This window comes from Manacus candei, unplaced genomic scaffold (assembly GCF_025592945.1).
Source record: "Manacus candei isolate 608988 ecotype Guabito, Panama unplaced genomic scaffold, ASM2559294v1 h1tg000023l, whole genome shotgun sequence".
In the NCBI taxonomy this organism is placed as follows: Eukaryota; Metazoa; Chordata; class Aves; order Passeriformes; family Pipridae; genus Manacus; species Manacus candei.
Window position 1 is genome coordinate 17,937,721 of NW_026138071.1, and position 58,680 is coordinate 17,996,400.

General features: G+C 39.9%; 1 protein-coding gene across 6 annotated transcripts; it reads right to left on the bottom strand.

Annotated features, from left to right (window-relative positions):
* Positions 1-4,651: 4,651 nt before the first annotated feature.
* On the bottom strand, positions 4,652-50,406 carry INO80D (INO80 complex subunit D). 6 transcript variants are annotated; one of them, XM_051786838.1, is made up of 14 exons: positions 50,129-50,406; positions 48,761-48,830; positions 47,516-47,712; positions 41,082-41,177; positions 40,728-40,974; positions 34,584-35,332; positions 31,357-31,465; positions 25,150-25,374; positions 23,021-23,130; positions 21,001-21,134; positions 19,328-19,545; positions 18,775-18,932; positions 16,607-17,799; positions 4,652-16,173 (listed from the first exon to the last, which is right to left on the bottom strand). In XM_051786838.1, exons 5-13 carry the CDS (start codon positions 40,943-40,945, stop codon positions 16,631-16,633), a joined length of 3,090 nt encoding a protein of 1,029 aa, XP_051642798.1. In that variant the 5' UTR covers positions 40,946-40,974; positions 41,082-41,177; positions 47,516-47,712; positions 48,761-48,830; positions 50,129-50,406; the 3' UTR covers positions 4,652-16,173; positions 16,607-16,630. The 6 variants fall into 6 exon arrangements, with proteins under 6 accessions (XP_051642798.1, XP_051642800.1, XP_051642799.1 ...); XM_051786840.1 differs by lacking the exon at positions 47,516-47,712 and having other exon boundaries at positions 4,652-6,013; XM_051786839.1 differs by lacking the exon at positions 47,516-47,712 and having other exon boundaries at positions 4,652-10,514.
* Positions 50,407-58,680: the final 8,274 nt, after the last annotated feature.

Below are 58,680 nucleotides of genomic sequence, written 5' to 3' on the forward strand. Positions count from 1 at the left end.
GATTTTCATCTCCACCATCTTTGAAAGGGCCGACTGAGACCTCGACTGATTCTAATTTCATAATTAGGGATATTAGGAATAGCTCTGCCAAGCAAGGTCTTGTACCTGGGCAGAGCTGGTAGAGATAAAAGAGCTGAGTGAAGAGGATAAGGTTAACAAGGAACAATTCTGAGTTCTAGAAATCTAATTTTGCTTACCAGATCTCTTCAGCAACAATTTTAGCTGCAGTCTGAGGGGAAAAGAGATGGAGAGGACAAGGCAAAAACATTGTATAAAATAGGCAAAATACTGGGGGGGGGGGGACAAGAGAAGAAAAAAATAAACCAAAAGCTATATTAAACAGTAGGGCCCAAGGGAGAACAGAAAAAAATGAGATCAATAACTGAGGAAACTGTCTGGCTCCACTGAGCAAATGGTGGTTAACAGGAAAATTAAATTCTGCAGGATTAAACAAGGCATTAAACTGGTTGGGGAAAAAAAACCAACCCCAAAAAAAACCCAAAATCATGTGCTCTCAGGTATAAGTCAAGTGGTTTTACTAAGTTGAGCGCTCAGCTGGACTAAAACAGCTCTTTACTAAAGCAACCAGAGCATATGTATGCAACTTGCTGAGAGCACAAATAACAGAAGACTACACATTTAAGGAGGTATTCTCTGCTGATGCTAATACTTGTCTCTTGATTCAGGCAGCAAGTTTAAATGTCTGCACCAACAGGCAACAGGAATGTGCAGAGAAAAAAAACCCTATGTCTTGGATTTCACCCATCCATATCCTTCTAGGCACTTAAAGAATCACTCCTTAAACCTCTCTTTCCATCCCAGTTGGGTTCATCCCATTTTTCACTAGCAAATGGAAAATAATATCCAACAAGGGCATTATTGGGAAGATCTGCCCAAAACTGGTTGAAAGAGCTTTAATGTCCCCAGATTCAGGCAGCTCTCCTAGCACTGGAAGGGATCAGCACCACCATGGAGAGATACAGGGAACTGTAACCAGGTACCACATGTACCATATGGAAATGGCAACAACAGTCACTTTGGGAAATATCTGTGAACAATTTCAGGATCTGGTTCTGCACCAATTCCACTGGCACAAACATGGACCAACTCTGCCAAAGTGGCAGTATTATAACTGAGACTCACAGCTTGAAATCAAACCTTGGCAGAGTACTGGCCCAGATCTGCCATTAATTAGCCTCTCTATTCTTGCTGATGCTTTGGCACAAGCTGGGTGAGGCAGAGTTGTTGCTACCCCTTCGCCTTCAGCTGAAGTTTGGTCCCAATGAATTCCTTCATCAGTGCTACCACTCTAAGCACATGCAAAGCTGTGGTTCAAGAAAGCCACAGTTTGAAGATAAATACTCCAGCACACTTAAAACCCGAGAAAAAACAGGATTTTTTTCCATCTGTGATGTTCTTTTTAGGATGAGCCATATGCTGCTATATTGTAGATGCTCTTAAGGACCAAATAGGTAGGGGAAGGTGCCACATCAAATGCCAGCTGTGCTCCACATAAGCCTTACTGCCCTTCCTGGGGTCACAGCACAGGCTCACAGCACTGCTCTGCACCTGGGAAGACCCTCTCCCTTCCCTGTCACAGCACTACAGCACTTTCTCTTTGGCTGCAGAGCCATCACTGCATCCAACATGGTTGCAATGGAGAAGCTAGAAGTGTTTGAAGTCCATGCCACCCTCCCAGGAAACATGAGATTGCAGAATACAAGAGAGCTGTGAGAAAGTACTGGTCAATGTGGCAGCATTTTCGGCTGTATCAGCAGCCCAATCAGTGTCAGCTGCCTGGCAGGCACCACACTGAGGCCCCACAAATCAGATTTGTAGGAGCACCCTGGGACTGGTTGATTACATGGGTTTTTTTCCACCAACAGTTGCACAGTATGAAAGTAAGCACTTTAAATTTTAAATTTAAACAGGCATGAACCTGGAGCACAAGCTGAGCAGAAACTATCAGAGCCAGATTGAGTTTATGTTGCAAGACTCTCCTCCACACTGGTGGCTATGTCAGCCATCCAAAACAAGATGTGAGGAGTGACCAAGAGATGAGTCTCTTGGTCCTAAGGACACCTATCAAGGGAGGTATTGGATGCAGACATAGAACTGTACTCTGTTCCCCTAAAGAAGCACAAGAATGCACCTGAATATCAACACTACTTTGCTTTCAGGGACATTTTTAGCACACCACTTCAATTTTTTTTCCTAGATTCAGTGGTACTAAGACACTTCACTGGCACCTTCTACAAGTTATAAATTAGCAATGGCAATAAAACAAGGCAGCCATTCCTGGGCTGAACCTCCCACCCGCAAACATGGCAATCACCTCTTAGCCCCTTAAAACAAGCATCTTGTATCTCTAGTTCAGACCTGACAGCTGCAGAGTACCAGCCCTGTGCTTGGGGCATAGGAGCCACGGGGAGTTTGAAAGATGCTCCCTATTATTTCCTGCAGATGGGACAATTGCCTGTGACTATACTAGAAAAGAGAGAGGTTGTCTTCACCTCTGTAGGAAGCCAGCTCCCAAATTTAATAAAGGTTTCTCCTTCCAACCGCTTCACTGAATACAACAGCAACACTTGTAACAAAATGTCACCTGCTTTTCAAGTACAAACTAAATGAGCTTTCCTGAGAAAATAATTGCCAACTATTAAAAGGCTACTGTTAGAGCTCAAGAGGACTGTTAAAATACAAAGAAAAATGTAGCACATTCTTCCTGAATTGATACTTCAAACGAAACCTATTTTTGTTTTGAAATGTGGCACTAGAACAACGACCGGTTGTTTTTGTAAAGTTTCAGAGTGAGAGCCATGCAATCATTTCCCAAGAGCAACGTATCTTTGTTGTTCATGGAAATACTGGGAAAAAAAAAAACAGGTGAACCAGTCGGTCTCTGCCTTAGTCAGCAGAGGAGTCTCAACCCATCTCTTGTCAAGTCCACACTGGGGAATGCCCAGCCTGGGACCAGACCAGACACCTCTGCTTCTGTAAGATAGTCATTCCCAGGGAAGAGCCCCCGTTTACCTAACTTCCACCTTCTTAGTCCTCATTACAACCTCAAATCTTACAGCAAACAGAAACTTACTTTTGCTGTTTTGTTAAAAGCAGATTTTAAACAACTATTTTCTCCATAAGAATCAATTCCTGCTCTTGCCATTTTGAGTGCTTCTTGAGATGGAGCAGTTTGAAGGATCAGCTTTGTAATATCCATATGCACAGCCAGAACTGCATCTCTAACAGCCCAGAACTGCCTCACACTATTACCCCTAGTGTCCAAATGCCTCAGGCCCATAACCTTGAAAATTCCCTAGAAAGGCCTGGAGTAGATTTTCTCTAGCCATATTGCACTGAACTTACACTGCTGTGCTCTCCTTTTGTTTAAGTATCTGATCTTTTCTGTCATCACTCTGTCTTGATAAATGTCTGGATGCAACACTTTCAGTATACTTCCATCTCCCAGGAACACAAGGTATTAAAGCACAAACAGTTTCATCTTTGCATGAAACCTTTGCAGCATGTGTTAACATGGAAGACTACATCATTCACTGACACCATTTACCCCTCGGCCTGAATTACAACCAGGCATGTGCAATGCTGCCCTAATTATGCTGTCTAGAATAGCTGAGCCATGTTCATTAAAAGAGAAGTCAAATTACTGAATCTCTCATCAATCTGGTTATTATTTCAATGACCAGGTCAGCATTGAGACTGTTTATGAAAAACAGAACCTGAAGATGGTCTTACCAAGGACACAACTGCTCCCTTGCAAGTCACAACCTCAAACACGTTGGAGATTGAGACTAGCAAAGCAAACACCATGGAAGCACATCTCCTCATGTCAGAAAGCAAAGACTTCACAAAACAAATGGTGAGAAGGAGATGCATCTACTTACTGCGAAGTGTCCAAGGTGTAGTTCTAAAGAGCAGACATCCTTCAAGCTACTGTGGAAAAGCCACTCTTGGAGACCAATCCTGGCACTGGAAGGTTAGTGCCAGCCAAGGCAGTCTTGTTTGCACCAGTCACAGCAAGGTGGCACAAATGGCAGCCTTTCCCCAGCATGCAGCTGTGTCCGAACACGGCAGTGGTGATTCCCAGTGTCTGACCAATCCAGGTCACATGCATGCCTGGCCTGGCAATCCTGCCCTAGAACTGACCAGAGCCTCACAGCACCTCAGTGACCATCATCCACATGCTAAACCTCAAAATAATGCCAAACTCCAACTTACCAGTTTCATTGATGAAGCAGGTATATATTTTTTAAATCTCAGAAAATGTAACAACATACATGACAAAATTCTATTCTATACCCCTTGAATTAAACTTCCTCAAACCAGAAGACAAAATGAAGAGGATCTGGTCTCCAGACCAGTGATCCAGAGCTAGAAAGCACTATAATTAGAATCAGGACAGAGACTGAAGACCCGGAGTTGATTGCAAAACTAATTAGCTAATGTTATTACAAAGTAACAGAGAATAACCAAGAGCAGAATCAGACTCTACAGCAATCTAAGCAAAGGACAGTTTAATAACTGTACTTAGGATAGGTTTTAAAGGAAAAAAAGAAATCACTTTATGGATTATATTTCATCCTGGGCAATATCCATACATCTTGGACTTAGCAAAATGGCTTGGAGAAGAGGGTTTCATCATAGTAAACACAGCTACTTCACAGCAAGATTTATTAATACATCCAAAAGAAAGAAAGAAAATCATTTTGTCACACTATATACAGATAATACATACAGTGTTTTATACACATATTACATCAGTTTTTACACAAGAAAAATATACATAAAAATGTAAACTTTTGTATACAAAAACCCTTAAACAAATTAAACAAGGACCAGATAACAAAAGGAGACCAATCTATCATCATTTAATTGATTTTTTTTTTTTTAATGGTAATACAGTACATTCATTGAGAAGTATGAGGAACATGTGAGCCAACCTTTCCTATTTAAAGGGAAAGTACAAACACGAGCTTTCCTACCCGCCCCTGGAATGCTGTCCGTGAGCCTCCAGCACTAGAAGCAGTAGTGCGAGTTGCCATTGCTGCCAGGGACCCCGAAGGAAGGGACCCTTCTTCTTGGGCATCTCCATGCACCACACTCTCCAAAAGCGACACATCCGCAGCAGCCACCTGGCCTGGGCTTTTTGTGCGTATTAGCTAGACCTCCAGCTAATACCATGAGACGGGGTGCGGCAATGCAAGTTTGTATGTTCCCTTTAAGCAGTCATTAAGTGGATTAGCTTTGCTGGAGTAAGTTGCTTATTTTTCCCAATGTACGGTATGCTGAACACGTGTCAGGGATGAGAGGGAAAAAGGAAGGGGTGTAAGAGACTGCTAATCCTTGCTACCATGCAGTTACTTCAAAATCAGGTACATTTGCAAGCTACAATTCACTGGTTCAAAATACACTGCCTCACCTTTGCTTTCCCACTGCAACTTGTTTACATTTTAAACTCTAGTGACCGAACAACTGTATGAGGCTCTTTGTTACAAGGCTGTTTCTGATATCAAAGCATGATCAAGCTACCTTTAAAATGACACCAAACACAAACTTCTCGGAGACAGCCTTAAAAAGAGTGAGCGTTCCCTCTAAGCACTTCAGATTGTCCATTTGCCACCTTCTTTTATTAAATCTAGGATAAATATATTTACCCTTAACTGCAAAAAGGATATTGGTTGAGCTTTTGACATCTGTTTTGCTCCACTTGTAGATAAACATTTTTGGGAATTGGAGGGGGGAAAACCCCAAAAAACAAACCCACAACAATAAACCCAAATTCTAAAACCTCAGGCACCAAATAAGAAGGGAATTATTTAACATGTTGGTGAAAAAACAGTTGCAGAAACTTGTTGGAAACCACCAGACGATAGATTCCAATGAAGGCTCCTCACATTAAATAAGTTAGACTGGTTACAGACATCTTCAATAAAAACATCCATCCTCCACAAAGTATGTTAAAATGTAACACAATAGTGATGCACTGGTATTTCTCCTAAAAAGGACAGAAGGACATGAAATCTCCTTAGTGATATCAGTACTACTGAATGTAGGAGGTGAACAATGATTTACAAAAGTAATGACGGAAAAAGTTGTGTAAAAGAAACCATGAATCATTAATTATAATTGGATAAAAGGGGGATGGGGCAGAATGCGACTACAGTATGCCTCAGAAACACCTGAAGAAAATACTTAAAAACTTGTGTTTCCATTTCTTTCTTAGGTCCATCTAAACGACGGTGGGACTAAGGGCTTGTCTGCTTGCTTTTGGTTTTTTGTTTTCTCTTTTTTTTCTTTTTTTAAACTAACAACCCTTCTAGTAAAAATTCAAAAGACAATTACAAATGGCTTTAGATAATTAAAAGTCTCCTTTTTAAAATAAAACTTTGATAACACATTTCTCCATATCTTCTATATAATGCAGCTTCAGTGAAAATAAGTCATAAAGGGACAGCAATTTGCAAAAAAGTGTGGAAAAATTTGCCAACCAAGGTTCATAACATATACATATGTATATGCAGGACATCTACACTCTATATACATATTTAATATATGTATGCATGAGTATATATCAGGAGATAACCAACAGGTACATTCTCCACATACATAAACTGAAATAGCGTAATAGACGTGTGTGTATAAATATACATTATACACACCCAGAACACAGACATACCCATACACACGCCCCAACATATGTATTATAGAAATCACTGTGTATGACTGCATGAAAGCTCAGATGGAACAGTGCACCAGTTACCTTTTACTAACAGAAATTCAAGGAAGACAAAATTCCATGGTTGAATTGTGGCCAAGAAAAATTGTGTCATAGCCATCCTGAAAACATGGAATCCAGTATGGCTCGATGACAGAACTGGAGCAGCATTCTCCATTGAAACTGAAGCCTAAGTTACACAGCACTTAAATGTGACTGAGCAGGTTGCTGAAAGCTGCTTTCTGCTAAAAGGATACAGAAGCTCCATTTAGCCAGAAAACAGAAAATATAACACTTAAAACCACAGTTTACTTGCATAAGCAAGATCACCCAATACACAATTAGATGCAAAGTGCTAGCATGTTAATGGTCAACTCTGCACACTCTTTTAAAACCTGTTTTATGGTAAAGTGTAACAAACTGTGTTTCTCTTGACGTCTGATGACAACCCCACTGCTCAGAGCACAGGGTTGCCTTCTGCTTACTGCCTGTGTTATGGGAAACACAAACCCAACTCCCTTTTTCTTCCTGGGGCTGAAAACTGGAAAAGATAATTTTTGTTGGGTAGGGTTTTCTCATTTAGACCATTTAAATATGATGCTGGGTTAACCTTTTAATATGCTAGGGAGCTTTGCATCAGGTTCTATGAAAAGTTTGTATTCATCTGCAAATCAATCGCAGTTGTACCGAAGCACATCTGAATAGTTGGGAAATTTTGCATAAGTTCAAGCAGGTGCTCAGGGCCCAATTCAGCTGCCACTACAATCACCAAGAAAATTTCCCTAATGCATAAGCAGAGCTGGATTGGGCCATTAAAGCTGATTGCTGCTAGCAAGAGAAACTGTAGAGATGCAGGGACAAGGAGGAGCTGGAATGGAGGCAATGGAGCAGAGAAGCAGAAGAGGTTGGCATTGCAAGAGGCCTCAACAAGTCTTTATATAACACAAAGGCAGAGAGGTACCAAGGAAACTGCACTGTGACACTGTGAAGGCTGAGGTAACACAAACCAACGGTGACCAAGATCAGATCAGTCACTGAGTCATCGAGGTCCCTCAGAAGAATTAACAAAAATTCGTCTGGCACAAGGGCTTACCTGTTACACATGTTACGTGGATAGTCCCTCTCTTTAGCTCACACACTGACTCATGTTACAACTAATGCACATGTGTGTGACACAACGTATAGTCCATCTATACATCTGTATGCACGTATATATAGATTTAGACTGATTGCATTCATATGTATTTATTGTACATCATGAGGGCAAGTCCACATTCAGCCAAGTGCTACCATTGTCTCATATACAGATAATCTCTCTGTACAGGTATACACAAAAATGGGTCTATTCTTCCCCATAAAGGCATAAAGATTTATGCTCCTAATTCGCATTACCACCAAATAAGCAGAAGGAAAGGCCTCTGACAACTTCCACCTCCCTGCCCTTTTGCCTGTATGCATATGTGCCAGAAACAAATCGTGGGGAGAAGGAAAGGGGGAGGGATGTCTGGGGGGTATCAACAAATGATAGGGAGGGGGGATATAAAAAAATTGAAAAAAAATTTCTAATTTCTGTGCAGTATTGGAAGCTCTGTTTTTCTTAACAGGTTTTTAAAGTCACCAGGATCATCATAATTACAAGTGATACTGTATGAATAAATAACAATTAGGTTATTTTCTCCAGCCTAAATAGAACAGTATGAAGAGTAAGCCAATCTGTAGGAATGTTTCTGATTTCTCACAATTTCAAGTGAGAACTCCCATAAAGAAACCTTCCTTCTCCAATTATGAAAAAACAGGTAAGTGGCCACAATCAAATTTAGAATTTCATAGCACAAGTGAAACTCCCTGGACTTCATGTTTTTTTTTGTTCTGCAATCCCACAACAGCAATTTTGGGGCAAAATGGATATACACAAAGATCCTCATGAAAGAAAAATATCTACTTTGAAGACAAAATCCTTTTATGGAATGGAGACCACTCCACAAACGGTGCCCCTTACAACCTCATTGGAAAACACAAGTACACTGATTGACAACATTTTCCAAGTTAGACCACAGGAGATTCGGGTATTAATTTGCAAAGATACAGCAATTCTCATGCCTCCCCATCCCACCAAATGCAAACCTTCCCATTCAGTTTCTCCCAAAAAACTCATTTCTCCCATCATTCCTCATCCCCCCTTTGTTTTATTTAAAGGCTGTCTTTGGGAGCTTGGTATTTTCATGGCATTTTAAACAGGGCTCAATGCAACTCATTTGAAAAACAGTAAAATTGACATGATATCAGAGTTAGCCTTATAACAGAAGATTATATAGTAGAGAGTTTCAGTTATTTATACAACAGTGAGGACATAACAACCCCCTACTAAATAATCACATTTCTACAATACATTCCATCACCTCTCAACTACTTTTCTCTTTACAAAACTATGACCTACATACAATATACACATTCGTATCGCACATACATCCCCCCCAATGCATATTTTTTGTGTGTATATATAATACATACATGCACACAAGCAGTCTAATTCTATTTATAAGTCACAGTGGGAATTCCTTTGTGAGGAAAGGAGGGGGAAAATTCCTGAATAAGACACTGTAGATTCCTAATGTTCCAACTTTTCAAATTCCAACTCACAGAGCTAACTGGAAATAAATACATTAAAAAAAAGAAAAGGTCTTACAAACTTGGTTCACGACTTCCAGCTACAGTAGTTGGATCTTTAAAATTTGATCTATTTACCCTGTAACTAAATTTCTAATCATAGGTACAAACCACGGATAAATTATTGCAGAATGTAACACTCAAATTTTAAAAAGAGTTATAGGAACAGTAATATAAGGGTTAAAAAGAGTTCTATACTTGTTGATACAGGATACCATTTTATTTTATTTATATATATATCTATATATAGATATAGATATCTGCAAGGTAGCAAAGAATAGCTGTACACCTTGACACGGCAAAGATCCAGTGTAAAAAGGTGCTTCACTAGTTTGTTTTTCCAAAAAAGCTTGTATATAATTTTATAGCTATTAAAAACACATATGCAACATAATTCATTACACTCAATACAGCTTTAGTATAAAACTTATAATTTATGAGGTGATGTTAATAGCATAAATTAATATACCATTTCTCTTAAAATCTACAATAAGTATTCTGAAAGCTCATTGGGGAAGGGTATCTTTAAATAAAAAGTTTAAAGCTGAGCGTGATGAAAAAGATTCTGTATGTTGAACTTGAGATGAGAGCCCCGAGAAGAGAAAGAGTCCGTAAGCCAGACATCGTTGACTATAAAACTGAACAAAGATTTCTCCTTCTTGCGCTCTCACTTAGGTGACGCTCTACCTTAAATTATTATTTACTTTTAAAACTATTTACTTTTTTTTTCTTCTTTTCTTTTTTTTTTTTCTTTTTTTTTTTTTTTTGTTAACTGCCCTTATTTCCACAAGGAATCCCTGAGACATACCCAAAACTGTACAGTGAAGGTCATCACTGTTCAGAGAAACTGGTTCAACCCCTTCTGGTAGGATGTAGCTATTTTGCATGAGAATCGAAATGTCCATCACTTCAGAATTAATCTATTTGCACCAGAACCAACTACACTGTTTAAGATGCAGGTTAGAGAGTCATTTCAGGGTAAATCAGTCCACTCCAAGGTAGAAGCCAATGCCATCGCAGTTAGCTACATCAGAGCAATCTGCACCAAAGTTAAAGTTTTCCAGAGGGTATCTGGGAACGTTACCTATCCCGAGTTCATCTCCGTGGGCACCAGCTGACAACGACAGAAAGCAGGTTAAACATTAGCATTACTGGACCAAGTTCAACATGCCTATGTGGTCGACACGCGGGCACTCTGGACATCTTGCTGTGTGTGTGTTTGGGGACTAGCAAGGGGAAGAGTATGAAGAATGCATTTTTCTACAGCGAGTAAATACAGTTTTATGGTCAAAAGCCCAAATTTCATCCTATTCACTTCCAAACCAAATTCTGTGACCTAGAGTAGACTGAAAAGGTGCTAACACTTACTTCAAGGAGACATATAAAGAAAGCCTTCTCCAACTATTGCTCTCAACATAGAGCCACACCCACTTTCTCCTTTCATGCTTCCACTACATTAACTTATTCCATAGTAGCTAGAGAAGGACTACGTGAATGCAGAGTAAAACAGGGGAAAGCAAAGAACTCAACAACAATGAGAAGTACCAGAACAGCAAAGGGAAAAGCTCCCAAAATAGTCACTACTGTGTTGTTGCTTTTTTTAAAAAAGAGGCTGAAGACATGAGAGAGAAAATTGTTTTAAGATGCATCTTTTTAACTCCTTCTCCTCCACCAAACTTTTCTTCCCAACAACAGTGTTTTTGTCTACTTTTAAAGACAAGACCAAAACTTTACCCGACAAGAGTCGGGTCATGAGACAAGGTCTCTCATGACCAGACTTCCCCTAAAGTCCAAGTTTAAGTTTAGTAAATATAGATTTTTTCACCAACCCTCCTTACTTTTATTTGGGCTTGTGCGTATTAAGAAAGAATACTTTAAATTTTTCGTTGTGACTTTCTACTGACACACTTCTCAAAAGAAGAGGAACTTCTGAGAAGGTAAACTCTTGCTAAAAGTACCTGTATATTCACTGCTAGTGTGTGCACTCCCATGATCAATGTTGTATCCTCAGCATCTAGTTCATGACATTAGTGTGCTATGAAACATCGCCTTACTCATTGATCTGAGAAATACTCTGATCTACTGCACTGTCATTCTAGCATCCAAAATGTATGTTATGAATTGCAGTAATCTCTCCTCCCTTTCATTTTACAGTCAGATTCACTTAGAACTATGGAAGACTTACCAGTTGGCACTTACACTGGAGAAGTGTCTGAGAATGGGAAAATAGAAGCAAGAATGATGAAGAATGTTGAGTGAAAGGAAATAAAGGGGGTACAAGAAGTAGCCCACAAATTCCCCTTATTACATGTTACCCAAAAGATCAGAAAGACCTTGTGATCAGAAGATGAGAAAGACCTAAAGATCTGGTCAGCACATTAGCCCAAAACTATTCCTTCAGTTGCTGTTTCTACCACCACTGGACCTTGCACAGGAGACTCCTTCCCATGTAAAAATACAAAAGCAAAAATACACCAATTCCACCAGGGAAGTTGCCCAGACAGCCACACAAATATCTCGCTGCAGAAAATCACTGCAGGTAATTTTTCTATTGTTTGTCTGCTGAAAGCACCTCCTGCCACTGTCTCTGCACCCCACAAGTCTTGAAAGGTCCAACTACAGGTACCTGGATCTTCTAAAAAGGTTTCCCTCTTCTCTGCCCAAAGGCTCATACTGTTGGAGAATTCATGAGTGGATTTAGCTCAATGCAGCACAAAGATAGGGAGAAATACCCTTGGAGGCCTGCCAATACCTACAGGGAAATGCAGCAGCAAAGAGGCTGCAGGAGCTCAGGGAGCTGGTGATCAAAGGCAGTGTAGGTAGCCACTAGGGCCAGCTTCTCAGGGAAGACATCTATCCAGTGTTTATTGTACACTTTTGTAGGACTCTTCTAGCAACCAGATTCAATCCCAGACTATATTTAGATGTGGTTACAGCAAAACAAAGCTTCGAACTGAATTTGGCTACTGGTTTGCAGGTTCAATCCTAGGCTTTTTGTCTTGACACCTAAAGCCAGTGGCATCACACCATGCCTAACAGCTCACAACAGAATGTCCCAGTAGTCATGTTTCTCTTTAAAAAAATAATTAAAAATTAAAAAGCCACTTCCCTTAGCTTCTCTTTGCTACTAGGTACAACTCTCCTTTGAGAGAGAGTTGTTGAGAGATTTTTTCTGATTTTTGACTAGCAGGTGATAAGATTCTCAGGGCTTTCCAATGCTTTCCAAATGAGAACTGCAAATCCCCATTTTCAGTGGGAAACCTAGCTCTTGCCATCTTCTCCACAGTACCTGAGGCAGACCTGCAACTGTGCTACCTCTTAGCATTATCAATGTGCTCAACCATAGGGAGAAGCATGCTACTATAACAAGAATGGATCTAAGCAAGAACCTGGAGGAACTGGAAGGCAGGAGGAAACAAAATTACGCATCTTTTCCATCTTCTTGCATCACACATACATCATCTTGTATCATAATAATTATGAGGGCAAAGAACAAATCAGTTTTGAGCTATCTAAGCACATATGGCTCCCCTCAGAGTTGGTGTAAAGTCTTCCCAGGTGAAAGAAAACGTCAAAGCATATGGTAAAGAATGCCTTAAACAGCAGGCCAGCATGAAGCTGTTCCTGATAAGCCTCCATACACTGCTAAAATTCATCTTGGGTTAAGTACTTCTGTACAAAGACTAATTGAGGTGCTATTATTGCCAAAAGTGATGTTACATATTCTATTCTATGTCTAATTTTTTTTCAGTTCTTTAAAACTCAAATCTTATGTAAAGAAATTAACCTTTAGGTTCAACTAGACTTATTCCATTTGTTAACATGTAAAGGGCACAACAGGTATTAAGCATCTCAAATCAATGAACTGAAATTGCTACACTGGCTCTTTGGTGAAAGTGTGATGAGAGTGCTAATTGCTGTAAGAGCTGATACTCAAAAACCTTTGTGAGGGAGCATAGATTCTACTTGGGAACCACATAAGTAACAGCCTCAAGGACTACCTTAACCAGACGTGCAGTATTTCCCAGAGGAAGAGGTATGAAACATCTCTGACTGCACATACCCCTCAATTGGATCTCTTGCATCCAACAGTAAGACACTGATGCACTGAAGTCAACAGGCTGTGTGGGTATAGAAGCCCACCTGGAATGATCCACCTTGTAAAGCTAAGATCAAGACCCGTAACTGCTTGTTAGGCTGTAAGCATGACATTGGTGGCATTGAAAAAATGAGAGGTGAACCAGAAAAAGGCAAGAGTGGTGGCCCATTTCAGAACACTGCGTCAAACAGGACAGAGGGATTCCTATTTCAAATGTATACAAACTGAAATTTATTTTTAAAAGTGCAGCTTTATTGCAAACTTAGTTTGCTCATTGAAAAATGTTATGCAGTCACTTTTGAAGAGTCATCAAGGGATATACAGAAATGGAAATCTAAGTGGGGGAAGAGAGTTGATATCCTAGGCTACTTTATAGAAATGCAGGTACATAAAGGCCATTGATTTCAAATGGGAACTGTGGACCTGCACACCTCTGACAGCTTTTGAAATTCCCGTCTAGATCAACACATAGATCAGGAGCTGGGTTCTGTTCTGAGTTAGATCAGTACAAACTCAAGGTGACCTTAGACGAAAAAGCTCCTTTGTAATTTATACCAATGAGACCAAGGAGAAGTTTGCACTCGGTTCCTCTCCTCCCTTTCCCCCCAGCATTTTCTAAGAAAGGGAAATGTGATGTGGGGCAAATATACTCTGCACTAGTTTAATGGGCACAAGAACCATTTCAAGACCAAAGTCCTGAAACCAATGTACAGAAATTGACACCCTCTAAAATTATGTGAATGCACAAAAAGATTAAACTATTTGGTATACTAGTTCTCCACTCTTTTTCAGTCATCTGAACAAACTGAAGAAGGTATATGGACACAACAAAAATCATTTGCAAATCAAGCAGTTGTCTCCTCAACAAAGTATGGGTAACATAACACAAAAATAAATAAAAGCCTTATCAGATTTGCCTCATTCACAATTCCTCAATCAGCAGGACAATCACAAGCAGGATTTCATAGGCTTCAATTAAACTTTTTATGTGATTTAAAAACATTTAAAAGTTACAAACATATTTAAATCACCACTTAAAAATATTCAGCTTATATTATTCAGATCTATTTTACCAAGTATGAAATAATGACTTCATAACAACAGAAGCATGAAAATAATTTTTGTTTCCTCCACCCACATACACTTGCAATTTCAGAAAAGGACATATGCATCATCCACGCTCTTTTATATTTAAAGAGGAGAGATCTTTCAAGAAAAGATGGATAGTATGATTGCTACAATAGTAAGACATAAGACCTATCCCATTTAAATTCTGTTCCTTAGGGAGATGGAAGGAGAGGTTTGGGTCAGAGATTTTGGTGTGTGCCTGACTGCTAATAAAATGAATTTCTATAGCAACTAAACTTCGGTCAATGATCCTTTGCTCCAAAAATTTATTAGGCCTCCCTATTACATGTGCTTGGTTATCTCTTAATTTCCTGAAATAGACTACAATACATGTAGGTAGGACTTTTTCCTGTAAGGTAGAATGAAATCCGTCTTCTACAGTAAAAGGCTGAAATGAAGAATATTCTATTTTCTCTCATCTGCATCTCAGAAACAAACCAAGAGTAGAGATTTGTTATATTAAATAAGAGCTACTTTTACAGTCAAAGTCAGAGTACAGTAGCAAATTTGAGTCCTCTAGAGTCACAAGCAAAGTCCTTTGTTTCCTTCTTGATAAGAAGATGCAAGTAAACACCTCAGAATTTCTACTGTTGTTATCTCTTGGTTTAAAAAAGGTAAAATTAAAAAATAAAATTAATTTAAAAAATTCTAAAACCTAGCTGATTCCTTTCTTTAGGAACTGAAATTACTACCAAAGAGTCTGAATACTATCTTTAGCAGGTGATCAGTACAAACAAAACCATCCTGCAGACAGAAGGAATTCTTACCTATTTTGCTTTAGTGATTTCTCTTTTGGTTAGCCATGACTGCTGATAGGTACCTGCTAGTTCCTTACATACATTCAGCTTCCCAAACAGAGGATCAAATCCTACACATGTCAAAAAAACTATATGGCTCTCAGGGGATTAAAAACTATCCAAGGAAGTCTCACTAGCTAGACATATTTTGAGAAATGCATCCATTTGAAACTTGCAAAGGGTCTGACCTAGACTTGTGTGGAGAGGGAGAATACCAACCAAATTCTTCTGGTTTCAGCTAAGCAATACCTGTTAGCCTGTCAGGCAAAGAGTTCTGGACAAAGACACAACTGAAAAGGCAAATCATCAATGCTACAAGGCCACAGTAATTCAGCAAGGAAGGGAACTTCTGCACAGGAATCTTCAGGAATCCATGGTCTATTTCAATCCTGTTTCTTTTTTTTTCCCCTGGGCTAACTTCATATCAGCCTTCAAACTGATGGGCAACCAGTCAACTGATCCCTTTGCTACTCAATTAATTACAAATCATGATAATAAAAAAACCCCAAAATCAGCATGCAGTAAGAACAGTGACCAGTTCTGGAAGGGGACAACTCCCACTTCTTCACCAAAAGAAGAAAAGGAATTCTGCTCCCTGCACCCCAAACATACACACGCACACAGAGAAGGTCAAGAGACTATTTTAAGAAACTGCCAAACTCATCCTTGAACCATGATCTTGATTTAGGACTTCAGCGCACCATTTTCAAATCAATGTGTGCAGCCAAGTTTTCCATGCCAGATGCTACCTTTGGAAAAAAAGTAAATTAAAAATAAAATAAATAAAACAAGAGACTTCTTCCCACTGGAAAACTTTCTACCAGATGCTAATGGGATAGCAAGCACTGATCTGAACCCTAGGGAACAGTAAAATGCATCAATGATCTGAGGTATCTTCCCATTTCTAGGTCTTACTGCTAAGATCAATTACATCCAGTAACTGTGCTGTATCCTTAAGGAATTATTGGGGAACGGTGAACCTGCCTGCAATAAATGAGCACCAGTGCATAACAAGCACATGTGAACGCTACAGCAAGGTTCACAGAGGGCTAACCCTGGTCAGTACTGAAGCAGGGGTTTTCTTCTCAACCCTCTCTTAAAAAACAGGGAAGGAAGAGAGGACAGAAAAAAATAAAGAAAAAGGAAAAAAGAAAAGATAGAAAATACAGGTCCCCCATCTACCTGCATGGAGCCAGGCAGACAAGCTCAGTTGGAGGTGGTGAAGGGCGCGGATGCATTATTGGTACTGGTAGCGGTGGCACCGGTCACTGCGAAGCCCGTGGGAGGAGCTATGGAGCTGTGGCTGGGCTGCAGGTCCTTGGGAATGCCACTGTGGGAGCTCAGCTGGTGCCCAAAGGCTGCGCTGAACTGAGGGAGCTGTTGTTTAGGGGAGGTGGAGCCCATGAGTTCAGCAGAGGCAGGACCCATGCCACTAAAACTGGTCTGCGGTAACCCCGGAAGCACACTGGAGCTGTTGGGGGTCACAGTGGCGAAGGCAGGCTGTGTGGTCTCTGAGTGCGAGGTGGTAGGTGGTGTGGACAGGGAGGTGGACAGGAGGTGTCCATCTGCACCAAGAAGGTTGCTAAACGGAGAGGGGTCCCCAAGATTGACAGGAAGATTTCCCCAGTGAGTTCTGGGGTTGACCACCCCGCTAAGTGGCACATCCAGCTGAGTTGGGAGCAAGTGCTGTGCCATCATGGGCATCTCTGCTGAGAAGGTAGCTGCCAAATTATCACCAGAGAAGGATGTGGTGTGAGGGGATGTGATATGGTCACTGTAGGGAGACGGCACATGCTCACTATCATAATGGCTTCCATGGGGTGAGGAGTGTGAATGGTCACTGCTGTATTGCTGTCGTGAGGTGATCAGGTCATCTGCCTTGCTCAGCAGCTGGGCAGGGTGGGGCCTCTGGGAGGCATGGCTGCCATCATGAAGTCCATGAAACTGTCCCGGGAAGGCTCTCTCCCCAAGGCCACTCTGGCTTATCAGAGTGGCAGAAGTAAGGCCAACGTTGGCTGGGGCTGAGAACTGCCCCTGGATCTGCCCTGCCAGGGGCGTAGGTGGGTTGGACAAGGTAGCAGAACGGAGCAAGTTCTCATCCAGCTCCAGACCGGAGAAATTATCATGTACTATACGCCCATTCAACAGCTCCCCCAGATCCGTGTTAACCTCTCGACTCAAGGACTGCATTCCTGGAGCTCCAGCACCTGTAGAGAACACCCCTATCGCTCTATCTGACAGCTCCTGAACTGGCACACCATCTGTCTGTGTAAGTACTCCAATGGTACTCAGGCACTCAAGAGAAGTTACAGCCTGTAGGGCTCGTTCCAGTTCTTCAGCCTCTTCTGTAGTTGGAAGGAGATCTCCATTTTTACCTGTAGAAACAGGGACACCATGAGTTAGCACCCACCTCTCAGGTGAGCCTGGCACTGGCACTCTAAGGATGCAGATGTACAGACAGTGCAGTACAGAGCTGCAGTGTATGATAACCTTCCAGCATGGCTTGCAGTACACAGAAAATATCATTCATCAGTCTTCACTAGGTAAACAAGGTAAGAAAACCAAGAAATTACACCTTCCTCTTCAATGGAACTCCCCCTCTCCACTGTCCTTTTCCACATACTACAATGGGAGATGCCTCTTAAACTTATTTAAGCATTTTTACTCTAGGTCTAGTAAGATTTTCTTCAATGCTGCAATAACACAAATAGTCCACAAACCCCCTTCTACTTACCAATATTACAGCCTGGACCTAAAATTTACACAGACAGTATAATTTCGGTTAATATCAACTCAAACACAGTCTGATGTCATGTTATATCAGAAAACGACCAAAGAAATCACGTACCCAACTCCAGGCTGTTCTAATTTCTGTGTTATATGTGATAGGTACTGAGCTTTTGAACGCAGAAATTCAGGCACAGTTCTGATCAAGAACTACTTTCAGAAACGTATTTAAAAATTTTATTCTCACTCTCTTCTCTTTTTATCAAAGGCCAATATTGACTGTGATTCCAGCCCCACTCAATGGCAGAAAGATGCCATTACTGTGAATACTGTTGATTAAACTGTAACACTGACAGGCAGTAAAAATGTAAAATGAATTATTAAAATACTAAACTAATTGGGATTTTCAAAGTAGCAATTATATGAGCAAGCAGAGAACTATACACAGCCTTCTTAAAGTCTGCTTTACTTCAGAGCTCACAAACAATAGATCAAATGCACACTTCCTTCTCTAGAATTTATAACTCTGTAAGAAAGCAAGCAACTCCCCAAAATGCAGTTTAGAAACGCTCACTTCTTCAGTTCACTGACTGTGTTCATGCTAGCATAAAATAAAATGGTACCTTCAAAGAAATCAAAATCTTGCAAGTCATCAGGCAGCCGCGGCAGGACATCAGAGAAGTCCTCCTGATTCAATTCCAAGTCATGTGGAATGTCTGTGATTTCGTTGGCGATATCATCAGGCAGCTCATCAGCACTCAGCTCTGGTGTGGAGGGACTCCTGAACAGAAAGTAACATTAGTCCTTGCTGTTCAACTCTGGTTCCTCCAAAAGACAACTATGAATGCATATCCATCTAGATGGGGATGTTTCCCCATATTTTTTTATCCCATCATCTTGGAAAAAATGCATTTAGGAAGTTTCTTTAGGAAGCTTTGCCTACTCACTAAGTACATAAGATGTGACATCAGGGTCAAAATATTTTATCCATCAAACCCAATCATTGCTCAAATCCAAAATGACCCACTCTGAAGGTTTTTTTCAACAGTCAATGGAGATGCAATTTCTAGCCCTGCTCCAGATGCTGATCAGCACAGCAAAATCACACCTTTCTCCAGTGCTCACGGACAACATTCAAGCCCAACAGTGGGAAACTGGGGCAGGCCTACCACTGACCGTATGTGGGGTATCTCTACTGGCAGTGAGACACTGGCAGGCATGGTGAGGTTCCCTTGGGGCACTGCAGGAGGAATGGGTTTCTGGGGCCGGCGTGGGCCTCGCCTTCTCTTCTTCTTGTGTTTTTTGGTAAGTGCAGGTGGCTTCGTTTTTTTCCTGGGTTTCCTCTGCTGCTGGTGCTGAACTTTACGGGAGCTGTCTCCTCTCAAGAAATTATCCTTTGGGAGCAAAACAATAGCAATGAGAGCATATTGAGAACAAGTGTGACTTTCCTTGATTTTTTCACCCTGGCCATTCCACAGACATTCATAAGTAATGTAAGAGAGACTGCTAACTTACACCCAGGCATGGCTACAAAACTTGATCTGCTTCCTTCCCCATTGATCCCAATGGCAAAAATAACATAGACCAAATTATGAGGTAGGCTAAACAGGAGATTTATCACACATGCAGTATCAGTTGAAAAATTGTCATAGCAAAACCTAACTAAACTAGTGTGAAACTGTAACCCTTAGCAGCACTCTTGTAAGTATTAAAGACCAAACACTATTATGAGTTGGTGTTAACACAGATAGTCTGCAGCAGCTGAAGCCAGGATCTTCAAGTGTCCCCTGCCATAACAGAGGGACAGCTTTGAGGAAACAGAATTAATACTGTTGGACTCAGGTAAGGATGTGGTTAAACAACTATGGCCTCATTGCTTCTGAACAGCAATCACTGACCCATTAAAAAATAAATCAAACCATCATCACTCTTTAGTTGCCATCATACTGGGAATGGCAGAGGACTGTATTTGCTATAGAAGTAAACCTTGAGACATGAAAGATTGCCTAGAAGAGGGGGAAAATCCCATACAAATCTGCGTAGCACAAATTCTCACATTTTAATCCAAAAAACTCCGTAACTTACAACTATTGGAGAGCCTGGACAAAAGCAATAACAAAACCCACACAATAACCAAACGACAACAAAAAAACCCAAACAAACAAACAAAGGCAGTTTTACACCTAATTGAAGTGAGACAAGACACCTTGAAGGAGGGACAAGACAGAAGCAGGTTTGTGAATTATCCTTAAGGTTTTTTCTGGAAAATAGAAGGCATAAAAGGAGAGCAGAGGACATCAACTTAATTTCTGCATTCTCTGAACTTGAGGTAGGCCACTGACCCCCAAAGGAGGTTAAAGATAAATTCTAATAGTTACTGGAAGGTAAATAAAGTAGCAAAACCATTATCTGCATGCTTGTAATTGCTATCTACATTTCCTCTAGAAAATATTTTGGGCCCCATGTACTGAGACTGCTTAAGCTGCAGACTTCCTAATACCACACTCACACTCAGATCCAAGGACCAAGACTGAGCCCAAATAAAATGACCACGGGATCTCACAATGATCTTCCATTTCTCAGTTCAAGAGAGGAATTCAATTTTTTTCCAGTGAAGGATTTTCTCATGCACACTTTATTATATCCTTAAAACTATGGAAAAGATTTTCACAATGTACTTTATACTGGGAATGTTTGGCACGTTTTACCCTCTTAAGAAAAATAATAGGATACGAGCTCTTAAGTTCATCAACTTGCTAATTGTCAAGGAAGAGTGCATAGGAAGACTGGGGTTAAAACTCCTGATCATCCCAATACATAAATAAATACAGTTTTGGCTTTGTACTTACCATTTTTTTGGCATGTTCTTCGCACAGAGGTGTCTGATGTGTAATGTCAAAAACTGGCACAGAGCACTGTTGACCATCTGCAAACTTGGCTGTGCAACTTGAGAAGAGCTGCTGAGAACGGTTCAATAAGATATCTGTGCATTTCTGCATCAGGAATAACACGAGACAACGATGGAGGAACGCCCTTTGATTTATCAATCTGATAAAGATCAGAGCCTTCCACTCTATCTGTCCATAGATGTTATTTTTAATGAGTACCTTAACTTTGCAATTCAAGTTCAAAGCTAGGTAAGGTTCAAACCCAACTTTTAAGGTGAAAAAACTGCATTCATGCAGAATCTCTAATGATTTTATTATATGCTGAGATAGTTTTATAAAAGCAGGCATTTCACTAATGAGTTCTTAGCAAAAAGAAGCCTTTTCCTGGAGTCTTAATCAATAGATCAATAGTAGCAGTTGGAACAGTGTAGTCAACAGGACTATTTCCTTACAGACTAATGACAATCCATACTGAAACATTAAAGAAAGAGTATTTCTTAATTCAATCTTTTAAGGTACATTCTTGGCATTTATCTTTAGAGCACAGAAAAAGAAGTTTCAAGATCCTTCCTGCTCCTCTGAAAAAAAGATGTGCAATCAGACGGAAAGGTCAAATAAATCTTAACGTAAGCTTGCTGAGATTTCCTTCAGAAAAAACCCTTGCAGGAGTGAAAATGCTTCTAGACTTACAGCAAATCAAACAGATATCTCGTGGTTTTTTCTAACAACATTAGAAGAACTCCTTCCATCTTGAACAGTTGTCAGACTTCAACATCACTACGTATGTTCATAAAATGTTAAAACACAAACACAAAAAAAAGGACAAAGAAAATGAAAAACCTGCTGAACGGTCCAGATAACAGACTTGGACAGATGGGTCAGAACCAAGAGCCTGTTCATTTTAAAAGAAACTCTTTCCACTGAGAAGAAAATGCAGAGAGAAAAAAATGGGCATAAATGCAAAATCACTACCCTTGACTTCTCTGCTTTACACACACCAACAAGCAAGACCACTTAAACTTAAAAAAAAACCAAAAACAAAAACATTCGAATCATGAGGCAAATCCCAAAGACAACTGCACACCATGGTGCTCTCTCATACAGAGATTTTGAACTGCTCTGCAGACCACTTTTAAGGGGCCTGCAAAAATTCAACCAAGAAAAACAAGGCATCAGCAAAACAAAAAGATTGAAAAGGTGCTGCAGTCTGATAGTAACTAGAACAGATCAGCACTAGTCACTTAAAATACCAAAACCAAAAGCTTCAACAAAAGAAGTCACTTCAAAAAAAGCACCAATAATTCTTCAGCTAAAAACCAAAAAAGATAAAGTATTACACGTCATAAGTCTGTCTGTTTATAGTCTTCAGAACAAAACCTCACTTCTAATGTGCTCTCTTCTTTCTGTGATCTTTATCCATTGACTCTTAACGTGCTTTTCAAGCTTTGCTTGAAATTCCAAGCACTGGGAATCCTTCCTCATCTAGACTATGAGGTTCTGTGACCCCTTTTATTCTGCTGCTTTGAACAATGCAAAGTATGATTTCCATCTTTCTAGTCAGTGTAAGCCATCTTTTTATACTATGTATAAAAATCTGTTCCAATAACACTGTCATAGGAAGATAGTCTATTGGAACCTACCAAGAACTGCATGAAAACCAAGAAGCTGAAAGCCACGTGGTTTGTACCAAGTCATCGTGAAAGATGATCATTTTTGTACAGATTTCTTGCATCTACCAAACACAGATTACAAAGTAAAATGATGTTACTATAATAGATACCAGTGGCAAACTACGTATCTTCACTGTCTATAGACCCAAATCACCCAGAAAAGTTAAAAGCAAAGTAGTTGACACACTAACAAATAGGTATTTCTTTGTGAAAACTTATTTCTCAATGCAAAAAATCTAACAAACAAACAAAAAAACCCTAAAACAGAACTTCCACGCCTGAATGCAACTCCCAAAGAGTTAAGAGGATACGCTGAAAACAGTGCCTGGTGAATGGAAGGGCCTTGTTAGTGCACTGCTCTCCCTTCGAAGTCCCGCTGCAGGTTGTTGGTTCTGCATCTCTCTGCCTCACTTGGCTTGTGCTGAAAAGAAAACATAAAAGAATTTAGAGACAAAGCCCCAGTTTTGGGTGGTTACTTAACACAATTATTGCACTGAATGTGGCATAGTAGGATGGAAAATTATCACACACATGTGTGTGTCATGATCCAGATGGGGTGCAGGCTACTACCAGACTCTACACAGGGACACAGAATAGATGTCAATGACAGGTGAAGGTGTGACTGCAGTAACAGGATTCTCCTTTATTTCACAGGGCCTTGATTGTAATGAGAGGTGCTGTGTGCTGCTACCGTGTAAATATTACAACACCCTGCAACAGAGCCAAGGGCAGCAGTAGTTGAGTGTCAACACAGTGACTCTCAAAAGGAGGTCAATCTTTAGAATACAATGTATTGGGTATGCCTATGTGGGCAGTCAGGTGCACTTCCAAGCCTGTTCATAAATCAAAACATGCCGAGCATCCCCAGAGCTTACATGCAAGCATGTGCTCAGACAAACTTAGACTGAGCTCTGGAGTGGCAGAGCCTGAGCGTGCTCAACATGGATAAAAGCTCTCCTTCATCAACGTGCTACAGCCCAATCCACCAGCAGGTGCCCGGAGCTGGGCACTCCCTCAGCACAGCCTCTATGCTTTGAGCCTGAGCTGCAAGCAGGCGACCAGGCAGCAGTGTGGACGAGCACCGCAAGTGTTACACAGCTCGCTTGGTGTTAGCCTGCACTCGAGGCATGTGTCACCTTCAGTGGAAAGCTGGCGATTCCAGGGCTGGCTTTCACCTCTGTACACGTTGTTTTCTAGGTTGACAAAAAGCTGTCTGTAGCCTGACTGTTTTTCTTCGGCCAGTTCTGTCATCAATTGCACTTTGACTGAGCAAAGTTTTAGTTAGCAGTATTACTCCTGAGAAAAATGTCATAACTGAAAAGACTCTTTGGTTATTTAAATTAACCAGAGCAATGATGACAGGCACACCTGGCTTTGCTGGTCTACCCAAAACAACATAATCTTTTTTTTGCGTAATAAAAGGCAAAAATAATGGGGGAAAAACCAGCAAGAGCTTGTCAGTTCTGGCGAAGTTTTGCTGTAGTTTAAGTTTGGAGAAATTTCCACAACTTTTTAAACTAGTAATGGACTTCTATGTTACATCTCTGAGCAGCTCTTCAGCACCACTCCACCTCCCCAACAATAAACCCTCCAACTGTCATGAACCACAGCCCACTGCCCAGGAACAAATGCATCCCATGAACCATACTCTCAGTAACTTGCTCCAGCCTGCATCTCATATTTTATCCACTACACGCCACAGTCCCACATCCTGTAAAGCCAAACTGCAACAGCAAAAGGATGCTGTTGATACCCCAGACATAACACCAGGGTTCAGACTTAGTCTGTTCTTGCACAAATATGAATCAACCAACTCTCCATATGCTGAGAGCTGGAGGGATGTTGACATTATCTAGAAAGAATTCCCACAGAAGGTAACCTTCAGAGTTGTTAGAAGATATTTATTTTGTTGCCAAGTTTCATTTAATGTTAGATTGAGTTAAATCTAACAAAAAGCATGAGCTTAAATTTGATTTGCTGGGAAGATAATTAAGAGGAGGTACAGACTTTTCAAAAGAAGCTGTCTGAAAAACAAAATCTGAATTGAAGCAGTGAACTACAGACCAGACTGCACACTTTCTAAAGAAATGGGCATAGTAAAGTACCAGGTATTTGAAGGAAGCCAAAACACAGAGATTAATTAGTAAGAATAAATTCTAGCAGGCCACTAATTTCTTTTGTGACATTTCAGAAATTGGGCCCAGATACTGCTGGACAAACAATCCATATTTTAAAACATAAAGCTGGAGAAGGCCTGTCTTCATGGAAGACTCTGTATGCCATGTATATTTTACTCCACTGACAGGCATTCACGTGTCGTGGTTTTCCGCCTTGTGCATTACTCCCTGTTTCAGAGTTCAGCATTTCAGCTGCTGGATGCTCAGCCCAGCTCCACCCTGTCCCAACCCCAGGTTACTGCAGTCACAAGGGAAGGTCTAACCTGGTACAAGCACATGTAGCTCTTCGGAGTTCTTGTATGAGCTGCCCAGCCCGCTCCGGCTCTCTGCTGGCCGCCTGCAGCAAGGCTTTCCGGAGCGTATGCCGGCATTTCTTCTGACGGGATTCTGCCCGCTCCAGGCGGCAGAGGTGCTTGTATTTCTGCTGAAAGTAAGTGCAAAGTCTGGTCACCCTGGAACTCCTGTCATCTGCATTGTCATCATCGGACCTGAAGGAGGGAAAATAAAAACAAATGGGCTTTAAGTTACTCCTTTTTTTCCACGGAAGTTATTTTGTCACTTTAATAGAATTGTTAAGTTGGCATCCATCTTCTAGCCACACAGACATCCAAAGACTGAAATCAGGCAGGGATGCTTGAGAAATAGTAAGAGCAGGATCCCTTTTAAATTCTAAAGGTACTTGCCCTTCTTAGTATGTCATTATTAGAGATTACATCAATTTATCATCAAGTCTGACACATTTAAATGTCTAGAGCCTGCTGTTCAAAAAAATCTATACTGTTAACCTTTATTTACTGTAAATGTCTTGGCAAATGAGACAAACGCTTAAATCAAAGTGCAATTAATGGAGAGGACAAGGGTGGAGAACTGTGTAGTGGAAATTTATTGAGGAAAGGTCATGCTGGAAAAGATGGTCAAATTCTAACAAGTACCAAAACCGCTGACTTTTTCCAATTCCTTTTACTCTGCCAGGTGGTGTATTGCTTTCTAAATCAAATTACAAACTAACACAGCTAACAGCTGATACTGATTTCTCCTTGCTGCAGAGTTAAAGTTGAGTTACTGTAAGTAGTAAAGAAGAAATTCACATTTAACTCCAAAGGTAGTGATGGAAAAATCAGACCAGGGCTAAGCAATGACCAGATGAAGGACAAATCCAATTCTCTGTTTGCTTTAAAAAGCCTTTTCCCATTTATCTTGGCTTTCTGAACACCTAGGCACATATCAACAAGACCATCAAACCATGTCAACACATTCAGTTAAATGAAGTAAAAGTCATGAAACAGAAAATCATCACTGGAATTTGCTAAAACAACAAGGTCCATGAAGTTTCTCAGAAGTCCTCCACAACAAGCTCTAGTTTGCAGAATGAGTTTTTTGTTCACGAAGCAACAAAGTGCACATGTTGAATCTAAGAAAAGTAGGCTTTGTTCAGTTTTAACTTTAAGTTTTTCCTATAGAACAGAGAGACTTTATGCTAACTTTCCTATCTGTAACACAAAGGGTAGGCAGGGGAAAGTAGAGAAATCCAAGCAAATGAAGTAAATCAAAAGCTCACAAGGTTCAGACTGCAGAGCTTGGCAAGATTGAATGAGTTGACCCCCAAACCTGCACACAGCAAAGCAGACCAGAACTAGCTGAAATAGAAGAGATCTGAAATACCAGCCATGATATTTACTAAATACAGTAAGATCCAGAAATGCAGACAGAAGACCTGTCCCTGAAAAGCCATATGACGAGGACCTACTTTCCTTCCTGGAAACTCTGACTCTATTTATATGCAGGCCAAATTTAAGAGACTGCAGCCATCTCCACTAGGGCTGTCCACAAAAACTCTGCAGCAGCAAACACTGCCTTGACACAAATGCACGTTTTTATGAAGTTTTATGTAAAGTCAACCATTCCATGTATTTTGTTTGTTAAATCAGAGTATTATTATTTTCTAGAAGCATAAATTACAAGTAATTAACCTATGCAATTACATGCTTTGCAGCAAATACAACCTGTTAAAAATATTTAACATATGTAATGTTTAAAATATTTTTACACTGAAAATTAAAAGAAAATACACTTTTAAGATCTCTTAGGAAAGAATGTTTACTGGGAAAAACTACCTGTTTAGAAAAAATTAATTGTGGGCTATTTAATATAGATTTTCCTTCTTCCAATGTATTAATAAAAAATGGGAATAAATGGATGGCATATATATTTATAGATAGGTTTAACATCTGTAGATATTTCATTACTGCTCTGGGCCAAGACTTTTAAACAAAGTTGCAGATATACTGATTTAATTTTAAATATGGTTAAAAATTAGAAAATACTTTTTCTTTGGGGGAAAAAAAGTGGAAACAGCATTTTTTAATGTAAATTTCTCTATATTTAAGACTTTTTACTTCCTTCACATTGAAAGAGTCAGAAAAAAGGTCACTGTACACTGAAATATTTTTGAAATGCAGTTTATGAGATCCTTTTTAAAAAGTAGAGGAAGAAGTAGAAAGAAATCATGCCTGCAGTGGGCAAGGGCTTATTTTGAGCCAAATAGTTTCTAAAAACCTATTCAGAATTTTGTTTTCAGGCCAGTAAGATTAACCAAAATGTTTAAATGTTCAGAGAAACCTAAAAATACCAAAATAAAACCTATTTTTATTTTTTCAGTAGTCCAGTACTGAAAAAGAAAGGTACTTTTATTATTGTCCTTTCATAAACAAGATTACCAACTTCTATTTAGTTTATTGTCTTAAACTGCATATAGAGCTTCTGAAGTTCAACTTAATGCGTGGCATTTAATTTTTAAAAAGATTTCTGAAAGTGCACACAAGCCATTTGATAGTCCAAAATGGATCTTCCCTTTCAGACTGTCATGTGTGAACATCAGGGGAATTATTGCTGAGTGTTCATGAAGAAAACAAAGACAGCACAAAGCAGCAGAAAGGAAGAGCAAAAGGGTAGCACGAGCAGTCAGGCACCATCAGGGAACAAGGAGAACATTCTCTCTATTCTGAGATACCCAAACAACTATACTTCAAATCCCTCCTTACAGAGAAGTTTTGAAGAACCTTCCCTTCTTTCTTTTAGTTATTCTAGTTAATGTGAGTTATTGAATCCAACTTTCACAATACAGTGTTGATATTTGCTCCTTTGAGTGGGGTAGTATGAGGAGGGACTCACACTCCTTTTTCAAACTTGCTACTTGAAACGCTTGCTTTATCTATATTTCAGTGTACAAAGTGAAAAACCACTTTGTTATAAAGTCACTTGTTTTCCAGTACCTTCCAAGCTACCAAACCCAGAAATCAAATAATCTAGGGGAAAGCTTCACTAATCTGCAGCAGGGAACAGCCCATGCTTTCTCTCCAAACTGCTGCTCCCATAAGGGATTCCTCCCACCTCAGCAGCCTTCTCTGCCAGCCACCCGGCCTGCACTGTGCCCACTACCAACTCCTGTGCTACTATTTGAACTCAAACATTTGTGCCTGCCTCAAAGCACTGCATCCCAGAATCCTGGGAGCACAGGAACACGGTTTTTCAAAATTAAACCACGGAATAATAAAAGTAAACATTTGGCCTGCATTTCCACAGGTGATTGCAACAATATGAATTTTACAGATTAAAAGGCCAGAAGGCAAGTGAACCAAAAAAATATATTAGTGTTGTCGTGGTTTAACCCCATCCAGCAGCTAAGTACCAGGCAGCTGCGTCCTCACTCTCCCTGCTCCCACCAGTGGGATGGGGAGGGGAATAAGAAAGAAAACATCTTGTGGGTTGAAATAAGAACAGTTTAATAATGGAAACAAATTAAAATATACTGCTAACTATTTACTGTAATGGGGGGGGGGAAAAGAAAACCCAAGAAAAACAAGCGATGTCCAATACTACTGCTCATCACCCACTGAACGATGCTCAGCCCACCCCCGAGCAGTGCTCAGCTCCTCCCCGACAACTCCCCCCAGTTTATATCCTGATCACGATGTATGGAGTATCCCTCTGGGCAGTTCAGGTCAGCTGTACCAGCTGTGCTCCCTCACTGCACCTCTGCACTCCCTCTGGTGCACCTCCTCTCTGGCAGATCATGGCAAACCAAAGTGTCCTTGACTTAGGGTAAGCACTACTTAGCAACAATCAATCCATCAGGGTGTTATCAACATTATTCTCATCCTAAACCCAAAACACAGCACTGTATCAGCTAGTACGACAAATCAAGCACTATCCCAGCTAACACCAGGCACTGTTAATACATTAACTTTAAACGAATCTGGTGAATTTCTGAGAGTTTAAGAGCAGCTGGAGTGTCACACAAGAAGTTCAACTGAAAGTTAGAGCATTCCCCCCACAATCACATAAGCAAAAATGCTGAGAACCAGCTGTCCAGGAAAGCAGAATTTAACTGTTCATTTTCTTTCAATAGTCTATTCTGAGAAGCATCCCTTCCACTGTCTTCCAGGAAGTTGAATGGAAAAGGACAGAATGAAGTTAGCTGGTGGGACCACAAGCTCAGACACAAATGAACAGAGAAAAAATAGCCTTCATTTTACTGTAAAAACCAGCAATTAAATCCCGTAACATAAAAGATGTGATTTCAGACAGTAAAAGTTTTAAGAAACAATCTCCATTGGTTTTCTGGTAAAATAAGTCTCCAAAATTCAGTAACAAGTCACTGGTTGACTAAGTTAGGAGCCACGAGTCTGCGCTGCCAGATTAGCAAGACAGAGTTATTTTGACAAATCAAATCTCCCCAGACATAGCTTGAACTAATTCATCACCTTCAGCAGCAGACAGATCACATTGCAGAAGTGTCAAAGTAAAACATTTCAGGTAATAAAAACCTCTACAGAAGCTTGCAGAGTAGGAATTAAAGTTTTAGAAGGCTTACGTCAAGTGAATGTTTATCCATAATCAAAATTAGTAAGGTTGTTGAATGGTTAACACTGGGCAGGCTGATGGAAGTACAAAAGCAGTCAGTAGCATACAAAATTTTATCCATCATGATTAGTTAAGACAGCATTTAACTGAGGTGCACAAAATGCTAGAACGGAACAGAAAATGTCAAGACAAGGTACTATTTTTCTCTCAGTATGTGAAAAGAGTAGGAAGAATCCTAAGGAAGTTAAGACAAATAGAAGACAAAACACACAGAGATGACCTTTATAAGTTGACAAAAAAATAGGGATATATGGAAGAATAAAATCAAATGTCAGAGAGAGAATAGTGTAAGGGAAGTTATTTAATAGATATATCTGCTGTGAAAAAATATGTATGATTTAAAATTCTGAAGTCTGTTCATGTTTTCCCAAAAGAGTTTATTTAAAAGCTGTCTTTTAAGTTAAAACTGTTTGTGAAAGCTCATTCTCTGACTGCTGATGCCCTAAAAAACGATGGTCATTCATAACAAAAAAAAAACCCTTTATTTTATAAAAGAAAAGCCCACACACTGTTTATTAGCTTTGATTCACTGAAGACTCTTAGTATTTAGCATCCTGGGGTGTGTCCTGATGACAGATATAGCTTTATTGTTCACTTTGAGGACGATCTTTAGAGAAGGTAAGAAGTTTTAGTAAGTTTCAGAATTTCCATGTAATAACGAAATAAAGTTTCATTAACACGATTATTCTAAGTGTTATATTTAAAAATTAAACGAATGGGGGAAAGTTGTAATACCAAAAGGCTAGTTGCATAGTAAATGAGAATCACGTTATAGAAATTATAATCAAATTCTATTGAGACTCCAATTTCTTTGTTAAAAACATTCTTTGTTACTATACTATGCTCAGGATGCTTTGTTTTAACTTTGCACTTTAAAATTTACATTAATAGACATATATTATCATATCCTGCTGTAAGTTCAGATTCATGGCTTAGCAGTACATAGAGAACATCATAAGCCTTTCTGCACCAGCAGCTAATACCTGCTCTGCTTATCCCTTTGATCACATCACTTCCTTTCAATGCTCACAAGTATTGACAGAGGGTTATTCAACACTTAATTAAGAAAAGAAATACCATGGCCTTTAAAAAAACACATTAAAACAACAGCCTGCACAAATACTATAAGGATTAATGAGTGAAATGTAGCAAGTTTAATAACAAAGTTATTCACAAACAGTACTAAAGACAAGAAACCATACCAACTCCATTTAGTTATAATTCAGGACTTCCACTCAGCAAGGCACACGAGTTAATTAATAAATCCCACTAAACTCAATTAAACTTAGACAAACAAGCTTAAATCCTTTCCTGATGCATCCTTCTGATAGCAGACTGCACAAAGGTCTCTAAGTTAGCTGAAAACTGGGACAGAAGGCAACAAGCTGTTTCATAGCTCTTACAGACAAATGAGTTCAAACAATCCTTTGTTTCAGCAAAGCACTTGAACAAGTGCTTAGGTTCCACTGACTCCACTTGAAGTGAAACTCACATTTACATGATTTATTCCATCAAGGCCAGCACGAATACTAAAGAATGATACTCACTCAGGTCTCTCATAGCCGAGGCTTTCTCGGATAGACCATGCAACCTGGTAAGGGGAGGTTTGCTCTGAATCCTCCAACTCTTCTCCACTGTCTTCAGACCAATCCAGCCCTAAGGGAATTGAAAACATGAAAGCTGGATGAAAAGAGTATCCACCTTATAGAAGCCTCTGGGCAACCTATGGCAAAGAGGTGAATGTGTAGTATAGTTACAAGCATAATTATGTTTGATTAAATTATATAATATTCTCACACAGGAAAAGTTACAGTAGCGGCTCCATTGCAATGTGAAAATAGCATGCACTGATTTTTGTCATAAGCAAGGGTTGTTTTTTTTTAAATCCTTACTGGCTTCTTTATCCATAAAGAGTGGAAGAAAAATCACCAGCTTTCTTACCCACAGAAAAATATTACAGTTTTCATAACCAAGCACATGGGAACTTTAGAGACAAGGTAAGGGAGAAGTCCCTGTCACAAAGAACTGACTACCTGGTAAATTTTAATACTGTATGATCTAAATAGGCCAATTTCATTTCTGTTTATATTCTGACCCCTTCACTGTGCCCTAACACAGAGAAGAATATGAAAATCACAAGACACAGCATCACGGACAGAGATAGATACACAGCTACACGGTGTGTTCCTCTGCCCAGTTCCTGTCACTGCTGGCCAAATGCATGAAGAGAGAGCTAAAGGGAGAGACACAAACACTCCTGCACTTTTACCAAGCAGCACGTTTTCATTTAATGATGATGCAGTATTGTGTGCACCAGCAGCCTCAGTTAGTCAATCCACACACAACTGTTGAGCATGACAACCAGAAAGAGGCCAGTAAGTTCTCAGGTGAAACATTCTGTCTAGAACTTCATCTTTCACAGTTTTTCCTACCCTCTCTCCCACACCCAGTGAAATTCTTGCCACTTTCTTGCAGCAGGTGGGATAAAATTCCACTGCTGCATTTGCAAGCCAGCATTTTTTCTTTTTCGCTTTCTTCTCTGCTCCTTGAAAATGGAGCAGCAGTTGGGATAAGAGTTAGGGAGCATTTTATTTTTGTTAAAAATAAACTAAACAACTATATCTGAGATGATTCCGAAGTCAGATGCTTTGAATTTGGGAAATGCATCAGTACTTGGTCACCTACTTTCACAGTTAGAGACACGCACACCTATGCTTGGAATGCAATCATTCGGAGTATCTTCATCATATAGAAGCAACACTTTAACATGAACCACAAACATCAGAAACCAAATTTTTCAGGAACTTCAGTGTCCTTTTATTTTTTAAGACATGCATTTGAACAAAATTAAGATATATTAAGAAATTTAATGAGATGTCAGAATTATACTTTCAAGGTAAGTGGTTCTTTTTCCTCATGCCCCTTTCATAAAGGAATAAAAAAACAACTTGAAATCGTCATTTGATAAAGATGTCCACAACTGACAACCATGTAACAAATTGTTTACCCGAAGTTTAAAAACAAAATCAGAAGTTGTGTTGTTTTGCTTCTAATGGGCACTGCAGAAATGAAGGAATAAAATCTAATCCAGATTCACTATACTGACACTGAAGATTGCAGTTACATTAATATCCAATTACACAGCTCTGATGTAGGTACACATAAAACTGGCTTAATCTTTTAAAGATTCTGTGCAGTCATCTCTACTGCTACTCTATCATAAAAAAGAAATCCTGAAGTTCCCTGAACTGGCATAACTAGTCTTTAATATTAATAATTTAATAATGAATAAAATACAATAATAATGAATAAAAAACAAATATATTTTCCACTCTCATGTAACTTATATGTGAATTCTTTTACTTTGCCAAATATAAACTGTTCTAAATGCATACACATACAGTTATGCATCTGCATAACTGTACATGTATAGGTCTAACTGATTTTTTTACTATGCCTCTTTTTTAGTAAAATGTATTCTCTTCACCACTTGAGAATGTAAAACATTAAGAAAAGATCTTTCTACAGTCTTTCAAACACAGGTCACTTTCGAAGCTATTGGGGTCTGTAACACTCAGAAAAGCCTCTGGAGTTGCCATTCCTCTAAAGACCTGCATTATATATAGGACCATCAAAGCTGTTTTCTGAAGAACAACATCCTTTGGAGACATGCTATAGGTATGCTAATTATCTTCTGAACAAATAGTCAAGCTATCCCATGAGTGCCAAAGGGCAGATCTTAACAGCAAATTAAGGAAAGGTTAATTGAAACAGCAAAAATTACAGATGTTTCCAATTAAATAAGATACTATATGAAGAATGTCTAGATTTATTTGAAGTCTTTTTTTAAAAAAAATCATAAATAGTGTTCCTGCTCTAATATCACACACTGACTCACATTTCCATTTCCCTTTTAGTATTTTACTTGTTAGAAAAGTACAATCCAAAACTGAGCCAAAAAGTAACTTTGGTGGGTGAGGAAGACAAAAGGGCAGATCAGTGTGCCTAGGTCTGTATTCACCATCAGACAAATAAACCAAAAGGTCAGTTGCCTTTTCAAAGCCTCATAGAGCACTACTACCATACCAGCAAGTTGGTTGTATTTGCTTACACTTTCACGAGCAGCTATTGAATTATGGTTTCTAAATAATAAGTAAGGGTAAGAATATTCCTGCACTTATATGTCGACAAGACTCCACCCTCCAATTACCTTCTGCAACAGTGATACTCTCCTGCAGTGGTCTTTTTTTTGTTCATCCACTTTCTATAAACTAATAGGCCCAGTCAGGAAAAACTCTCTTTTGCTATAATTTTCCAATCAAGTCAGTTGGAAATTTGGATTGCAGAGAACGACAGGCTAAATCTCCAAACTTCTACTTGCATTCATTTTGTAATGTGCACATGTCACACATCTAATATTTAATCTAACTTTGTCCACTCATGTAGGTACAGCTAGTGTCACCTTTACTACTTGAGTTTCAAACCTTCTATATGATGTCTTTATCATCCAAGCAATGTTTTCTACACCTCAGTTTCATTTCTCAAATGGCTAACAGAACATTAAGAATAAAAACCAACCAAAATGCCATAAACCATATATGGTGGATGCAGGCATTCCCTTCATAGAGAACAGAGCTAAAGAAAACACCAAGATTACCTAGCTCAAGGTTATTTTGTGAGGACCGCACATGAATGCAGGACAGGGTTAAAGACCTTCCCCTTTTTTGGTTTTAGGTTAAAAAATAAGGCTGTGGTGCCTCTATTATCTGCTCACCTAAATGAGGAAACAGATCAGTGTCCAGCTGCTGTTTTCGAGTGCACAGTTTCACCAGTCTCTGTAGCCGGCTCATGCAGGACGAGTGCGGAGAGAAGGCTGTGGCTTTCATGAGGACCCGATCAGTCCTTGGCGGGTCCGTGACAGGAGCCCTGGCGGGTGGCAGGAGAGGCAGAGGTCTCTTGTTAGACAACTGCCGGGCTTGTGCTATAGTGTGTGTGGTGGGTGCCACTCCCTGCATTGGTAGGCTGGTGTTCAGAGGTTGAGGTGACTTGCAGACGATGCCCTGCGGTAGCCCTGTCGGCTTTAACGAAGCTGATGAAGGTGGCAGATGGGAGTGCTGCTGCTGCAGAGGCTGCTGCTGCAAAGGTGCAGGAATGGGGCTAAAGTGCTCTTGGCGAACTTTTAAAATCTCTGTCTCTCTCTGGCGCTGCCGGTTTTGAGCCAACTTGCTCTGCAACTTTTTCCTCACTGTTGCCCCTTTCTTTAGGTCATCATCCTCCTCATTGAAAGCAAAGGGGTCTTCTAATTCTGCCTCCAGGTAGTGGAGAGGAAGCCTTGCCCCTGGAGGGGAGAGGGACATCCCATCCAGTCCATTGGGCATCTTCAAGGCCAGGGTGGGCACTGTCAGACTGAAGGCCATAGCATCCATCTGATGCCTGACCTTCACCTCCTCTATGGGATCATTCTTTTTCTTCCTCTCCTTTTTCGGTATAAAGCCAAGTACCTGCAGGTGGCTGTTGCAGTACCTTTGAAAAATAAAAGCAGTCGATTATTAACTAAACTCCTATAAGTAAAATATGAAGAAAAGACATCACTTAAAGGAAACCCAAACACACATCTCAAGCAAATATAAATCGAAACACAAGAGGTTTTATAAGAAGTGTACACAACTGCTTATAATAAAACAGGTAACTGTGGTGCTCCCAACATGTAACAGAAAACAAAAGGTTATACAAGGGACAATCTCTAATCTTAAGATATAAAAGTCTTCATTCATTAGTCATAGGAGATTCACACACGATCATTCAAAATCTTAACTCTCTAATAGGGCGAATACTCACAAAACAAAGTGAACAAAACAAATGGACTGTCTGATATATAAAACATTGAGAACTTAAGCCATTAACCGATCATTTCAAAAGCTCCCAAGAAATATTACATTGAAGACTACTTCCTTTCATTTGCCTGTTTGTTCAGTGGAAATAGTTAACATTTTCATTAATGCACACATTATTATTATGAATTCCACTGTAGTAGGGAGAGCAGTTTCTTATAAGGACAATCTCACTAGATATCTGCTGCAAAGGGTCATTATTTGCAAATAAAAATCTAGTTATAAAAACAAATTCTCTCCTGCTAGAAAATATTTACACAATGCCAAGAATATGTATACATACAATCCACAAACACAGATTTTAAGTTCTAATATGAAAGACTTTTGAAGCCACGTTATTAAAAAAAGTTTCTGAGAATTTGTCATGGAAGTTTTAAAAAAAAAAATCACAATTTATGTCCACAGGTAACATAATAAGAAGTAAAAAATTAACCTTTATCTGATTAAAACAAGCAGGTGATAGAAATGTAGGAATCATGATCTGATTCTTTTCCTGTTTCCCACAGGCAGGCACTCCTGCCATCAGAATTCTACCCTTGCAGAATCCCATCTATAACCTGCAGCTTATAGATGAAAACAAAGATATAAGGAAAAAGTGATGTCTACATTCAAGTATTTATGAATAAGGAAATAGCCATGAAGGTATTCTTTAAAATCTGATCAATACAAACCTGAGAAAAGTAAGTTTTGTGGAACAAATAGGTTAAAATTAATTTATTCCCGGTCTTTATGGAGGAAAAAAAAAAAGCCCAAACCAAACATCACAAAAGGTTTAACACTTCAGCTTACTGACTTTCAAACTGCTGGTCCATCTCTAAAGAAGCAATGTGTGAGAAGCTTCTAAAGAGTCCTTAAAAGGTAAAAAAGAGAAATCAAATTCATATATGCTCTTTAATGATCTCCATATATGCAGCCTCTTGAGGGTTCCACACTCATAAGGATTCACAAATCAGAAAAGTCTGAAAACTACTGCTACTTATTACTGTCTAAATAATTTCTTGATTATATTATGTTGTAAGTAATAAATAAAGCTAGATGAGGCAAACTGAAAGCCAGCAATTTGTGGAGTCCTTATTAGAACACACTAGAATACTGTAAATTCATACTGAGAGACACATTTCTAAAAATAAAATTATATAATGAGGGCTCAATAAAGCTTCCCTTAAAGTCAACAAGCACTGTTTCCATGTTTAAAATTATGCACTTTTAAAATATTTTGTTTGAACAAGACTGGTATCAGTTACAACAGCACTTTTAGTATGACAGGAGAAAAAAACAATAGACAAAACAAACACCAGGGAATTCTTTTCCCTCTTATGCCAATAAAAAGTGTTTTGCTCAATGCTCTTATATTGTTCACAACTTAAATATTGTCATCTTGTGCTTCTGCTGATGTGAAACTGGATAGTCTGTTTTCATTGTACAAACAAGAAAAAAATAGAAAAGGTGAATAAAGCTATGAAAAGGTAATAAGCTTGCTAACATTCTCTGAGTTTTAGGCTATTCAGGCTTTGGTTTGTTCATTTAACTCTAATACAATAATTTTTATATGGCAGAGAATAAAGCTCTGGCTCTTAAACTGACCATACTGCACCACTGAGAGCCAACTGGACACAAACCCATAGATGTCAGGCTACAACATACAGATCACATGCACTTGCAGACTGCAGTATACAACGACTTGGCTCTGTGCTTTAAGGCTCTATCAACTCTCTGTCTTCCAGCATAATTGATGCGGTAACATCTTGGACTAACAGGAGCAGGAAGAAGCCAGGAAGAGCACTTCAATCTCCTCTGGGTAAAGAAGACAACACACAAGCAGTTTTGGCTAGGCTAGGCATAGTAGATTAGCACCAACTCAACCTTGACCTTGTCAGGCTCTAGCTGGTCCCACACAGAGCCAGGGGGGCAAGCACACCCAGTTCCCCATCCTTCAGTTTCCAGGATGGCTTTTTAGTTGGCCCTGGACCCAACTGGCTCTGACTTTATCCAGTACTGCAGAGTCTGCATTAACAGTTCATGCTCCATGGAAGTCAGATTACTGGGAAGACTAGCACAGCACCTGCAAGTAGCACAATGCTTTTCACATAGCTCTGAGCATGAAACCCATTAGAGTCAAGCAGGGCCTATAAGAGCCAATTCTGATATGCCTGTCTTAGTGGCTGAGTTTGTCACCTCTGTAACCTGTCTGTGAGTTATTCTCAGCTGACAGTATCAAACTGAGTATCTAATACAAATTTTTGTCCCCTTCCCTACTCAGTGCCAAAAGCATTTTTTGTGTGCAAGTAAGATCAAGTGAAGTCCACACATATGGTAAGAGCAGTGGGTTGATATCCATTAAAATTATCAAAACGTGAAGCACACAAAATGTGATGGGCTCTGAAGGCTTCAGCTGGACAGTTTCCCTCATCCACTAGGAGGACAAGAATTCAGACAGTGAGTTTTTCTACCTACAGTTGCATTCTGCTTCTCAGTACATCCCAGACCGGTATTGATTTCCATCACTTACTTAAGATCCAATAAACTGGAGAACAGCTTGCAGATTAACAAAATATTTAAAGATTGTCTTGAAAGAGGAGATTTAAAATGGTGTTTAACCCAACTAAATTGTAATAACCCTATATTTAAAAATTAAGTTGAACTTCATTATGTATGTCTGTATTTGGCTAAGAAAGAATTAGGAGATGCATTCAGAGAAAATACAAATACAAAATCTATGTCTGTATCTTCTCATATATATGTTCTTTAAAAAAACAAGATAGTGAATAGAGAAACTAGACTTCAAATAAGGCATTGAAGTCACACTATTAATAGATCTAATTTGTAGATCTATTAACGTTAACGGTTAATAAGAAATCTAATAATGTGGCACAATATTAAACATCTTTGTGGCTGGTAGCATCCCATTTGTCAGGGTCAAGTGATAATTCTTTTTAATTATCTGTGGACAGACTATGAAGCTTTTGGCATATAATGCATGCATCTTCTTGACTTTTTTTTTAATAATCTTTAAAAGTATAAAAAGAAGATAGCTGTCAGAGCTATCATACAGCCTGCTTCTGATCATGTACAGTTGCATGTGTAAAACTGTGACAAAATGACCATCTGACAGTAATTTTGTATACAAAAAATTAAAAGCTATGAGTGAAGAACTCAGACACAGCAAACATCTTTATATTGAACGGAATGTGAAGAAAGTCTCCTAAGAAACAGATACAGGTTTGCCTGCCAAAAAAAGAAGTTCAGAGGAGCCACAGTCTTATCACTAGCATTCATTAAATTTTATTGTTAAAACTAAACTCTGCCCTGAGAAGCAGTCTTTTAAAATATTCTTTCAAACTATCACATCCTCTCATTTGAAATTAAAAGTTTATTTTCTCCTTCAGACACCTGCTGTCCTCTTCAAGTACTGTAATGTGACACTCGACATGCAATTGAATTATTCTAATATAACATACACCAGATGTCATGACCACACTTCACTTTAACTTGAGAAAAATCAAAAAGAACAAAGTGCGAACTCAATTCAAGGTGTAAAGAAAAATCGCAAATTCCATGGGAACATATGAGACATAAAGAAGTGTCATTAAGTACTATTACTTCTATTGTTTTCAAGTATGACCCCTGGTAAACAGCAACTCTGGCTCAGTCAGCTCTTGCATCTGAAATTACAGCATACCATTTGTGCTAACCATTTCCATGATCATTCCTGCGAGCTCATTTCCAAAGAGCCTCAATTGTACAGTAGCAAAGAAACACTCACCGACTGTCAAATTACAGCTTAAAGTTATTCATCTTGTGCCATTTGAGCATTTGCCCTACAGCTTTTGACAAACATTCATGTTTTTTTTCTCACTTCATCAGTCTCCTCAACTGAAATGGCAGGTGAAGTGCAAGTTAATTTAGAGCACAGTCCAACTGTTGTTTCAGACAAGAGAGGGAGCTGTGAGCTGAGAAGGAAGTTATATGTAGGGCACAGTGGGAACACTGCTAATAATGCAAAAGGTTAGTGAATGGCAGCTAATAATGTGAAAGGTCAGTGAGTAGTGGTTTGACTTTTTTTGGCATATTTTGTTTATATTTTAGGTTTAAAAAGCATTTCTAGTTGAACAAGCCTCACATAGTTAACATAGACGTTAATTAAATACTGTATTACTGGCAAACCCTGCAATGACAACTCCAAAGAAATAAAGTCATATATAGCTGTCAGACAAGATCAGACAAATTCTGCTATTTCAGCCCCAGCAGCACCAATGAGACTAGTGTTCAGGAAGCCTTAAAGAGTAAGGAAGAATGCCCTTGTGGCTACAGTATGGGCTGCAATTCAGGAAATCTAGTTTGAAGTCCAGCTCTCAACAACTTCAAGCACTATCTCTTGCAAGGCATTTAATACCTGGACACCTTGGGCATCTTCATTTGGGCAAGGAGAGTGCGAGAAAGGAGGGAAGCAAAGAAGAAAGGGAGTGGACAGCATTTTCCCAGCTGGTTCATCTGTTATCAAGTAATATTTATTTTATTCCAGTAATACAACACTACAGATTGGTACCAAATCACAAACACTGAATTGTAATTCTGGATTTGTCTCTATGTGTCACTGTTCCCTGTGCCCAGAAGATATGCATTTTCAACTGTTTGTCCTGCAAAAGCAGATGGAAGCGTGCTTTTGGCACTCCTGGCTAAACAAGCAGGCATTTTTAAGAGCAGGTACTGTGACTGACAAAGCAAATTAGTCAGAACAGCTGATATTGTGGTTTGATCCACAGTTTATGGTGAATTTGAGAAAAGCAATGAACTCTCTCTTAAACTTCCTTGGGACTAAGTGACTGCCCCCTTCCGAGTTACTTGACTCCCACAGAAAATAAAATAAAGTTTACTGGTCTTAAAACAAAATCCTCAAAGGAACATCCTGGAATACAATTTGCTCAAGCCAGTTCCACCCTCATCCTGAAGCCAGCAGCAACTTAAAAGAAAACTCGTGCCAACATCCCAGCCACTTCCCACTTTGCAGAGAGATAACCACAACTCACCTACGGTCCTCAGATTTGGGGATAGGGTTGGTGCAGCGTTGGCTGTTATACTTGGCCACATATTCACATTGCTTGAAGGGGGCAGTCTTGTCCTCCAGAACGTGTCTGATACAGAAGGCGTAGCCGTTAAGTCGCCTCTGCTTGCACAGTTTGGGGCTATATGAGCACAAGGGCTTATTGTCAACCTCAGAGAAGTGTATGTGTTTGCCTTCATACATCACGTGACTCTATTCCTTGTGAACATCAGCTGAAAGAACCAAAACGTTAAGACAAATCACATAAGGAAAGAAGAAATGCATTCAGTTCTGGACTGCATGTTCCATTTTGGCAGGAAAGAAGGACCCAAAACAATACCTGATTTTAAATCTTCTGTACCATATCAATGTCAAGAGAGAGCCCCAAGGACACCACTATCCTGGAATGATGATGAACCAAGATGAAGCAGATTGTCTAAGGAAAATATCAAAAAGGTCAATGTCAGTCAGAGTAAAACGCGTATTACTAGTGCTCAGTAAGTAAGCAGGCAGATGTAGTCACCAAACCTGTGGTTCAGCTAGCATCCAATAAGCCAAATCCACTAGCCCAACAGTTTTCAATTAGTAGTTACAGATCTTTGGAAAACTGGGGGAAATTACTGGGGAAAAGAAAACTCTACTGTCACCACACTTAAACCTCCTAAACAAAACTTCACTCATCTACCAGAAAATGATTAGAAGCTACAAGTTGAAAAAGGTTAAATGTCAGATTAGACCACTTGCTTTCAGAAATCAAGTTGAAAGATGATCAACCCATTTGATTGCAGAGGTTTTACTTCAAGTATCTATACTTACAAAACCACCACTGACTGTCTTTGCTCTGCAAAATTATTTAATCAGTCAGTGCAACAAAGTTTTCTTTTTAAAAAAAGCTTCCTTTATCATATTTGATGATCAGTCTCTAGTTCTTGTATCCGCTTACAGTTTCTGCAATCATCAATATGCAATCCTTCCTGAGGTCATCACGGTTCTTTAGTGCTTGTCCTACCTCACTGCGCTTATTTTAGGGAAAGCAGGTATTAATATCAGAGGCTGTACTCCCATCAATGCCAGGAGGGCAGAAACATCCACAAGAGGTTGGGGGGTTTCCCCCCTAAAATACACTCCTACAGTGCAAATCCATGCAATCATAAGGTACTTTTTCAGTTCCTAACACTATGGAGGTCTTCAGCAATCATATTTTTTAAAAAAAACCCAAACAAACAAAACACCCAAACCATCTCAAAGTAGCTCCAAATAAAATTAACATTATATATATTCTGGAGCTACTCTGCTACACTAAGCTTAAGGCAGCTTTTATTCAGAAAGGCCATCCTGAAGCACTGGAACAAACTCTTTTAAACATGGTGTATTCAGTACTCAGTTCAGTTTCATATGTGTTATACACCAAGGAAAGGAATGTTCATAGAGGGGATATTCAGGAAATACATAATAAATTAGAGGCATGTGACAAATGTACAGAATACCATGTCAGTGAACTCACTCGTTCCCAAGGCCCAAAATGGCAAGAACACGATTGGAAGGAGGAAGCCTACACAGATTTTGTAGGAAAGATGCACTTTCCTCTTGTAAAGGTACAAGCCTTCACCTTCTGCTGTATAAAATTTTGTGCCTTGAGAAAATGACAAGCACAATGGCTCTGGGGGATCTAGAAAAGCAACTTTAAGTCACTAGGGCAAAACAAAACACCCTATCACACATCTAAGAGTAAACTGCATAAAACTGGCCTTTCATTAGCATATATCTAGCTGTAGAAGCAGAAGGACGCTTTAAGATTTAGAAACATGCTAAAAAATTCTTGAAAGAGCTGTATACATGCACGTGCAGCATATACAGCATAAAGAATGGAGACATGGGCTACAAAATTTAACTACTACAAGTGACCTGATTTATCATTTCAGATAATAATGAGGATAACTTTGTATTTCCTCTTGATACACATTTTCCCTTTTCAAGCACACATGCAAGCATGCACTCCAGAGGCAGGGGCCTTCTGCTTTGTTTACACCAGGTAGCCACAACACAAGCACAGACACCTAGTCCAGTTCCAATCACCTTTCCCAGCTTTTCTCAATGCATGGAAGCACATACTATACATATTTGAAACCGATCATTGGAGTATGTCTTTCCACAACACATCAGTCAAGAACAAGAAAGCTCATTGTTGACTGTGTCCTTCAAAAATACAGAATGGGAAGAGGGAACTCTCTCTTCTATAGTATGTTAAGGACCAAATAATCCTTTCAGACACCTGTGCTCAGACAGGTACTGACATACACTTCAGTATTATTCAGCAATGACATGAATGAAAAGCATAAATGCTATGGGGACATGACCCATACAGGAGTTGTGATCCAGGTTTGGATCCCATATGATTGAGACAGACTTCTTCATTACTATGGCAGCAAAAGTAATCAAATGAGTCTTAACTAATTGCATCTCACACATGCAACAATGCTGACAGAAAGCCTTTTGCTCTGGAGTTTGCTTCTCTCAGTTAACCAAAGCTTGTATTTGGTGGCATACCGGACAGGATGTAAAACTTGAAAGACCAAGTGCATCTTGCAGTTGGGGTGATTCACATGCTGCTCTCTATTTCTTTCTGGTTTATTTACAACCTTCATTCAAGCTACTACTATCATGCTTTGCAGAGTTTCTGACAGATCAATGACCTTCTCACTTTCACACAACCCAGAATATTTCTTTTCTGAAGATTATCAAGCAACAGACCAAAGAAAAAGAGTTCCTCAGGATGGTTCCAAAGTAAACAGCAAGAAATGCATACCTTGTGTGCCTCTGTTAAGCTTCTGTAAAGAAAGTGCTCCACAGTTCCCAGCCACTATAATCCTAGATTTATTCTTGTGGCTGCAGTCTTAATTTTGGATTTAACTCATAATTATGTCTTATTTTTGCCTTTAACTTGACTGTGTTAGGGCAGGCATGGTATTTTACTTCTTACTTGTCTGAAAGATACAGGGCATAACTACAATGCCATATAAAATGTTCAAGCAAAAATACTGAGAATAATCCCCAGGGAAACCAATGACCATGAACATGAATTTTTGGGTTGATATATATACTAAGAGAAGCTCATGCAAATATAACCATGTTAAAAATCCTGATAGGAATCAACTAGTGCAACTACAGTGCAATGAACAAGAAAGCTAATATGTCTAGAAGCCAACGTTACATTAAAAAAAATCCACAGCAACTTTCCCAAACTTGCAATTATATCTTTATTGGTAGATCCCTACAGAGACTCCCCACTGTGCAGATACACTGCCAGGATCAGAGACTGAAGTTGTACTTAATCTAAAAAGAGTTTTTTCTTTTTACTTCCATAGCATATCATGTAAGTGTGTGTTTATGTATATATAAACACACATATATAAAATTAATGAAGACATTTAAATCTATTCATTCTGATTTAATCTGATGCAGTGTTTTATTTTTAAGAATATACAGGAGTTCTTAACAGAGCTTTTTGCAGCTACGGAAAAAGTAGCACGAACATGGAATACGCACATGTCACTTAACTGAAGAGAACTGAAACTACACTTAGCTAAATAGTGGGTGGGGGAGAAATTATTTTTGTCCCACAGGATTCAGTAAGAGATGACGGAAACATGGACTTCCCCTGGAAAAATCAAATGCTTAAGCAGCTGTACTCACTGTAAAAATATCAGGATACAAAACTTTCCGGGAGCTGTTTCGGATTTGCACTTATACTCTACACCAAAGCCGTAGAAAGGTTCAACAGAAACATAAGTTATGCCCATATGTGCTCAAACTAGCTTTAGCCACAACCCATGAATGAGAAACCAGAGGCTGCTTCTTGAGGAACCTAGACATGCCTTAACCAACTGCTTCTAAATAAAAGATTTTGAGCTAGAAGCAACAGGGCAAAGAACAGAAGAGAATCCAAAAATGTGCGTCCTTGTCAAATGATATAATACATGACTGAGGTTTAAAAAATCATGGCAGGAAATAAGGTGAATACAGAATGGTCATATACCATATCACACAATATTAGAACTAGAGATGCTTGATGAAGTTACTAAGAGATTGACTCAAAACATATTAAACTGCTGGAACTTGCTGTCACAGGGGGCTATGGAAGCAGATAGTAACATCAGGTTCAAAAAGACAATAGGAAAGTTCATAGACAATGGGGACATAAGCAATGTACCTGCTAGCATGACCAATTTAACAAATATGGATGGCAGAGGAGTAAGAGAAGAAAACATAAAAAAGTGGTTGGGCTTTCATGCTCTTCCTAAATAGCATCACTTATTCCTACTGTCCAAGAGAGAACATTAGGTTGGATTCAACCCGATCCGATCCAGCAGAGTATTTCTCATGTTCTTACGAGGTTACCACTAACACTTGTCATTTCATAACGCATTAATTTCTCCCCTTCTCCCATTTTTTATTCTTGAGCAGCTGACTGGAAGAAAATCTCCTCCCTCTGGCTAAAGCCCTATGTGAGTACTAACAAACTTAGCACCCCAGCAAGGACAGGCAGGACACAGAGCAAGGCCACACTGTGAGACACCAGCACTTAGAGCACAGCTACTTGTCCTGCTGAGTGCAGCCACTAGTGGTCCATAAGACAACAGAAGGCGGTTTGCAAAATGACCGTAAAAAGAGAAATTAAAGACTTCAATACACACAGGTACACACCTGTGCAACTGCCAATACCTGCTATCACACACTGGAAGAAGCCAGCTCCCAGCTGCTTTCAGTACCAGCAAGCAGGCATAATCAGCTATCTTGCAGTGCACATCAGCTCCAAGACAACAAACTTGTAGCTCTGCACTCTAAATACCCTTTTCCAAAACACTTAAACAGTTCTTCAGAGAGCCTAGAAAACAGTGTAGCAGAAAACTCTAGGGGCAATCTTTGCTATACCATACCTGAGTACCAGCATTATGTCATACAGAAATCTGGTACCTGACATCATCTGTAGTCTGCATTAAAGTTAATGGCTTAGTCACTACGAGAAAGCCCAAAGCATTATAGCCTCAAAACTCAAATCAGTCATTTTAAGCAAATGCTGCGACGAAAATATTAGAATATTTTAAATCGTGTGGGTTGATACATTCTTAAACATATGCTCAGAACTTAACATTCAATGTATGTAAGACCCGTTTAGGCAATGGAATCCCCAAATGCATTGTAAATTGCAAGGCAATTATATGCTGGTGGTTAAAAGATGTATAATTAAGAGGACTGAGCTCAGAGCTTCACACACTGCATCCAAACAAAACCCACGACTACAGAGGTCTTAACTGTGTTGTTTTGCTTTTGCTAATATTAGCACAAATTTCATGTTAAATTGCTTGCTGTGTTCATGGCATCTCACAGACAAGGTACAATCCTCTCCATATGCTTCCAAAACCATTAACTTGGGGCCAGAAGTGGAACGTGGATCTATAAGAACCTTTTCCACAAACACAAACAGCATAAATAGTAGTTTTGTCAATTCCTAAACTTGACCAAGAAGGAACAATTACCTGCATTGCCACTGACTGACCCTTTTGCTGAGACTAAGAAAATACACAGAGTGTATGATGTTTGGCAACATGGAATACACTCAGAGATGAACAGAGACCATAAAATTCATGACAAAAAGACATGCATTTAAAGCTGACTTATAGCAAAACTTTTCCAATCAGTATTAGTAAAAATTACATTCCTAAGAGGAAAGCAGAAAGATTATTTTTTTCTGTTTCATAGCAACTAATACCTCTCTTTGAAGTGCTTTGTTCTGCATCACATCTAATTGTGATCAACATCAACACTACAAAGTTGTAACTTCTGTCCCCCTTCTGTGATCTAACCATAACTTTGGCTTAGTTCTAGTCTTTTAACAGCTCAATTCTCTACGATACTCAACTACCAAACCAAGACTTCTGTAATTCTGGAAACAAGAGTCTTTTTGTCAGTAAAAGCATTCATACTGAGACAGAGAACACTGGGAAGCAACTAAAGCCAACTACAAGAGTTCCTGTACAGAATGCTTTTATTAACTAGAGTACAATCCTTACTCAAGAAGACCTGTGAAGTGCAGGTACTGCAACATACATGCAAGTAACCTGACAAGATCAAGATACTCAACATGTTAAGATCTTACTAGATATTTTTAGTTACCACCTGGAATCATATTCTGGACTACTTTTTTCATATGTTAAGATCTACCTAGGAAGATAGAAGCAACATTGCCCTCATTCTGCCTTTTAGAAAGCTTATTATTTCAACTCTGGAAAAAGGCAGTTTATACTGCAGATATATTAAGAGAAAAGCAGTAGAGTATTTTAGGCAACATTGGTAATACAGATTATGTTCCAGAATATAATGTAATAAATATAGAATTGAAGTATTATTCCTAATAGTAATAACCACTAGAGAACTTAAGAGACTTATAATTAGTTCAAATCAACAGCAGAAAACATAACTAAGAGGTGGAAAAGTAACTCATTTTGTTACCAAACTGACCAGGTTCTTCTTTTTGTTTTCCTACAACAAATGAACTTTTCATTTCAGCTGATTCACTAATGATAAATAGTATCTTATAGAAAACTTGACAAAGATATCCCAAAGCCTAAAACCAAATATTTAAGACCCCAGGAATTTTAGAAACTTCGAAGGATTTCTAAAGAGAAAAGATCTTAGGTAGGAAGATTCATAACTATTGCCAAGAGCACATTCCTATAGGTTTCAAAAAATTTTCTAGACATTGGTAATCCTGACCTAAGGTTCAAGACGGGCTCCATATCTTGAAAGTCTTTTGAACAAGGACTTCTCTATTTGAGCAGAAGGTCTCAGGCCCCAGTCCTGCAATCACATCCTCACAGACAGATGCTCACGCTTGCACAGAAGCACACTTATTTCAACACAGTTTTAAACAGGCCCAGGATAGGGTTAGGGTGAGCAGGCAGAGAGGCAGCCTTCATATGCAGCAAGAAATGGAATATTTAGGCCATTGCAACATGGGAGAAATGCACTTTAAAAATGTTATCTCAAAATATCAAAACCATGATCCTGAAAGAAAGCAGAGATTAAACATACCACCCTTCGCATCTGTACTTGAACAAAAAAAAGTCCAAGTTTTTTATTCATTCAAATAACAGATAACCTGCCCTTGAATATGAGGTTAAGCAAAATACCTTAGTCTTATTTTCAGTCCCAATACTATGAAGGCAAACAAGCTTATTTTCACACAATACAGAAATATTATTTTTGCTCCAGAAGGAATACTCAATAAATAAAGCAGTAGAGCTCCTCGTAGAGCAGTCTTTCAGCAGTTATAAGCTATTGGAATGTCAGTGTAGTATTACAATAAATTTGTACCTCCTGATGATTTACCATATTGTGAGAACAAAGTATATGCAGTTCTGTAGGACCAGGCCCTACGTACAAATTCATTCCACTCATCACAAAAATACTGAACATCAAAATAACTCTCAGAAAGTAAATTTTGGGTGGCCTTCTGTAGATAATTTAGCTTTACGATTTATAAAACTTGTCTGATCTTCATATATATTACAAACAATTCATGTAAAAGGCTGAACATCGCCAGCTTGTAAGTGACAGCTTCGTACAAAACACAAGCGCTCCAGTTCAGCAATCAGCAGTGGTGGGGATGGTCTTAGCATGAAACACTGCCACTACACGTGTGTCAATAGGACAGGGCACTCACCTACGCACTGCCCTAATTTTGTCGATTTCATTTTTAAGTCTCCCAATCCTCAAAAACTGAAAAGGGCCTTAAAATAAACCTCCATCATATGTTGTTGAGTAACAAAGTTAGAACTAACTATAGATCTATGTATTTTAATCAGATGGTATAAGGCTTAAGGTGAGTGTTACTGCAATTTCTAAAATTCATTTGAGCTTACTTGTACAAAGCCATTAACATTCTGAGCTAAAAGACATATTAAGGAACATTTGACCAAAACGCGCCACCTCCCGCATTAGAAACCGGAGCTGTTTCACCTGTGCGGGGTGAAGCGCGTTGGTGGGTCTCCCAGTGCACTCACTTCACAACTACCAGACGTTCTTTTCCCTGAAAAAAAGGATCCCTTCATTTGCAGTCCTGGGGGGCAGCAGCACCTCACAGAGACACAGCCCCCCAAGCCCAGCGGGTCCCCGGCGCACAGGGACAGCCGGGGTGCCTCAGTGGGGACGTGAGAGGGGCCGGGGCCCACGGCCAGACACAGCCCTGGTTGTGCAAGGGCTGCTGAGGAGATTCCCTCCTCTGGCTGAGGGGCCAGTGCGCTGCTGCCCATGTCCCGATAACGCCAGCGGGTCCCGGGACAGTGCGGGTGCCTGAGGGACCCCTGCCCAGCCCCGGCGGGGCTCGGGCGGCCGCCGGCCCCACACGTGTCGGGGCGCGACGGTGCGGGCGGGACACCCCCTGCCCCTCGCCCCCGGCCCCGGGGGCCGGGCCGGGACCACACGTTCCGGCAGCTTGTAGGGTGTGGGGGGGCACTGCGAGGGCATCTCCGCACCCCCACTCCCTCCCAAAAAGTTGTGCGGCGAATCCGCCCACCGCCGGCCCGGCCGGAGGGGGTCACCGGGGGGGGGGGGGGGGAGGCAAGGGGGCACAGGACGGGCGGGGGGGCCGCGGCCGCATCCCGGGGTGCCCCCGCCCTGCCGGCACCGGCCCCGCAGCCGCGAGCGGAGGGTGGGCGGCGGCGGTGGGGGGGGGCAAGGCACCCCAAAAACGCCGCGAAACTTTCCAGGCCGCGGCCGGCGCAGCCCCGCGGGACCGGCACCGCCTCCGCCGCCACGGCCCCGCATCGGGCTGGGGGAGGGGGTGCGCCCCCCCCGCCGCTCATTAAAAGTCATTTCGGCAAATTAATGCCGCCCCCAGCCCCCCGTCCCGCGGCCCCCTCGGCCCGCGCGGGGGGTTGGGGGGTGGGGGGAGCAGCCCCGGCCGCGGCGCCCCCGCCGCCTCCCCCCGACCGTCCGGCCCCGGCGGCGGCGGGGCTCGGCCCGCTCTGGGCCCGGGGCCCGGCGCGGGGGGCCCGGCGGGGCGGGGAGCGGAGCGGCCGGGCCGCGGCGCGCCGAGGCCTAGCGCCCCCCCGCCCCGTTCACCCCCGCCGCCCTTCACCTCCCGGGCAAAGGCGCCGCACCCCGACCCTCCCGCTGGGCTCCGGCGGCCGTCTCACCCCCCTCCGGCACTCCTCCCGGCGCCCGAAAGGCTCAAAAAGCCCCCTGGCTCCCCGCACCCCCCGCCGCGGCCTACGCCGCCCCGGCCGATCCCCGGCCTCGCGTAGCCCACCTCCCCGCCCGCCCTGCACCCTCCGCACCGCCTGCCGCGCTACGCGAGCCCGGGGATGCAGGCCGGGCCTGGCTTACCTTTCCAGCTGCTTTTTTTTCCCTCCTCTCTCTCCTCTCCCCCCTTTCCCTCTGTTGGGCTGACAGATCAGAGTTTCCTCCCCAGCAGAGGGACTGGGAATGTGCTCGGGCTCTGTGCTGAGGAGCTGCTGCCCCCCTGTCTCTGAGAAGATCCTGCTTTTTGTGGGGAGAAAGCTTTGGGGGCTTTTTATTATTTTAAAACTACAAAGTGCTCAGAGGGTAGGTGATTATTAAGGGGAATCCCTGAATATATTCTCCAGCAAAGAAGGCAGGGCTGCTGGGGCTGCTCAAGAAGAGAGCCAGCAGCCTCCTACAGCACCACTACAGGCACCGAGAGGACATAACATCAGAGAGCGGCTCCTCTGCCCTCCAAAACAACAACTTTCCTACCATCTTGGAGGTAGTAGAGAGGGAGAGAGGGAGGGGGAAAAAAGTACAGAAGGTTTTTATAAAGTGTCAATTTGGCGGAGGGAGCCAAATGGCCAAAACAAAATATTTTATCATTTGTGTGACTTTTTATTTTAAATAAAAATAAAATACAAAGACTTGTGGCTGAAGAAATAATTTTCTTTATAACCTGTTAAGATCAACTCTCTGGGAAAAAAAAAAAAAGGTATGGTATAATATATATTTTTAGTAACTTTGTGGTTCTTAAAAAAATATTTTTTCTGTATGTATAAAGTTGATAACTTTTTTGTCATTGCGTGATAATGCTAAAAATTGATGTGTAATTGTGAAAGTTCATGTAACTTTTTTTTGGTACTCATACTGTCAGTAGAACAGCTGAGATGGATGTAGGATAGTTTGGTGCAATTGTACTATTAACGTCTTTCTCTCTTTCAAGCCATTATAAATAAAGCTGAATGTACAGGTAGGAAAAAATGCTATTTTTTATTTTTACTTTTTAAATTTTTCTAGAGTAGGGTATGTAGAGAAACTGTGGAGGATTTAATGCAAGTGAGGGAAACCTGTGAGATATATATATATCTGAGAAATTGTGCTGTCATAAATGTAGCATTGTCTGCCCTTCAGGATGGGATGTGCAAAAACAGAACTCATAGCAAGAAATTTGGGGGCAATAGTTGAGTTTTGGTTTTAATGTTTTCAAAGCACTTTGCAGCCTTCTAATAATTCGGTTTGATTCTTTTTAAGTTATTGTTTTGATCTGGGGGCTTTGTTCCTTACATTTATGAATCTTATTCTGGACTTATTTACAGAGTTGAGAAATGCTGTAAGTTTATATTACAGTGTCTTGTAATATAAATTAATGGGGGGGGGGTTGTTGCAGATGCTTTTATTAGATTGTAAAAGATATATTAAATGCTGTCAAAACAATGTGAGATGCTATGGTGTATCTAGAGGTGAAGATACTGATCTCTGTATTCAGCAGACCTATGATAATGTTTCTTGCAGTAGTATTATGCACAGAAATGAACTGTAAAGATGCCATTTTATTTGTCTCGAAGGAAGGGGAAATAATTAGGAAACTAATGAGCTATACATTAATTTATGTTTTTTCCCTTGTAAGAATTATTCAGGTGGTATAGGCTAGTTGAACTGCAGTCAGACTAAGGTCACGTGAATGAAGGTACTGAATTACTTAGCATGTTATCAACCTCTCCCCTGTCAAATCTGAAATATGTTGGTTTAGTTCCATTCCTTTAATATTAGGGAAAAAAATTGCTGTCTTTATGTACAGCCACATTTCAAAATATGCTTTGAGTTTGCCCAGCCCGTTATGGTGAGTGTAGTTTGTGTTGATAGTGGGTTTTTCATTTAGATAAACAAATTTGAATTAAACTATAGTTAAAAGTCAGCAGGTCTGTGTGTCAAACTTTATTTTTTGTTCAGCTGAAAATTTTTAAATTATGGTTAGTCTACCTTGCACATTTTAATAATCCAGTGTTGTGTTCTATTGAGTTATTGCATAGGAGGTTTTTTTTCTGTATCAGACTATTAATCTGTTAAATGCATTATTCCTCTCTGACATTAGAAAACCAAAAAAAAGAAAAATCAATTATGTTCCTGCTTTATTGTATTTCAAAAGATTTTGTATAGGAGTAATGCAATAATTAGGGTACTTCATAATTTTACCAGTGGTTATTGTGTGCCTTGGACCATGAAGTATGATGATTCTTTTTGTAAGCTATTTTGACAGAAACTACTTTTAAATTCTATACTTAAAATTCATTATGGGAATGACAGGATTTACAAATGTTGGGCAGGTATGAGATGATTAAAAAAACCCAAACCTTTTGAAATATTACAAATAAATTATCTCAATGGATTTAGAAATTCAACAAATGCAGCATAATCTAATTTCCTTTTATTCTAAATAAGTAAAGGGCCAAATTCTCAGACCCCAGGTTTGCAAGTGCTTGCAGGCCTGATTAATAATTCAGAAGTGTTTGAAGGATCCCTCTATACTTCCTTGCATAAAACTCTTACCGAGTCAGTAGGATTTGCTAGAATACCAAATTCAAATTTGTGCACAAAGTAATGTCTTGTATCTACCATTGTGTTAAACAAGAGAATTGCTACTTTCAGCTGTAATCACTATAATTCAAGTATAATTCAAGTTTTCTTCATTGGACTATTAAGATATTTTTATGTTTTAGGAAGAGAGGCACACTGTGAACAACCAGTCTATGCTGCATCTCTCTGTGGTACTCTTGGGAAAATCTGTGCAACACACTTAGTATCTTGGGATAGTATTTTTTTAATGGAATGCAGATGATACAACATTTTAGAGAAGTGGCTGTGAATGCACTTGAGAACCTGAACACAGAAACAATATTGAACCTTTTCTTTGGCTTATGTGCTTGACTTTGCAGATACTGGCTTTAATCGGATTACTTGCATGCCTAAATTTAAACATGCATTATAGTAGCATTACACATTTTGGTGACATCCTGAGATCTGTTTGATCTGTGTGTTAATTGTGAAGCCAGAAGCTTAATGCTAAGCAAAAGGAGAAACGTTTTGAATCTAGTCTGGAGTAGGAAAACTTGAAATGGGATATTTTTTAGTATCTTGTACGAAAAAAATGGAAGACAAAGTAAAGAGGAAAAATTCAGTAGATCTTAGTTACATGGACCATTGTGTAATCATTCAAGAGAAACAAAAATTTATACTTGATGGAGGAGTTTATTTAACAAAACTGTTTTTATTTACTCGAGAGTAATTTGCTTTTCATTAACTTACTAAAAATGCAAATATTATTTTATTTGTTTTGCTACAATAAAATGTTACACGGTAATAACCTAAAGGAGCAGAGTCTGCTAGCTTTAGTAATGTAGAATTAAAAGATTAAGAAAAAGATTTACTTATCTTTATAGTCAAGACTCCTAAGTTGGGAGATGCAGTATTTGATAGAGTAGCAGTGCTCTGAAGTTACACTGGAGAACAAATTGGGCTATGAGATTACTGTACAAGGACAGCGTGTGAATGCAAAGCAGAAACATTCTCTGTACAACATGCAGAATTGTATTCTGTAAATTCCATTACTTCGTAACAGAATAGGTCTGTCTACCTTAACTTTAAAGCAGCCACATCCCTGGATCAACTGCTCCAGCCAGGAAACTTATTGTGTGCTTGAGCACAGAGTGGTCAGAGAACATGAATGTTCTGTAAATCACTGGTTCTTGGCTAATGAGGCATATTGTGCTGATGTGTCTCACTTGTACTAATAGTGAGACAGAGGGCAGGGACATAGTGAATAAGCTTTGTGAGTCTAATAAAAGCAATGAAATAGATGCTTTAGGTTGTGTACTAGTTACTGGAGGAAACTGCATCAAGAAACGAACCTTGACTCTCTCACAAGGTCATACTAACCCTGAGTGCAGACCTCAAGAATTTCTGGAGCATGACTTAAGCTCTGTGAATATGATGAAGAGTCTGGGGTTTTCCACAAATAGTGTTATAATGTCAGCATCTTGGTATTATTCCTTGAAAGACACACACAGTCTGAGGAAACAGTTCCAATGTCTTCAAATGCTTGAGATCAGCAATTTTTTTAAAATGCAGGTGAATGTTGTGAAGGGAAGTGTATAGAGGTTAATTAGAGACTTTCATATATGGACAGCCACATTTGTATAGAGGATCTTGTCTTCAGGCGTTTAAAGACTGAAAAGGGTGACAAATTAAATAAAAAACAGTTATGATCCTATACATTCTTCTAAGCAATGTCTTGAGCAGCTGTTATGTGGTATTGGTTTATTTAATAGTGGCAAGTTCTGGGGTCAGGCTGAACCAGCATATTGGTACTATTGACAAATGGTTATTCTTATTTTTCAGCAATTCTTTAACATGGAAATTGTATGGCAGTGGTTGTCTCTAGCATATCTGGATTTCAGTTATTGTCTGCTGCAGTCATATGTATTTGATAACCAGCATGCTTTTTGCCACTTTTCCAAACATCACAGTCCCTATGTTAAAAACAATGTCTGCAGTTTGAGGATTTTTCTCTAGGAAATACACCCAAGTTATGGCATAAATTGAGTTTCCTGATTCATCTGCTAAACTCCTTCAAACCCATGTTTTAGTGCACTCCTGCATGGCAGGTAGCACAGCTGAAAGTGTAGGACAAACCATATGTACAACCGAGTAACTTTGCCTTACTTCATTTAAAGTCATAGATGCTAGCAAAGCAACATAAAGTACAGATGACTGGCCTTGTTTTCCTGAGTCTTAGGGGCTTCATTAAAGATTTTTTGAGCAATAGGATTTCAGTAGGAGTATGGTTGCAGAACTGTTTAACCAATTGGGATAAGATGTATGCTAGCTATTACATGATAATATAATTAATTGATAGTGAACTGTACTGAAAATAGTAATTAAATAAGACTTCACTAATCTGTTCTTCATTATCAATGTGTATTTTAATCTGCATTAAATAAATGGTATTGTCTTCCTAAAGCTCAGCAAAGACAAAATAGTAAGACTGTTAATTGTGGGACGGTTGTCCAGAGTACGTTGGGCATCTGTGGAGACTTCTTTAAATAGACGAATGGAATAAACTGTCCCAACAGGATGCTTTAATACCATCCCATTTTACTGGGAAGCCCACTGTTAATTCAAAGTATATAATTGTATTTTTACTATCTGCTTCTGTCTATTGATATTTCATTAACTGTAATTGTAGTGGTTAAGAAGCTACACACTTTATCACCAGTCCTTCTTTCTGCTATTAGTCCAGATGTTCATTTACATTCATTGTACAGTGGGTATTGGTCACCACTGCAAATTGGAAAGATGAGAATTTGCACTCTGGACCAGATCAGCGATCTCTTAGTCTTCTGAGAGTAGCTTCCAACAAAAGTGTGGAATATCCTGTGATGGATAATTGAGAAATTAAAAGCTTGCAGGATTTTTCAAAAATAGTTGGAGCTGAGCTAACATCAAAGCATAAGGCTTAATTAGTGTGGAGGGTCATGAGATTCCAGTGGATTTTGAAAGTTAGTTGTTATACATGAAGCTTTTTGTTCTTAGTATTACTGTTTCTTTTTGATACATGGTTCTCATCTCTGATCCATTTCAAACATAAACACAGGTGTACAGAAGGTGACAAGAAGAAATAAAACTTTTTTTATAAGTTAAATTAGTTAAGTATATTCAGAATACAGTATTGGCTGAGTGAGGAGATGTCTCTACTAGCTATTATGCTTCTAAATCTCAGTAGGCTTCTCAGCATTAGGCACTGTGAATAGATTCTTGCATGTAGCTGGAGGAAAACAAAAATTATTAGCAGTGTTTAGCATAACAGGCTTTGCTGATTATGGAATCACTCATACTGTTTGAATCACAAGGTTCTATATATGTTGATTATGATTCTCTGTGCCATTTTTCTCTTGTGCTCACCTGTGGAGAGTTGGGGTTACCTAGGTACTGTGGGACATGTTGCTGACATCATTCCATCAGCTAATACGTGTTACTGTAAAGTGTCCTTTGGATAAAACCTTACACAAGGAAGAGGGCCACGCACAGAGTGAAGGATTTGGCATACATTTCTGAACAAAGTTTTCCTTGTGACTCTCTGTTAATTTCAGTCTTTTGTTCCCAAAGGTACTTGGGCCCATTTAGCATTTTATGAATAATAATAACAATATGTTAACATCTATTAATAATAGCATGTTTTGTTTGGCTTTGTGTTTATTTTTTGTTGTTGGTTTTAAATAGGAATTTAAAAGCTGTTTCTTGAGCAATGCAACTTATCAGGTAACTCTGGGAGAACTTAACATGCTTTGACATTTTGTGGGGTTCTTATACTCCTGATAAAAAGCTTACTTTAGTTGTCAGTGAAGTCCTTAACTTTTAGCTGCTCTCCAGAATTCCCCATTTACTTATTTTTACCTTTTTTCCATGTTGGTATTCGCTATGAAATCCTCTTCTGTTGGTTTGCTTGTTAGCACTCTCTGTCCTGTGAGTGCCTGAAAAGAGTCAGTCTTTCAACCCCTCATCACCAAAGGTGATTTCATCTAATTGAACATTCGAAGAACAACACAACAAATCATTATTAAGAGACTGTCTTCTTTTGGGAGAGGATGTTTTGGCTTAACGACTGTTTGGAGTATTTTATGAGGAGCGGGGATGTAGGGACAGGGATGGAAGTGAAGTTTTATTACCTTTTCTCTTTGGATTAAAGCTGATGCCAGTCTGCTACTCTGCTTTCTCTTTAGAGCTATGAGCCTGAGCTGCTTTTCTGTTGGTTTCAATAGTAAAATACAGCACATCCCCCAAGCATCATGTAGCAGACAGTCTTGCAAGAATCTGTCAGCCTCAGAAGAGGCACTGATCCCAAATCTTTTACTTCCTGGGGAAATGCTATAGACACTTCCTTTTCTGCCTTTAGCTATGCTTCAAAATACATTAAAAATAAGTTAGAACTATTTATATGACTGGCCTAATTTTGTTGGATGTTTCAGAGTATTACTAAGAACATATCTGTTTGACTTGACTTCTGTTTGGGACCACATTCTTTTTATTGAAGAAGCTCACTGCATTGCCCAGGGTTTAAATCACTCTCCCTTTGGAACTATAAGGATGTACCTGTGGGATTGCTGGTGCTTTCAGTAAGGTGGCTATGGAACAGGTTGGGTTTTTTTAAATTTTGTTTGTTTTAAAATCACAGCTTTAAGCTTAGATGCTTAAATCTGCCTGCAGTTTGTTTCTCTTTGATCTGACTGCACCTGGCCTAAACTTGTTTGAAAGTGTAAGTGCTTAGGGTTTTACCTTGAATTAACACACCCTTTTCCTTCTCCACTCCTCACCACCTGCTGAAGACAAGACTACAGAAGAAGCAGGTTTAATCTTTGCGTGTTTGGGGTTAACTGTTTGCACGCACGAGCTGTGTGTACACGGTGCTGTGTTCGGAGCATGGGTGCCTAACCGCATCCATCTGTGCCCACACATACCTGTTCTCTGTCAGGCTGCCTCCAGGCAGGAGCGACGGGAACAGGCGAGATAAGAACTGACGATGAACCCGGTGAGAAGTTTTGCCGGTTGGCCACCAGGTGGCACTAGGGCTGCACTCGGGGAGTGGCATCTCGGGCGGATCTGGGCTCAGCTCTAAACCAAAGCCTAACAAAGCCCCCGCCCACCTCCAGCGCTGACCGCTCAGGCGGTGCATCACCCAGCCCATCAGCCCTTACTTTAACAGTCAGGAACAATACGTGAAGCGTGTTTATCTCCCAGCTCTTCATCGCTGCTCTCTCATAATTCTCTAATCTGAGGTTGAAGCTTCAGGACTAGCAAGTAGTAGCACTAACTGTAAACGTTCTCTTTTAAATAAGCAGAGGTAAATTGCATGAATAGCCCTGTTTCTGTAATTTTTGTTCCAGTAGTTTGCCCAGCCTATGTCAGTTCCTTTCTTTTGCAGACCCCTGCTATGATTTCATTGCTACCTGGGCAAAAGTCCACATGTGCACTGACTGTCCAGCCCGCAGAGCAAACAGAAGAGATAAGGGAAGGGCTACACTGTAAGCTCAGTTGATAAGAATGCTAATTTAGATTTGTCTTTACTATCTAGTTTCTAACAGTCAAATTTGTACAGAGCCTTGTTGCTATTACCAAGTTTGGCTGAAAAATTCTGTATTTGGTGACTAGTTAGGTGGGAAAGAGGGTAGAAAGAGGACAGGCAGCAGCACATGTACTTATCTTTTTTGCCTTTCCAGATAAGGGCTGGACACTTTTTGAATCTTTATACATACTAACTGAAGGATGTAGAGCTTTCAAAAACCCCAAAAAGTGTTCCAGAGCTCCCAGAGTTAAATAATGCAATAACATTTAAGAAAAAAAATATCTAAAGCCTTTGAACCTTTATAAATTCTGAAGTGGTAACTGACTTGTTGCACAGCTGAACTTATTCTTCTGTGTTTGTACAACATGGATTTTCAGGGGGAAAAACAGTTTTCATCCCAGCAACCTGAGAACCAAATGTTTTGCTGAATATAGGATTCAGCTACACCCTTTCTTCTTAAACCATTTGGGATATGTCCCATATCTCTATTTCTGTATGCCAACAAACCCCTCTTCCTTCTAAAGAAGTAGCATTC

Bases quoted from the DNA above. Each gene is read 5' to 3' on its own strand.
- INO80D (XM_051786837.1), bottom strand. From the start codon at position 40,945: ATGTATGAAGGCAAACACATACACTTCTCTGAGGTTGACAATAAGCCC. The intron at 35,333-40,727 runs GTGAGTTGTGGT...TATTTTTCAAAG, and splicing joins CCCAAATCTGAGGACCGTAG to GTACTGCAACAGCCACCTGC. The intron at 23,131-25,149 runs GTTAGACCTTCC...TTTTCTTTTCAG, and splicing joins GCTACATGTGCTTGTACCAG to CACAAGCCAAGTGAGGCAGA.